Below are 72,089 nucleotides of genomic sequence, written 5' to 3'. Positions count from 1 at the left end.
CTCAATAACCTCAATGATGATGCTAAAGTTTAGCTCACCTAGGATAGTATAGAAAACGAGCTGGGAGAGCAAAGCTGATCAGTAGCTAGTCAACTCGATGTTCCTGAGGTCCCTACAAAACAAGTACACGTGAACTAAGCCGGGGGTTGATCCGGCGGAAACCCCTCCGACGCTCAAGTCAGATGTATGGATCGTAGAGAGAGTAGAGAGAATAAAACTTGAGGTGAATTGTCAATAATGAGAACGTACCTTTTCAAATGAATAAAATATCTATTTATATATCGTTGAATGGGTTGGGCTTACTTTGTTGGGCCCAAGCCTTATTTTGAAGGAGCTTGGGCTTTCGTGTAATGGGCCTAATTGGTATATAAATTTGAGGGCCCATTGGGCCGGCCCATTTAGGTATATCATTAAGCCCCCCAACTCTCGGTTCGAGACGGGGACTTGTCTAGAGGTATTCGGGTCGTGTCGAGAGTTAATTGCGTCGTCTATTGAATTGTTTCCGTTGGTGGTGAAATAATTCCTTAATTTAAATAAGGGATTATTGTATTTATTTGGCAGCCAGGTATATATTTAAGGGTTTTAAATAATATACTAGGGCCAGATAAATAGACTCCTTTTGCGGTGGAAAGCGTTAAAGTTCAGCTCCTACGAAATATATATGGGTATGTATTTTTAATTCTCGATCTTCTTCTGTGCTATTCTTCTCTTGAAAAATATTTCTTGCGGTAGAGTAGAAAATCTGTTGTTTTCTTGATTGCTTCTCAAGGGAAAAATATTTCTGATGTCGAACTCGGGTAATTCGAAATCTTTGCGAATTAAACTTCGAGATCCGGTTGGAGGGGGCAGGAAAACTTTTGGGACGGTGGGTGTGGAACGCGAGAAACTTGTGGTATCGGGTGCGGAAATCGGATCCGCAGTAGAAGATGCACGGAATTTTGTGCAGATGAGGGAGAAAAGGGGGGCTGCTGCTGGCTTGAGCCGCGCCGGAAGCCGGGTAAATATGTGTGTGGGCGCGCGCGTCGAGGCGGCTTTGGAGCCGAGAAGAGCTGATGAGCCACCGGCTTGCACGAAGAGCGAGGAGAGAGGAGAGAGAAACAGCAGGCCACGTGGGCCTGCTGCGGCTGAAGGCGCGTCGGAGGTGGGGCAACGCGCGCGCGGGATTGGATCGTGTCCCGACGCGCGCGTGTTGGTTGGTGGCAATGGCAGTGATGACGCGCGCGCGCTGCCCAATCAAGGGGCGCGTGCGCGCGCGTCGGTGGCGGATGGTGAGGGCGGTGATGACGCGCGCGCGCTGCCCAATGTGGGCGCGCGTACGCGCGCGTCGCTGGAGTGTTTCGGGGCGCGTGAGCGCGCGTGTGTGGCTGGGGAAGAGCCACGTGGGCTAGCTGTACTGGGGGACGCGCGTGCGCGTGGTTCAGCCCCTTTTGGGGTCGCGCGCGCGCGTGAGGGCGCGTGTGAAGTTGGTTTCGGGCTCGGTTCGCGCGAAATTAACGGGCAAATTTCCGAGGGTGCTAATGTGCGTGATGTTTTACATGGGGAAAGTTTTGGTCGGCGAGAAATCATTGAATCGTGGAGTGACGATGTAGAAGTGCATAAGGATATTACTATTCCCCCTACCGTTGATGAAGTGGGTTCTAGTAGACGTCATTATAGGCGTCAAGTCGTGGATTTTGGGAGTGATAGCGATGATTCTAACCAATCGCCTTCGCCGAGTGAACATGCGGTGGCGAGTAGTGAAGTTGAGCCGATGGTCGAGGAGGAGGAGGAAGATGATATTCCGCTGGGTGATGTTGAGGTTGATAGTAGAAGGCAAAAGAAAAAGAAACTAATTAATTTGGACTTAGTTGATTTTGATAGTGTGTTGACGGAAGAGCATCTGCACTCTATTCGTCGTTTATCTGGAGCGCCAAGTAATGTTGAGTTGTTGTTGCCTCAGAAGGGTGACCGTTTGTATTCGCCACCCGATGGATTTCATACGGTGTTTTTGGGTTACTTGACGTGTACATCTCAGATTACACCGCATCCGACCTTGTTGAAGGTTTGCGAGGAATTTAAGATAGGGTACAGTCAGTTAACGCCGACTGCAGTTCTTACGTTCGAGGCGTTTCACCATAGGTTGTCTTTAGTTGGTTTGCCTATGTCCGTGAGTTTGTTCAAGGCGTTATTTACGTTACATCGTCCCAATATGACGCCTTTCTTTTGTTTTCATCCTCGCGTTCCTTATCGATTCGTGAAGAGTGTGAAGTTATCTTTGGGGAAATGGAAGACCCATTTTTTTTATGTGAGGGCTCCCACTTTTGAAGTTCCTGTTGTTTGGAATCCTTCGTGCGAGAGTTTCACGATAACTGCGAATATGGCGAAAAGGATTGAAGAGTCGGGATTGTGTGACGTGGAATTTGACCCGAGGGTTTTAATACCAAAGCCGAAGGGTCAGCGCTGTATATCCTTTTGTTGCCTTGACTTGTGTTTTTTTTTTTTTTTTTTTTTTTTTTTGTAGTTCTGTGGTTGTATATACCTCATGTCTCTTATGTGTTTGTTATCTTTTGTAGATGGGGGTATCACCTTTGCGGCACTTCAAGCTAAAGCGAATAAGACGTCGAAGAAGGCATCGAAGAAGGTGCCTTCTACGTTGGGAGGTTCTTCAAGTGGTTTGCTTCGTGAGGAGGTCTATGTAGAAATTCCTCGAGTTGTCGCAGATGACCGTAGCAGTGCTGGCGAAGTGGAGGGACGTCCACTGACGAAGGTTCGTGGCAAGGGAAAGAGGGTGGATACTGAGTATGTGGCTGTTCCTAAGCGTCCACGGGTAGACCCAGAGGAGACTTATGCTTTCCATGGTGGAGGAGGGAAACAACTGTTTACTTATGGCGTAAACCGCGATGGTAAGGAGTCGTACTGGGATGTGTCGGACTATGATTTGCCGATGTTGAGTACCGAGGGTTTCGTTCGGGAGTATGATCGTGCTCGGATGTCTGGTAAGGGTCCTTCTCATATGCTAGAGTTAGCTGGTGGAGACATATGTCGGGTGAGTCCTTGTTTATTTAAAATCATATTAAGTGTCATTTCCCCTCTTCTTTGTGTAAAATTTTTTTTTTTTTTTTTTTTTTTTTTTTAGTTGGTAGCGACTTGGAGATATCTCATGGAGCACGGTAAGAATGTGGAGGCTAGGGAGGAGGAGGAGAGGGCTCGTAGTCAAGCGCGTGAGGATGAATTTCTAAGCCAGTTGGAGGTAGCGCGGTCTGATCTTGCTCTACGCTCGGAAGAGCTTGCTCGGCGCACAGAGGAGCTTGCTGAGAAGACAGAGGAGCTCGAGGTTATTCGAAGTGAAGCGAAGGCATATAAGGATGATGTTCATAAGTTGAACGTATGCTACGACCAGCTCAAAGAGAAATATGAAGTTGAAAAGGCGACGGGGAAGAGGTTCCTCACGACATCAGGTGGTGTGGCTTATAAGGAGTCCATCGTGGAGGAAACCAAGGCTAGCTTCCGAGGTAGTGACGAGTGTACAGCTATGATTGAGGAGCACGCATTGGTTGTGGTTTATAAGCCATTAGTGCGCGCTTGTCGCAAATATCTGCGCGATGCGGGTGGTATCAGCGAGAAAGTGATTCGTGGGATGGAAGCTGGCATATCCGATGAAGAGGAAGATGAGGTAAATGTCAATGGGACGGGCACGGAGCTCGTGAATGATATGGTTGCGGATGATTCCACTGTGGGTACGTCTTCCGCTCGCGGTAGGGGAGTTTAGATTTATTTGCTAGAGTAGTTAACTTTCCCCCCTTTTTTTTATTTTTGATATGGATTTCTTAGTTTGTTTTTATCGCTGATGTAGTTGGGTATGTCCACTACTATTTTATTTGAATTTCTTCCTCGTTTGACTTTGAAGTATAAGATTTCGATTTATTTATTTTGACATTGTCAAGAATTAATGCGTTGCTTCTATGTGTTTACATTAGCATTATACGCGATGTACTTGAGGAGGGGATCAGTCTCCCAAGGTTTTTGTTAGGGGTCGTGCCCTTTGTTTTTGACCACTTGGGTCTATAATATTTTTGTCCGTGGCCACGTTTTAAAAGTAGCACCTCGTGAAACAGTTAAAGGGACTTAGCTAATCCAGCTGGCCAGGCTATACGGATTATCTAAATCACTCTAAGTGTTTGTAGGGTGGTATTGATTTGAACTCATGGTAAGAGGTAATTTGTATAGACGTAAAGGCGTAGATAGTAAAGCGAAAAATATTATTTATTCAACGATAGCATAGGAGAATTGTTACATGCCTATGTGAGGCGAATGTAAGTAAATGACTAATGCGATGGGCCTACGTGAGGCAAAGGTAAATAACTACTGGTGGAGCGAGAAAGAAAAAAAAAATTGACTTGATAAAAATTGTTCTAAGTGATTGTACTACACTTGTTCTTCTTCTTCCACGTCTTGCTTGTACTCGTTCGTTTTGCTGCGTTGATGGTAAAATGAATTCCTTTGGCGTTTCTATGCCTGTCAAATATAATTGAGAAAAAAGAATTTTGTCTAAGCATTTGTATTGAAGACTTAGTAATTGAAGCTGAGGGGATGCGTATTGCCGATCTACATACCATGCTATGGGGATGTATTTTCTTCCTCGCACTTCGAGATATAAAATCAACTCGTGAGTTGCTGCGAGTTACTATGCGATCATGCCTGCTAGTGGAATTATTTTTTCACGTTAGTAGGAGTAAATAAGATCATCCGTGTGTTGAATGCTAGTGGAAGTATAGTTACCCTTGGCGATGTGGTATGGAGTGTTCTCGCTCTTTGTGCCGTTGCTTGAGTAATATGCATCCTCTTTTAATGGAGCTCAATCTGTAATAAGATGGTGGGATGTGATGAGGAATTGCTGGTGAAAATAAATTTACTAGCCCCCCAGTTGAGGTGGGATGTTAACGCACCTGGTTATGTAGTAGAAAAATTTCTAACCATCTAGGAACAGCTTACAAGACGAGTTACGTGGAAGGTCGTGGAGCCTGCAGATGCGACAATTTGTAAGTAACTTTCATATAGAAGGGGTATGGATGGTGACCTTAACCGATCTGAAGTAAGGTAGATGTATACCTTAAGCGTAGAACTGTTTGAGGTTCCCTATATTCCATGTTCTGGGTATAGGGTGTCCATCAATGTTCTCGAGGCGATATGCTCCAGTGTTGACCACCTTTGTGATTTTATACGGTCCTTCCCACTTTGGGTCGAGCTTACCGATGGGGTGAGAGGCTTCAGCTTTTCGGAGGACTAAATCTCCGACTTGAAAGGAGCGAGGGCGGACCTTTGAGTTATATGCCTTGGCCATGCGTGATTTATACATCTGTTGTCGGATGTATGCAATCTCACGTAACTCATCTACAAGGTCTAGGCTTCCTCGCATAGCTTCTTCATTAGCTGCTGGATCATAGTTGGTGATTCTCCAAGATGGTTCACCTATTTCAACGGGTGCTATAGCTACTGTTCCGAAAGCTAGATTGAAAGGCGACTCTCCGGTTGCTGCGCGTGGGGTTGTGCGATAAGCCCATAGGGCGTTAGGCAATTCTTCCACCCATTTTCCTTTGGCACTTCCCAGCCTTGTCTTAAGGTGTTGGAGGATGGTGCGATTTGTAACTTCCGTCTGGCCGTTAGCTTGTGGATTTGCTACCGATGTGAAGAACTGCTTGATGTCCAAGTTGATGCACCAATTTTTTACTTTGTCACCGCAAAATTGGGTTCCATTATCCGAGATGATGGAACGCGGGATTCCGAAGCGGCACACGATGTTCTTCCATAGAAATTGGATGACTTCTTCTTCTCGGATGCGTGCTAAGGGTTCAGCTTCCACCCATTTGGTGAAGTAGTCGACTGCTACAATGAGGTATTTGCGTCCTCCTGTGGCGGGCGGGAATGGTCCAACTAAATCCATCCCCCATTGGGCGAAAGGGATGGGGCTGTCAATTGGTTGCATTAACGCCGCTGGCAGGTGAGTGATATTTGCATGCTCTTGGCAGGGTTTACACTTCCGGACTAACTTCTTCGCATCTTCATGCATCGTTGGCCAATAGTAGCCTTGCCTCAGTAGTTTGAGAGCTAAAGTTCTCCCGCTTAAATGATTTCCGCAGATGCCTTCGTGTACTTCTCTGAGTACGTAATCCGCTGTGGTCGGGTTGAGGCACTTGAGGTAAGGGAATGAGAACCCTCGTTTGTATAACTCTTCTCCCACTATGACGAAGCGAGCGGCTCTCGTTTTTAACTTTCGTCCTTCGGTGGAATTCGCTGGAAGTTCTCCCTTCTTGAGATACTTCAGGATTGGAGTGAACCAGCATGGTTCATCCTCCTCGGTGTATTGTACTTCAGTGGGTGAAGTTATCTCTGGCTGAGGTGAGGTGAGGAGCGTCACCTTCCGACTTCCGATGCTAGCCATGGAGCTTCCAAGCCTAGCTAGTTTGTCAGCATGGACGTTATTGGAGCGAGGTACTTGTCTTATCTCGTAGCTCTCGAATTTAGATAAGAGAGTGTGCGCGAGAGCTAAGTATTTGGCCATGGTGTCTTCTTTGGCCTCGTACACTCCGAGTACTTGGTTAACGACGAGCTGAGAGTCGCTTTGGATTAGGAGCTTGCGCGCTCCGGCTGCTCGGGCGAGGCGGATTCCCGCTATCAATGCTTCGTATTCAGCAACGTTGTTTGAGGCTGTGAATTCGAATCGCTGCGCATATTCGAATTCGTCTCCGTCGGGATTTGTTAGGACGATACCCGCTCCACCTCATGTGGCAGTGGAAGACCCATCAACGTTTATTGACCAAGTAGGTAGAGAAGTGCTTTCTTCTACACCGGTCATTTCGACTAAAAAATCAGCCAATATTTGCGCTTTGATAGCTGGGCGGGGTTTGAACTCCACTCCATATTCGCTTAGCTCTATCGCCCATTTTGCTAATCGTCCGGATGTTTCGGGACTTCTTAGTATTTGCTTCAGGGGATAATTTGTGAGAACCACCACTTGATGTGACTGGAAGTACGGTCGAAGCTTCCGAGCTGCGTTGATGAGGGCGAGAGCGAGTTTCTCCATGTTGGTGTAGCGTTGTTCGGCTCCTTGGAGTGCGCGACTTATGTAGTATATGGGTTGATGGCCCTTTTCCCCATCTCGGATGAGGACTGCGCTGACGGTATTAGCTGAGGTAGCTAGGTATAGTAGGAGGGTGTCTCCGGGCTGAGGTTTTGTGAGCAGGGGTGGGGATGCTAAGTATGACTTTAACTCTGTGAAGGCCTTTTGACATGCCTCATCCCACTCGAATTTTCTTCCTCCCCTTAAAATCTTGAAAAAGGGGAGAGCCTTGTCCGCTGACCTTGAAATGAATCTGTTAAGGGATGCTAGACAGCCGTTGAGCTGTTGAACTTTCTTGATCGACGTCGGCGGAGCCATGGAGGTGATTGCTTCGATTTTCGCGGGGTTAGCTTCGATTCCTCGCTGCGAAATCATATATCCCAAAAATTTACCTCCCCGAACTCCGAATGAACATTTGAGGGGGTTGAGCTTCATCTTATATTTTCGCAGGGTGGCGAAACACTGATCCAGATCCGTTAGGTGGTCCGAGACCTTAACACTTTTGACGAGCATGTCGTCGATGTACACCTCCATATTTTTACCAATCTGATCTGCGAACATCTTGTTCACTAGACGCTGGTAGGTGGCTCCTGCGTTTTTTAATCCGAAGGGCATGACTTGATAGCAGTAGATGCCTTGGTCAGTGATGAAACTAGCTCTCTCTTGATCTTCTGGCGCAAGTAAGATCTGGTTGTACCCTTGGTATGCGTCGAGGAAGCTGAGGAGCTCGCATCCCGAGGTCGAATCGATGAGTTGATCGATCCTAGGTAGAGGAAAAGGGTCCTTAGGACAAGCTTTGTTGAGGTCGGTGAAGTCTACGCATAGTCTCCACTTGCCACCTGGTTTTGGAACGAGTACTACGTTCGACAGCCATTCAGGATACTGGACTGGTCGTATGTGGCCCGCTTCAAGGAGTTTCGCCACTTCCGCTTTGATATGCTTGTTGCGCTCAGGACCAAATGTCCTTTTCCTCTGTTTGACTGGCTTCATCCTCTTGTCGACGTTAAGCCGATGTAGGGCTACCTGTGGGGGAATGCCTGACAAATCTTGGGCTTTCCATGCGAACACATCTCCATTGTGTCGCAGGAAGTTGATTAGCTGCTGCTCTGTCTTAGGATCTAAATCGGATCCGATGCGTAGGAGTTTGGAATTATCTCCAGGTGTGAGCTCTATGAGCTTAAGCTCTTCGACAGCCGCTAGCTTGATACTATCGTCTGGTACACTGATGAGGATTTCTTTATTGTCCTCAATGATCGCATTGACCCACTTCCGTTTGTCGGATTTTTGGGTATCGTCTCCCTTTCCGGGTGGTTTAGGCTTCTTTGAGGGTTCTCGTAGGGCCCTTGCATAGCATTCTCGGGCGAGACGTCTATCTCCAAGTACTTCCCCCATTCCATAGGGAGTAGGGAACTTCCACTTCTGATGATAGGAGGAAGGCACTGACTTGAATGTGTGGATGGCTGGCCTCCCCAGAATGATGTTGTAGGGTGATGGTCTGTCGACGACGAGGAACTTGATTAGTTTCGTGATTCGACAGGGGTCTTCCCCTAAAGAGACGGGCAGTTCTACTTCTCCCATGGATAAAATGCCTTCTCCTGTGAATCCTTTCAGGGGTGTGGAGACGGGATTAAATCGGGCATTATCTATGCCTAGCTGCTTAAAAGCGTGGAGGTACATGATGTCAGCTGAGCTTCCACCGTCCACTAATATCTTCTTGACCAAGAAGTTGGCCACCGTTGTTGTTACTACCAATGCATCGACATGGTCTTCATCTGAACCTTCGAGGTCAGAGGAGTTGAAGACTATGCTGGGATCAGGTCTTCGTATTTGATATATGCGTTCGGATGGAGAAGCGCGTTCTTGATTCATGCGCGCTGATCGAGCGAGGGTGCGTCTTGCGTTTTGTGAATCGCCTCCCGCCGGTCCTCCGGAGATAAAGGAAATGATTCCCCGGGTGGGCTGGTTATCATTGTTATCTAGGTCACGTCGATGACCCCCATCTTCTCGTCTTTGTTGTTGATCTCGATTGTTATCTCGGCGTGGGGGATCATCACGGCGTTTATTTCGCGGCTTATCGATGTATTCGCCTAAATGGCCTTGTTTGATCAGCCTCTCGATCGCCATTTTGAGTTGTGCACATTCCTCCGTAGTATGCCCTCTGTCCTTGTGGAATCGACAATAACGATCCGACTTTTCTCGCTTTGCGTTTGGCTGCATAGGACGTGGAGGCTCTGCTAAACCTTTCTGCTCTATCACGTGAAGGATTTCCGTGAGGCGAGTGTTTAGCGGAGTGAACCTATTGTAGGAGGAAGAGGGTTGGCTTTGAGGTGGAAGTGGTGGACGTCGATCGTCGCGTCTCCTATTGTCCTGACGGTCATCTTCTCTTTTTCTTTTAGGAGGAGCATGGGTAGAGGCTTCCTCTATCCGGACGTATTTTTCGGCTCGATTTAGTAATTCCTCTAGGTTGCATGGGGGTCTTCCGGCAATAGATTCCTTGAATCTACCCGGTTTCAAATTCTGCTGCATAATCCCGGAGAGCATGTCTTGCCCCACACTGGGGACTTCATGGACGGCTTCTACGAAACGCTTAATGTAGTTGCGGAGCGTTTCGTTATCTCTTTGTACTACTGAGAAAAGATGAGCTGGGGTCTTGGCATATTGTTTGTTGATGGCGAATTGGTTGGTGAACCGGGTTGACAGTCGAGCGAAGGTGTCAATCGACCCTATGGGTAGGGAGTTGAACCAGTTCATCGCTCTCTTGGAGAGAGTGGTACGGAACATTTTGCACATAGCAGCATCCGTCGGGCCATATAAATCCGCCATGGCACTGAATTTCTCTATATGTTCTTGTGGGTCGGTGGTCCCTTCAAATTGAGGTAACCCCGAGATCTTCACTCCTTGAGGTAATACCTCGTTGAGAATGTCTATGGTGAAAGGACTGCGTCTTGTTGGGAGAGGCATTCTTTCACCCATTTGATTATTTGGTTGAAGGAAAAGATTTTGGCGAGACATTCTGCTGTTTACCTCGCCTTCTCCCTCATTAAAGAGAGGGACTCTCTGTGGTGACGCATTCCCCCTTGGGGGTGAGCGTTGACGCTGCTGTCTGGGCTGTGCCCCTCGGTGGTTGGTAGATAACTGCACTCGGGATCGTGGATCCGAAGTAGAGGAGGAGACACTTATTTGATTCGGTATTGGCTGTGGGGCCACGGGTGGCGCTACAGGTGGAGCTGGCGCTGGTATCGCATTGGGAGCGTTTGCTCCCATCGTGGCGATATATTGAGTTACGGCCTCCGTGGCAGCGCGAGTAGAAGCTTCCGCTATCATACGTTGGAGCGCGTCCTCGGTTATTTGAACCGTTCGAGGAGCAGGGAGTGGTGGATCGGCGAGTGGTGGGTCCCGAGGGGGGATCACCTGAACCTCGCGAGGTGGATCTGCAGCACGTGGAGGAGCTGGCTCCGCGGCACGTGGAGGAAGTGGCTCCGTGGCGCGTGGAGGAGGTGGTATGCCAGATCCTCCACGGACGGGAAGGTTATTAGCCGTGTCATTTTCTCTCCGAGCTGACGCCTCAGGAGGATCTTGTTGGCTACGTGATCTGGTTTGCATCGTTCCCACAGACGGCGCCAAAATGATGATGCTAAAGTTTAGCTCACCTAGGATAGTATAGAAAACGAGCTGGGAGAGCAAAGCTGATCAGTAGCTAGTCAACTCGATGTTCCTGAGGTCCCTACAAAACAAGTACACGTGAACTAAGCCGGGGGTTGATCCGGCGGAAACCCCTCCGACGCTCAAGTCAGATGTATGGATCGTAGAGAGAGTAGAGAGAATAAAACTTGAGGTGAATTGTCAATAATGAGAACGTACCTTTTCAAATGAATAAAATATCTATTTATATATCGTTGAATGGGTTGGGCTTACTTTGTTGGGCCCAAGCCTTATTTTGAAGGAGCTTGGGCTTTCGTGTAATGGGCCTAATTGGTATATAAATTTGAGGGCCCATTGGGCCGGCCCATTTAGGTATATCACTCAATTAAACTTTAATTTAGTTTGGAGAACTTAATTATTGAAATCTCTTCACAATTTTAAATTGTATACATATTTTAAAATTTTAAAAGAGTTCGTATATTTTAACAATTTAATGCAACATAGGAGAAATTTAAACTCTTTGATATCTTTATTTTGTTTTTATGAAAAAACATTTATACCTAGTTTATAAGATTGTTTATACGGATTTTTGTGCATAAGTTTTTAATCAAACATCTTTATTATTCTAGGTTTAGGGGTTATATCTATTTCACCAATAAGCACATCCCTTTAATATTTATTATAAATAAAAGAAAAATTCATGTATATGACAAAATTACCCCCAACCCTTTGCACAAAATTATTAATTGTATCCTCAATTTAATCAAATTTGACCATAAAAATTCAATTTTGATTTCTTTTTTTTTCAAAAACATTTTTTTTCAAAGAACATTTTTTTGCTGCCGGATTCCGGTGTTGACCGGCGGTTTTCGATTTTTTTTTTTTTTTTTGGTATGTTTTTTCCGCCGCCGGATTCCGGCGTTTTTTTTTTTTTTTTTTTTTTTTGTGGTCTGTTTTTTCCGCCATCGGATTCCTGAGTTGACCGCCGGTCTCTAGAGTTGACTTTTTTTATTGTTTTTTTTTTACGTCTACCGCTAAATGTTGACTGTAATTGTGCTGCATTAACGGTAATTATACGGTAAATCAACGTAATTATACTGTCACTGACAGTACATTAACGTAATTGTAGTGCCGTTGACAATACATTGATGTAATTGTACTGTCGTTGACAGTAAATTAACGTAATATTTTTTTTTTATTTGTTTACAAGTCAACGTAATTATATTACTGCTGTTGACAATAAAATAACTGTAAACACAATAATATTAGAGTCAACCACATCAATATTATTATTTTGTTTGGTTTTTTTTTTTTTTTTGAGTTATTCACAGAGTAATGAAATAATATTAATGTCTATTATTGTACTATTACTGTAAACACAATAATATTACTGTGGTTGTCGGTAATATTACTGTTGTTATAGTAATATTATTGTCAACCATATCAATATTATTATTTTGTTTGGGTTTTTTGTTTTGTTTCAGTTATTCACGGAGTAACGTAATAATATTACTGTCTATTATTGTAATATTACTGCGGTTGACGGTAATTTTACTGTTGTTATAGTAATATTACTGTCACTCACAGTAATATTAATGCTTTTGACTTTTTATTATGTTTACATTTGTTGAATAGTCAACGTAGTAATATTACTCTATTACACAATAATAATGAGTTTTGTTGTGTTAATATTACTGTGCTAGAGATTAATATAGCAATATTACTGTGTTAAATTGTATTATAGTTAATTTTACTGTGTTTAACAGTAATATAGTTAATATTACTGTCAATCACAGCAATATTGCTATTTAGACGGAAAAAAAATGTTATAGAATGAAAGGAAAAAAAAAGTCGAAAAAAAAAGTCAACGCCGGAGACCGGCGGCGGTCAACGGCAGTTGACCGACCGGAAAAAAATTTCAGAAAAAGAAAAGTTTAAAAAAGTCAACGCCGGAATCTGGCCAGACAAAAAAAAATCAGAAAAAAAATTAGTTTTCTGAAAAAAAAAATCAAAATAAAAAAAAAAAAATCAACGCCGGAATCTGGCCGGACAAAAAAATTTCAAAAAAAAAAATCAAAAAATTATTAAAATGGGGGTTAATGTGATATATTTGTTTAAATCCGAGGTCAATGTATGATATTAAGTAAGTTATAGCATAATGGATGTAATTGATAAGAATTATATTATGGAGGGTATTTTAGACTGAAGACATGGGGATGGGTTTATTTGAAAAACTATTTTTTTTTTTGTGGACCAATGTGCAGTTAAGTCCATTGTCATGTCTTTTTTTGCCATTTGTCCATTAATTAATACTTCTTCCATTTCAAATAAATGTCGTTTAAGGTTAATACTTAATACACACTAATTAAGAAAGTTAATAAATAATCTTAATTTTAGGAAATAATTCATATTTGACAAAATTAACTCTTATGTGGCTTTAAATCTCTCTTTATTAGTTCATTAATTCTCTCTTTATTAGTTCATTAATCTCTCATTGGTAAAATTGAACCAAAAGAAATTGTCTTATCTTGAAATTGATGATTATTTTACTACAGAGCTCGTTTCTTGGACAAAAGTTCTTAAAGCAACAATGTTGTTAAATATTTTTTTCTTGAATGATGACAAACTACAACGGAAGTTTTTACCATATTAACAAAATTTAGGGATGGAACTGAAAGTGAAGTCAACTTCAACAAGATAAAAAAAACACTTCAAACATATTTTGTCCACTCTTCTATATATTTATGTTATTATACGCCTTTCCTTTGTCTATTACTGTAAGTATTAGTTCATTTATTCCACGATAATACTCGTTTAAATATTTTACACAAAGTATTAAAAACTCAATGAATGTGGTTTAATATTAGAAAAATATACAACTTTTAGATTAAAATACCCAGGTCCACTAATAAAAGAAAGAGAAATAATAACAGAAACAGTCTCTAAAGCTGCAAATATTGTGGAATAGAGGGAGTATTAATTCATTCCGAATCTTGTGCCAAGTTATTAGATTAAAGTTATAAATACACAGTGTCCTGAGTTGTTGCCATTTTGGGTTTGCCTCACTGGTTTCGCAAATAGTATCACCTGCCTCATTTAGGCTTCCCTCAAGGTCTATGCAGCACGAAAACGAAACAATGATACCTGAGTTGTTGCCATTTTGGGTTTGCCTCACTGGTTTCGCAAATAGTATCACCTGCCTCATTTAGGCTTCCCTCAAGGCCTATGCAGCACGAAAACGAAACAATGATACGGGGAAACGGCGGGGAAACAGCATAACCCAAAAATAAGAATACGGGAACTTGGGGAAAACGTGTGAATATTGAAATTATAGAGCTATATTTATAAGTATGCTATATAAACATATATATTCAAAATAAATTTTAGTATCAACTATCAATTTTGCAAATGGTCATTAAATCATGTAAATAATTAGGGAAGCAACAAAAATATTTAAAATTTTGTTATTCAAACATGTTTCAAACTTTTTAGGAATTGCAAAATGGCCCATAAGGTGTCCGGCAAGTGTCCTCGAGTGCCCGACACGAAACGTGTCTGAAACGCGAGAATGTTAAGAAGTTGAAGTTTCCGTGCATATTTGCATTTCTCGGAGTATTTGTACATATTTGGCGAGGCTCGACACATACAAATATGCATTACACAGAGGAACCACATGATTAATGCACAAGGCATAAGAAACCGAGAAAGCAATTTTTGGTGTTCTTTATAACCCCGAAACCCTAGAGAATAGATCCAAGAATGGTTTCTGCCGAAATATGGGCTTCAATTTAAAGAATATATTTGTTCACGGTATAGCTCAAATGCTGCAAATATCCCATTGTAAAAAAATCTTCTTAAAGGGTTCATTAATCGAACTACGTGTATAAGATTCGTCGTCATCAAAATAATATATGCCTTATAACTGAACATATACAGATATAAAATGAAATCGGGATCTTGCCTTTCTATCGGATCATGATTGATGGATGTTACAGATGGCAGCACTAATGCTTTTGCAATCAAGTTCCATTGTCTTCATCCAGTTCTCAAAATCTCCGATTTCCTGTTGACAAATAGATACACACACTATTACCGTGTTTCTATTAAAATCGAATAAAATAACAGAAACATATCGAACAAGCACAACTAGACCTAAATGTTCGTTAACTAAAATGAACTATTTTTTTCTTTATCGACGATTAAACGGTTCAATAAACGAAATACACATTGTTAATAAGTTAATAGAGAAACAAAAAACAGTAACCAACCTTGACAGCATTGTTGATAGCATGTGAAGCTGCTAGCCATTGGTCGGTCTGCTTCGAAAATCGCATAATAGTAGATGTCAGTGCTCGGATTTCCATTTCGATTCGCTTCTCGTTTATAAAGATATCTTGAACACCTCCGTTAACCGCATTCACCATCTGATCAGAGACACGCACTGCACTCTGAATAGCTTCTTTCTTCGATTTGTCTAATTCCATCATCGAAACATTTTAAGAGAGAGAAAGGGGAAAAACATAAATGCAATAAAAATCGAAAAATTACATCGAATTACCGGTGTGTTCGCGTAGCTTTGCAGAGGCGTGATTGTGATTAGTGATCATTTGAAGAAGTGAAGCTTCGAGGCTTCCAGCCTCCAACTGATGGGGTCGCTCCATTTATGAAAGCTTCATACGCAGAAAAAATAAAAAAAAATAAAAAAATAAAAAAACATGAATAAGTTTCTCTTATCAATTTTTGTGCCTAACTATTAGAGGTGGCAATTTGCTCAACTTGGACCGGTTCCGATCGGGATCTGTGTGGATTGGTTCCAAAATAAACCGAATCCAAAATCAACTTATATAAATGGATCCACTTTGATCCAAACACACCCTTTTCACACTCAAACACGCTTTTCACACACACATGCACGTACTTACACGCACTTATGACATACATACTTTTGACACATACATACACACACTCATACACATTTTGACGCACACAATCACACATTTCTTTACACACACAAACACATAAAAAAAAAAAACACAAATTCACAAATACACAAACATGATCTCTTTTCTCCCTCTCTTCTCTCTCCCTCCTCTCTCTCTCTCTAACTGACTCTCAAATTAACGGCAACACATGATACATATTATATTCATATATCAAATTCCACATTGCATTGCAATGAATATAAAGGAATCCTCAACAACCATAATTGTACAGTATCTCCTCTTCTACTTCTTGATTTTGCACTGTATTTCTAGACATGGAATCTGACCATCTAATATAGTGTATTATTTGTGTCCTTGTCAAATGGACATTTTTTTTATTAAATAGTAACTATTAGAATCAATAATTGCATTCCCTCAAAACTTAATCTTCAACATCTCTACGAACACCACAAAAGCTGAAGGAACAAAGAGATCAGAAAATGTGGAAAAAGGCATAAGGAAATAAAAGAAAAAAATATCCAACTTTTTATGTTTGTGCAATCACATAAATGGAGGGCTGATTTTGTGCCCCAAGACTACATTCTTGATTCTGAAGCTAAAGATGAATTGAGTTTACATACACAGAAGTTTGCTAAACTGTGGCGGCGACCGGCGTTGTTGGCAAAAGGGAAGAGAGGAGGCGGCGGTGCGGAATATGGCGGCCGAGGAAAGAGGGGAGAAGGAGGCAGCGGAAGTGTTGGATACGGCGGATCTGATGAAATAAAGAGGGGAAAAGGAGGTGGCGGTTATACGACGGCGTTGATGGAAGAAAGAGGGAAGAAGGCGGCGGAGGCTGAGGCGGCGGAGGCGTCGGCGACGGCGTCGGTATGGGTGGTGAGAATTGGCAAATTAGGGCTGAGTTTTTTTTAAGTTTCAGACATTTTATTTGTTGACTTTTCTTAATTCTTTTTTTAATGGGACTTTTTTTTAATTTTTAGTTTTTTTGACTTTTTAGACTTTTAGTTTCGGATTTGAAGTGGACTTTTCATAATTTAATTTGGATTTATAATTGACTTTTATGGTTTTTGAAATGGATCAATTATGATTTGAAGTCATAATTGATTGACAATTTAATACTCAGGAGTAGATTTTTGTTTTACCAAAATATCATCCAGCTAATTGTTTCTTATTATACTCTTTTCAATTCTCTACCAATTTTTTTAGACTAAAACATAATGGTAAATTAATGTATTGTACCAAAAATATTGGTAGGGCAATGCATCACGGGGCATTTTTTTTTTCCTACTATAATTCTATCTATTTTTTTGAAAATTAGGGTGCTTTTTGGATTGATTGCAAAACTACAATAAAACGTCATTTGAAATAACTCTTTATAAGGGCAACTCCAATGGGATACCCCAAATTGAAGACCCCAAACACTCATTTGGGGCTTGCTATAGTGTTTTGGGGCTTCACAAAAAGGTTTTCACTGTAATGGCAAACATCAAATTGGGGCCCCATTTTTAAATTTAATTTATTTTATTTTATTTAAATGAAAACTAACTATATTTTGTTAGAAATAAATAAATCAATAAATATATTTAAATTTAAATTTAAATGAAATAAAAATAAAATAAATTAAATAATACGAAAAAAATAATTTGTGTCGAGGTGTCGATTAAAGAATTATTCTACATATTGCAACTATCATATTTTATCTGATAAGATTTTCGGGAACACTTGTCAATTTTTTAGAGGACGTCAAAATTACTATTACATTTTCGCCGATAAGATTTTTTGGGATACATGTCGAGTTTTGAGAGGACGTTAAAATTTCTGATGAGATTTTGTGTCCATATCGTACATCTTATCTTCATCCCCAAACATCTATTTAGGAGGGTTCATAGGATGCAATTTTTAACACTTAAATAGCTTATTCATATTATAACATTTGTTCTCTATTTTGCAATTTTCGTCTCATCATTTCACCATGTATCGAAATCTTGAGTTGCTAAACACTTTCTTAACTTCTGAGTCTGATGACGATCTTGAATTGCTTTTAATAGCAACTCAAAATGAGGAAGGCGAAAGGCGATATAGGCGTCGTCGTGGTTCTGTTCCGGGCCAAAGGGTAATTCATCGTGACAGAGCTGGAGGGCACAGAAGGCTTTATCAGGATTATTTTTCTGATAATCCAACATATTCTGATGATCAATTCAGAAGAAGATTTCGGATGCGGAGGCCTCTTTTCTGTCGAATTCTAAATGCAGTTGAATCATATGATCCCTACTTCGTACAAAGAAATGATGCAATCGGGGTCCCTGGCTTATCATCTCTTCAAAAGGTAATAGCTGCACTCAGAATACTTGCCTATGGAATTCCAGCTGATCTTCAAGATGATCATATACACATAGGTCAAAGCACCTCCCTTGATAGCTTACGTCATTTTGTCGAAGCGATAGTTGTCATTTTCAGTGAAGTATATCTAAGAACACCAACCGAAACAGATCTATCGCGACTGCTCCAAGTTAACGAGCAACGTGGATTTCCAGGAATGCTTGGAAGCATTGATTGCATGCATTGGGAGTGGAAAAATTGCCCAACTGCTTGGAAAGGTATGTACACTGGCCATTCTCGTTCACCGACTATTGTATTAGAGGTGGTTGCTTCTCAGGATCTTTGGATATGGCATGGCATGCTTTTTTTGGGATGCCAGACTCACTTAATGCAACTCCAGATGTTATTCCGTCACACGAGCACACAAATGAGTTTGTTGAGTTTATTCAAAGTCATCACAAGATTCGTGATAGGGGTACTCATTCCCAACTCCAACGTGATCTTGTTGAGCATCTTTGGAATTTGCACGGTCAAGAAGATTGATAGTTGTATTTGTAATATTTCAATTTGTGGCAATATTTCTATTTGTAGTGTTTCAATTTATTTCTATTTATAATGTTTCAGTTTATCTCAACGGTACTTTCTAATATTAATAAAATAACGTTGATTACAATGATAATTTTTCATTTTATCTAGAAAACAATAAACATACAATTTGAAATTACTAGAGAAATAAACATACAAGATTAATCAATTAAAACCTCTTTTGCTAAGTATTTCATTTTTCTGGGCCTCCCAATAAGCGGCATGAATTGAATCCATTCCGCTAGTGTTTGTCCCCATAATTGCAATCTCACGACTTTTTTGAGACTCCTCTATCATTTTTTTGCGTTGCTCAAACTTTTGTTCTTCTATTTCAATCTTTTCTGCCCAACGCTCATCCGTAACAGACATCGTAGATGAGCTACCGGTCTTTAAGTTTGCTTTCTTCCTTGACAATTGTTCTTTTGACGCCTTGTTACCGAGAGGCCGAACGTGAGTAGTGGAATGATCACTACTATCACCAAATGGGCTTGCATCAACATCGAGGTTGACAATTTTACTTTTTTTTAGTGTTTGCCATTTTCTCTCGTTTTGAAGAAGTTCAAAGAAAAGTTCTAGTTGGAAAGCTCTACCTTCATCGGCAACGTATAGATGTTTTGCTTCAATCAACTGCAAAAAAAATAAGGTGAAAAATAAGTAAATAGTATTGTATGAACAAAAATTTGAATATAAATATTTACCTTTCCATGAGTCGATTGACCGGATTGATGCCTATCGTCGATTTGTTTGACACAACCAGCAAATTTAGCACATCGTGCATTAATTTGTCCTCAGCGATGTTTTATGCTTTTCTCGGTACGCCCCACATCACCGCCATGACTCATAAACAGATCATATATTTTTCCCCAAAACGTAGTGGCTCTCTGATCATTTCCAGTAATAGCATCCTTGCTTGTATTTAGCCATACTGAAACAAGAATAATATCCTCATCGCGGGAAAAATTCTTTTTTCTTTTTGATAATACTTGCCCTGCCACTGCACTTTCGAGAGGTGTAGAAATCTCGTCGAATTGATTAGTTTCCACAAACTCCGGTGACGTGCTATTTAGCAAATCAGCGTAAGAATGACACATATCGTCGTTCATCTATAAAAGCAAGAAAATAATTATTAATTAGCATACACATAAAAATAATTAACCTAAAAATAATTAGCATATAAATAAAAAATAATATACAAAAATAAACACTTAAGTAAATAACCCTAATTAACCTAATATATATATACCCTAATCCATCCACCCCCACCACTTTGAGCCGCCAACACCCCTCTCTCTTATTCTCATCTGTTCTTCTCTGTTTTCTCTCTCTTTCTCTCTTATTTCTTTTTCTTTTCTCCTCTGTTCTCTCTCTCTCTCTCTCTCTCTCTCTCTCTCTCTCTCTCTCTCTCTCTCTCTAATTCTCTCCTTCTCTCCTTCTCGCCTCTCTCTTATTTTCATCCTTTGTTTGTTCTTTTTTTTTCTCTCACTCATTCTCCCCAATCTTCTTCTCTCTTTTTTTTCTAACCCCTTTTCTCTCATCTTTCTTTCACTATTTTTTTCGTGCTCCGATTCACAAGAAAAATCAGAAACTCAGAAATCCATAAAAGGTTACCTTTTTTTTTCGTTGTTTTTCTTTTAATTTTGAGTTTTGAAATTATGTAATTTTTTCAAACCAAAATGGTCTTCTTTATAGGATTTTTTTTTTTTTAAATTAAAGTTGAATCTGCAAAATAAAAGAGACGTTTGGGTGGAAATGTATCCGTTGGGAGGAAATAGATCCGTTGGGAGCTTCCCTCCAATTTTTGATTACCCAATTTTCAGACCCCATTTTTTATGGCAGAGATGGGGAGGTCCTAAAAATGGGGCCTGTTTTGATGGCTCGGTTGGAACAAAAAAATCCAGACTTTAGCCATCAAAATGGCAGTTATTGCTTTTGGGGCCTCATTTAGGGCCTCGGTTGGAGTTGCCCTTAATTGGAGTTGCCCTAAGGGCCGTCGGATTGGGCTTTGGTCAACGACCATTTGTCGAATTTTGTCTTCTCAATTGAACGGCCCGGGATAAATCAATTGATCGAACGGTCCTTAAAAGGCATCATATTGAATGGCGTGCTTTGACCTGTCAGACGGTTGAACACGTCAATTCAAGTCACGCCCTTTAAGGACCGTTCTATACTTCTCAATCCAACAGCTGTGTTTGGGCCGCAAATATATATATATTTATCCCTTAACACATTTCACATTTGTTCCCTTCTTCCCAATCGTAAGTTTTCTTGTCTCCTTTTTTTTTTGTTAATTATTATTGTTTTCATTTGTATTTTGCTAATTTATATTTTTATTGTTGTAGGTAATTTTAATTAATTCCAGCAGAATACTTGTTGAGATAAAATTTTTCACTCTTTCAATTATTATTATAGTTAAATACGATTTTAATTATTAATGTTATTTTGTTAATTTTTTATTAATAGTGGATTAATAGAATTTTTGATCTAGTAAATTATCAATTATTTGGAGATAAATTTTTTCTTGTACTGTTAAAATATATTAATAATTTATTCTAAAATTCAAATTTTTATTGTTGCTTTTACTTGTTATTATTAGGTTAAACTTTAACTTGTGGTGGGATTAAGAAGGGATTTTTGTTGCTAGCAAATCATAATTATTTGGAGGTAATTATTTGATATATTGTACAAATAAAGTACAATTTGGGGCTGTTTTTTTTTTTCCTTGTTTTTAAATAGGGACTATTAGTGATAACCCCCTCTACTCTCTTTTTTAATGAGAGTGGATATACCCTTATTTTCAATATTAGTAGTAGGTCCAGCTTTTTTGATATTCCAGATTTGTCACTCTCCAGTAGTCAATGCCCACTACCCACTACTAATTACTTGATTCCTTTTTATATTTATATAAATATAATTTCTTTTAATTTTCGTTTATTTATTTAATAAATTATTCAAAAAATTATAATAAAAATTCGAATAAAAAATAATTTTTTTTATCTTTTTTGTTCAGCTTTTTTCCCCTTTTTTTCATAAATCAACTAAAAAAATTCTGAAATCAACTATTTTTTTTAAATATTGTGATTATTTTTTAATATTTTTTATTTGAAATTTTTTTTTTTCTTTCCATAATCAACTACAAAAATTTCTTAATCAACTACAGTTTTCATTTTTTTTAGGTTATTTTTTCACAATCAACTATAAAATTACGGTAAACAACTAAAAAATTATGGTATTCAAGGTTTACCAATTTGAAATCAATTATTATCAAAATTATAAATTATCGAAATCAACTATAAAGTTATCGAAATTAACTACAAATTGTCGAAATTGACTACAAAAACTATCAAAATCAATTATAAATTATCGAAACCAACTAAAACAAATAGCAGAATTCGAAACTAACTAAAACAAATAGCCAAATTTGAAAATAACTAAAAAAGTGATGCAAACAACTATTTTCCTGTGCGAAATACTCAACTAATTGCAACAGCAAAACGATGCCAGCATTGGGGGGAGATGACGGCGGCGTGGATACACCTTGTTAATGGCGTAATAAAAAATCTAATGATGAAATCAAAAACCTTGGTATCTCTAACAACCAAAACTTTGGTAGATGTAGGGTGGGGGCAATGGAGCGTCGCGGCGGCGATTCTCCATGAAGGTACAATCCAAGGTTTCTTCATCATTCTCGGGGTCGATTGATTCCATTACAAAGGTGGTGGAGGCGCATTTCCCACGAGGGTTATATAAATGATTTCAAATATTGAAGAAGAAGGAAAAAAAAAAAAAAAAAAAAAACCAACAGATCTGCATAAACCCTAGCTATGTTTTTTTTATATCGTGAAATACAAGATAGAAGGAGGTCGATGGCGGTGGCGATGGAGAGGCGGTTGTGCAGAGGTGGGGATCGATGGCAGTGGAAAGAAAGGGAGAGAAGCGAGAGAGAAGTAACGACTGGTAGATTAAAAATGAAGAATGAATTAGAGAAATATGGTTTAGTGTTTTTATGTAGTAATTAAGGGTAATATAGACATACCATATAAATTTTTGATTTATACTAAATTAAAATATAAATTTAGGGTTCTCACTAATATGCAAAATGAGGTTACATCCAGCCTAATATAACTAAATATTTTAGGGCGTTTTCACTAATTATCCTTTTTAAATAATGGCTAAAATTTAAATTTTGTTGTGTTTTGATTGTTATAATTAGGTGAAATGTAATATGTGGTTGATTGAGAAGGAATTTACGTTGCTAGCAAATAATAATTATGTGGAGGTATTTATTTGTTATATTGTACAAATATAGTAAGATTCGGGGCTGATTTTTTTTTTTCTTGTTTTTAATTGCTGAAATTTTAATTTTGTTGTTTTTTTTTTTGTTATAACTAGGCGTGGAAGTGTAATTTGTGGTGGTTTGAAAAGGGATTTTTGTAGCTGGCAAATAATAATAATAATTTGAAGGTAATTATTTGTTATATTGTACAAATATAGTACAATTTGGGGCTGTTTTTTTTTCTTTTTTTTAAATAATGGTTGAAATTTTAATTTTGTTGTTTTTTTTTTTTTTATTATTATAACTAGGTGGAAGTCTAACTTGTTGTACATTGAGAAGTGAATGTGAGTGCTAGCAAATCTTCAATTATCTTTGAGGTAAATTAAATATTATCTATGTTAATTAAAGTTTTACTTGAATGATAAGTTTGCTAAATTATGTAAATTGTTTGTTTTTTAACGTGTTAGTGTTATATGAATGTGTCGAAAAATTACGAGTTACACAATTTGTTTATGATTTATAATTTACAAATTAATAGTTTTCGAACTATCAAATTATAAAAAATCTAAATTTAGTGTTTCTAGCTATAAAAAGAATTAGAAAATATTAAATATTTCGGAATAAAAATAATAATCTCAAAATATCAAGATATAGGGTTTCAATGGCGACTCCGGGTAGAAATACTGTCAAAGTTTTCATGTACATAGGACGCCACATGGTTCATGATGGATTGTCAGTGATTATGATCAATCTCATCATACAGTCGTACGAGTTAAACACGATATATCTTTCTCATACTTCTTGGCCAAAATATACTCACGTTGCAGAATAGATAGTAATGAATTTGTGTTATCGGTGTCTGGCAAAATATCACGATGGTATCAAAATCAATGGAGTGAGATAGTTTCAGAGATAACAAGTGATGATGATTTAGAAATCTATTTGGACCCGGATGAAGGAAACGATTCCATAGATGTTTATGTTGAGTCTCAACCTTTATACAATCCTTTGATGTCTTCACAATCACTTCATCACTCCCCTTCGAGACCTTCACAACCTTTTGATTTGAATGAAACATACAATTCCTTTATGCAGACAAATCCTAAGTTAGTTGCGGCTATACAGGGGTTTTCTACTATGGGCTTTGAAACGGGGCCATCGATGCCTTCTTATCAAAATCTTGGGGCATATATCAGGGAATCAAGTGGCGTGAGAAATGCTCATGAAAATTTTGATCTTCCTAATGAAACTCGTCATTATAATGATGACGAGGATCCTTTCGGAAATGCACATGGGCCAAATATTTGAAGTGACTCCGAACCCTCCGACTCTAAGACGATGATGAGAATGGTGAAGAGAACGATGATGAGAATATCGAAGTCGTTGATGACGTTGTATAAACAATATCGCAGGCAGAAATTCCATCATCTCCCCATGTTCATGTCAACATTCCATCATTTGTAGAATCTCCTCCTCAGTTTTATGATCCACCATCATTCTACTCTATGTCATTTCCTGAAATCCCAGCCGATTCCATTGGTGTTCCGTCGGGTATGTGGTCAAAATTTTATGATAGCAGCAAAGGTACTCTCGAAAAGGGGATGATTTTTTATAATAAAGCATGGGTCATTTCAGCCGTTAGAGACCACTCCATTCGATTTGCCAAAAGAGAGTTTAAAGTTATCGAAAGTACGAAAAGAACTTGAAAAGTTATCTACAAACATGTCACTGAAGCAAGACCTTCCAGGTGGAGGCTAAGAGCATTAAGAATTGGGGATAGAGGACAATTTAGAATTGGGATCTACTATAGCGATCATAGTTGCGGTATGCAAGGGTTGGCAAACAATCATGGCAACCTGGACATCAATTATTGCGCCGCAATTCTATTGAAAAGTGTTCGTGAAAATCCAGTTTGTGAGATTTCAAAGGCAAGAGATACTGTGACCGCGCAAATAGGATACACAATATCAAGCCGGCCCTAGGATATTGGGGGTCCTAGGCGAAACCCAAAAATGAGGCCCTAATTTTTTTTTTTATCTTATGTAAAATTTATTTTCCTTACTTTTATAGATGCAAATGTATTAATTAGATCTTCATATTCTAGTTCTTCTAATAAATATTTTTCTATAAATAAAATAGCTAATTCACTTAATCTTTCTTGTGACATAGTTGAACGTAAATATGTTTTTATTAATTTTAACTTTGAAAAACTCCTTCCGGTCGAAGCAACTGTTACATGTATTGTAAATATTATTCTATAAATATATAACAAATATTCTATCCTAACTGATTCTTTGGGTGATAATATAGTATCATTACTTTGAGTTTCATCAAATTGTTTTTTTCTATGTATCACACATTTTTCTCGAAATATTGGTTCAATTCCCGATTTTAAAGCAATTTTTTTAGTAGCATTAATAGCTAATTCAAACTCATTTTCTCTAAAATCCTCTAAAAATGATACAAGACCTTTCAAGCCATCTATAGCGGAGTCAATGTGCATATCTTTAGATTGTAAATTTTGCCTAACACAATTAACGGCATGTAATAATTCAAACCAAATATTCATGCTAAGTAAAAATTCAAAATTTTCAATCTCATAAGTGGCTAAGAATTTAGCTTCACTCTTTATTTTAGGATCTAAGGAAGTTTTTCCAATTCAAATCAAAGCATCCCTTATTTCGATTGGATGACTTTGTATGGCTCTAACACTTTCAATGTGACTTTCCCACCATGTTTGTGACAATGGTTTAACAGTAAATTTCCTTACATTATCCGTCAATATTTTCCATCTCTTTGTGGAACTAGAAAATATAGTATATATACGTTGTATGACTCCAAGAAAGATATATAGCTCTATGACAAGAATTGGACATGTCACAAATAACTAAATTAAGACTATGGCTACCACAAGGAGTGTAAAATGCTCTGGAATTTATATTTAACAATCTTTTTTGCACACCTTGTTCTTAACCTTTCATGTTTGAACCATTATCATATCCTTGACCTCTCACATTATCAATATCAAGTTCAAGATTTTTTATTACATTTAGAAGTTCATCAAAAATACCTTTCCCGTTGTATCATCTATTTTTAAAAAATCTATTAAATATTCTTCTATTTGAATTGGATTCATAGATATATTCACACTTCTTAAAATAAGAGACATTTGTTCTTGATGACTTGTATTCGGATTTCAATCAAGTATAATAGAAAAATATTTAGCCATTTTAATTCTTTTAATAATATTATTTTTTAATTCACAAGCTAACATATGCACCAATTCATTTTGTATATTATGCCCGAGGTAGTGAATATTTATTTTCCTATCTTTAATGCGCCTAAGGTGTTCTTGCATTATAGGATCGAATTCCGCAATCATTTCAATTAGACTTAAAAAATTTCCATTGTTATTGTCATAAATTTTTTCATTTGTCCCACGAAAAGCCAAATTATTTTTAGCTAAAGTTTTCACAACCGCAATAATTCTTTTCAATACTTGTTTCCAATGTTCCTTTTCTCTCTTTATATTTTCTTGTATAATATGATCAATTATTTTATTGCTTCGCAATCTTGTTTCTAAATTCATCCAATCATACATGTTATTAATATGTTATGTTAGAGTATATTATATTATTAGATATTATAGGATATTAGGATTCTATAATGATTCGGTTACGTAGATTAGTTAGGATTTAGTTACCTAGTCAAACTCTATTACCTTGTAGTATTTCTCTATATATATTCCATGTAAATCAACCCATAACATAATGGGGGTTTCTATTATATTACGTATTATTATTTCTCTCTTTCTCCAACTCTATTTCTCTTATATGGTATCAGAGCACCAGGATTTTTAACCTAGCCGCCCTTCTTGTCCATGGCGGCCGAATTCTTCTTCTCCATGGCGGCCGAATTTTTTGCCTCCCCCGGTGGTGCATCTTCTTCTTCTTCTTCTTCTTCTTCTCCGTGGCCTAAAACCTAGTCGTCGCCTCTTTTCTTCTCCATGGCCGGCGACCACCAAACCAATTCTCTCCCTCCCGGTGGTGGTACTCTTCTCTCTGTAAGTCTTTTTCTATCAGATCCATTAACACCACCCAAATTTTCACCCTCTCCCGGTGGTGGTACTCTTCTCTCTATAAGTCTTTTTCTATCAGATCCATGACCCCACCTAAATTTCCTCTCTCCCCCGGTGCTGGTACTTTTCTCTTTTAATTTATATTATTTTCTGACATCTTCTTCTTCTTAGTCGGTTAATCTATTTTCTCTCTTTTGATTTCTATCCTTCTTTAATTATTCTTCTTCCCCCTCTCATATCTCCTCTCTCTCTCTCGATTCATACAAAAAAAAAAAAGAAAAAAAACAACTTATTCTCTCCATGTTATCTTTTTTCTATCATTTTGGCAGATATTTTCTCCAATGATTTCACTACTGCTGGATTTCGCGGGTTTTTTTGTCCAGTCTGCGGAAATTGAGTCGGGTCAGGGTTTTCCATGAAGAAGATCAGAGAGGCAGAAACGACCGACGATAATTGTGAAAAAATGGCTCCACTTTTGATAGTTGGAATTTTTCAGATTTAGGATGACGGGGATGAGAGATTTGATATTGGAGATAGCATGAGCAAGGTGGAAAGGATAGAGAGGGGCGGTGGAGGGATGAGCTTCTATGCCGGCCATGGAGAAGGAGAGAGGCGACGGCTGAGAAGGTGAGGGTGGTGGTGACGGCTAGGTTAACCTAGTGTTTGATACCATATAGGAGAAATAGAGTTGGAGAAAGAGAGAATTATGTCTCTCACGTATATTAATCATATATATAGTTACATGTAGGAAATCCTAACCTATTACACATGTTAGCAAGGGATTGTCCAGTCTTCACGTTCGTCATGTTTCGACTGTGGGGGCGTGTTAGAGTATATTATATTATTAGATATTATAGGATATTATGATTCTATAATGATTCGGTTACCTAGATTAGTTAGGATTTAGTTACCTAGTCAGACTCTATTACCTTGTAATATTTCTCTCTATATATTTCATGTAAATCAACCCATAACATAATGGGGGTTCTATTATATTACGTATTATTATTTCTCTCTTTCTCCAACTCTATTTCTCCTATATGTTCACTAGATGTCTCATGAGTTTTTAATATAGTACTAATATTTTTCCAATCATTAACTCCGCCACCTAAAATTTTACTTGAAGTAGTTTTAATGCTAAACAACTTACAACAAAAACAAAATACTTTATCTACACTTTTTGAATATACGAGCCATCTCGTATCATATTTCTCTCGATTAGGTAAATTTCGAATATAACATGAAATAGAGAAATGTCTACCAACACGATCTTTTGGAAAATTTGTATTAGTAATTCTAATAGGACCTTTTTCCACTAGTAAATCTCGAAATTTTGTATTTATAATGATCCAATTTGCCGGATCAAATTTATCAAGAAAGTCGGCATTTTCTTCAATTACGTTATGATCCATAGCAATATTTTCATTTGATTTATTAACATTATTTTCATTTTCTTCTCGCATAGGAATTTCATTTTGATCATCAGTAGGATTATCAATTGGAACAACAATTAGATTATCATTTTGAATATTAAGAATATTATCATTCTGAACATCATTAGGATTATCGTTTTGGGCATTCATAGGAATTTCATGTTCGTTTCTAACATCTTGATTCCTCATATTCATAAATAATCTTTCTATAACTCCTCTTTGAGAGTCATCATCATCTTTCTTTAGTTTTTCTTGTCTTTTTCTTTTTTGACAATCAGACATGTAAAGTCTACCACTCGACATAATAAAAGCAAATGGAGATTAGCAATCCTAAAAAAGTAGAAACTATAGAACCTGAAAAGTGCAAGTTTTTTTCTTTTTATTTGCGAAAATTCTGGAAATTGCAAGTTCGAAGCCTAGTAGCCAACAAAATAAAATCTGAATAATTACCTGCAAAAAAAGTAGAAACAAAAAAGATATACTTAGAGAAAAATGATAAGGAAAAAAATTAAAAAAATCGTCAAACAAAAAGAAAAGAAAAAAATCTTGAGATTTTGTTGTGTGCTTCACGTTGAGTGGCAAGAGTTTTTTGTGATTTTTTTTTATAGAAGAAGAGCGAGAAGAAGAAGAGGGAGAAGTGTGAAGGAGAAAAAAATGCAATTTAGAAAAATATAACGTGAATTCAGGGAAACTGAATAGTCTTGATTCATGGAATACAATGAGAGAAAAGTGGGATTGTGTGAAGTGGGCCCTAGTAAGTTAAGGAAATAAACGTTTTATTTTATAGAAGGTGAGAAAATTATAAAGTTGATTGAGAATAGGATTTAATGTGGACCCTCTATTAAATGTGAGAGAATTTTTGTTAATATATATTAAATATAACATAAAACTAATATATATATATATATATATATATATATATATATATATATATATATATATATATATATATATATATATATATATAAAACATATGTGTATCTAGATGGGACCCCCTAAAATTGGGGGCTGTAGGCAAATACCTCATTTGCCTTGTGGTAAAGGCGGCCTTGCAAAATATCCTACATGGTATAGTTTGAAGCGATGCAAAGAAAATGTATATGGAACATGGGAGAGTTTGGTCAAGAAGTTGCCAAATTTGATGTTTTTGAGAAAAAAATATATATACTTTCCCACGTAAATTTAACTGAAAATGGAAAAATATATAGTGAAAAATGACTCCAAAAAAAAAAAAATATATATATATATATACATGCTTGAGTAGGGATATTTTCGTCATGTATTGGAAAAAAGTGTAATGTGAGGGGGCTTTTTGTATTTATGTGTAGTACATGGGGTATATGATACAAAGTTGATAGTACTGGGATGTTTTTTGTATTTAACCCTTATCTTAATTGTTGTGTTTAGTTTAATATATAATAATACATCACAGGTGCACCAACCATGTTAGCTTCATTTATATTGGCGCACATGTTCTTCGTATTTTTAGGATGATGTTGGATCAGATGCTCCCAGATCAGTTTATATGGACGCCATATGATTTGGATGATCCGGAGTATCAGGTTGTAGCTAGTGATCCGATTTTCTCCTGCTATGGTATATCGGACATCGAGAGTCCCCCTGATATGCTACGTAATTGTGGGGATGCATCGATCAGACATAGTAGTACGCCAGTTCGGGATGGTACAACCCATACATGAACCTCCAGAAACTACCGAGGCAGATTTCCGGATGCACGTCAATGCTAACCGTACAGGTGAAACCAACCGGTTGGTTACCAAGATAAGATTAACCAATATAAGACTAAATAATCTAATGAAACCCAATTATTTTATTGGATATTGGAAGGTCCAACACAAAACATGTATAAAATGCAGGATAAGTCATGATAACGTAATATTTGCTGGTCGACCCGGCAAGTTATTAAGGATACCAAACATCCAACAAAGTCCAACTATTTAGTTAATCATTGATAATCTTCCCAACCAAACGGGGCCCTAGTCGATTAACAAAAAAATGTAGTAACTAAATACTAGTCGACTATATCATTTGACTCAAATTAGTAGACTATAACGATGGACCGGACCATTCCTAGAGTGGGTTTGTTTGGTTCAAATAAAAATATTGAATATTTTGGGGAATATAAATACTAAAATGAAAATAAAATATTTGTCATTATTTTTTGGTGTTGCTATTTGCAGCGGTACTATTACTGAATACAGCGGAATCTTTTTTTTTTTTTTTTGAAATCCTCTCTCCTACTCCCAAACTCTCTCAATACATTCGAATTTCGGAAAAAAATTCGACTTTGAATCCGCAGCAAACGAGGCTCGATTCCGGTAATTTTTCCATATCCCACTTTTAATTAGTTTCATTTACAATTTATGTAAAAACAGATGTTTAAGATTAGATCTAGGTAATTTACGAGAAAAAAATATTAAAATTTTTAAGCCACCGTTCTAAATAGCACGGACACTTGAAAAAACTTATAGTCTTCAAGTTTCCGTGCTCAGCAGAACGGAAAGCTTAAAAAACTTGTTAATTTTTATTTCCGAAAAAAAAATTAAATCCCCCGTTCTACAGAGCACGGAACTTGAATAATCTTCATGTTCCCGTGCTCTGCAGAACGGAGGACTCATAAATCTTGAAGTCCCCATTCTGCAGAGCACGGGAATTTGAAGATTATTCAAGTTCCAGTGTTCTGTTGAACGGTAACTTCAAATTTTATTTTATATTATATTATTTTTTTAATTATTTTTTTAATTTTTTTAATTAATTAATTAAGATGTTTATTTTTTACAGATGGCACGTCATGACAAGGGGAAAAGGATTATGGGTGCTGCTTCGAATTCGGAAAAAATCCCGAAGATTAAATTTTGATATGGCAGGGGAGGTGGAGAAGCCGGGGCGGAAGCCGAGCGCATTTGTATGACTGCATCTCATCGGCGTAGGAGAGTTGTTGAGCGAGTTGCTGGCGCTGTTGATTTACCCGTCGTGGATGAGTTGGATCTATAGGGGAGGATTCCCGTATCCCCTACAAGGAACATGACGACGAGCAGGACCCTGTAGCGAGCGATTCTGATGATGTTCCCGTCCCGGCTCCACGCCCACGCATGTCTCGGTACGAGTTCGACACTTTCAGTGGTGGAATTGTGTTACATGGACCGGCTCCAGGACGACCGACTGATTGGAGGCTGATTCCTAGCTTCAAGAGTCATATCGCGCAGTATATTTGGGAAGGACATGTAAGTTTATATATATATATATATTATTAATATACATTTTCTAATTAAATAAGATTTTCTATAGGAGCGCACTGTCGGACGATGTGAGTCTAGGATTCATGCGCTAAGGGCTTTTTAGAAGGTTGATCTCAAGGATCACATGGCTCCTTACGGGCAGGATGAGTTAGAGCTACTGGAGGCATCTGGCCAGGACTCACTCGAGCACTTCTACATTAATAATATGGACAAGGGACTCATTGAGGCATTTGTAGAGAGGTAGCAGCCGGAGACGAATAGTTTCCACATGCCTTGGGGTGAGATGACGATCACCTTGCATGATGTTGCGTTCATCTTGCGTTTGCATATCGACGGTCTATCAGTCTACGGTGATTTTGACGAGGAGAGGCCTATGTGTGAGATGTTGCTCGACAATAGTGGGATAAAATGGTCGGAGTTTGTTCAGCGTGTGCTCAATCGGTCTCGGTCTTGTCGGCAGAATGTGGTAGGGTTTTTGACGTTTCAGATCGGTATGGCTTTGTTCCCCAACCGGAGTATAGACAGGTTCAAGCCAACGTGGATGAGATATTCCTACGATTTTGAGCACGTCGGCGAGTATGATTGGGGTTCAGCTGTCTTGGCTTATTTTTACGACAATTGGACTTGGCTAGTAAGGTCCACGTGAAGGGGTTACAGGGATGCACATTATTGCTCCAGATATTCTACTGTAATATATTTTTAATGTAATATATTATAATTTATTAGTATATATATAGCATTAGTTAGTATAACTTTAGTACTAATATAATATAATTTTAATTTATTATATTTTTAATTTAATATATTATAACTTATTAGTATATAATATAATATATTTTAATATATTATGTTAATAATGTAGTATTAGTTAGTATAAGTTAGGTACTAATATAATATAATTTTAATTTATTATATTATAACTTATTAGTATATAATATAATATATTTTAGTATATTATGTTAATAATATAGTATTAGTCAGTATAACTTAGTACTAATATAATATAATTTTAATTTATTATATTTTTAGTTTTGATATATTATAACTTATTAGTATATTATATAATATATTTTAGTATATTATGTTAATAATATAGTATTAGTCAGTATAACTTAGTACTAATATAATATAATTTTAATTTATTATATTTTTAGTTTTGATATATTATAACTTATTAGTATATAATATAATATATTTTAATATATTACGTTAATAATGTAGTATTAGTTAGTATAACTTAAGTACTAATATAATATAATTTTCATTTATTATATTTTTAATTTAATATATTATAACTTATTAGTATATAATATAATATATTTTAATATATTATGTTAATAATGTAGTATTAGTTAGTATAACTTAGGCATATATTTTCAGTTATTTATAGTGCTGGATTTATGAGTACTTCCGCCCTTTGCGAGCATCTATTAATCCGACTTATAGAGATGCAACCTCATTTCCTGAAATGGAAACCACGCAAGGGCATTTCCGAATTGATATCGGTCCGAAGGATGCTCGATGATATGCAGGTCGATCATGTGTGTATTTTAATTTCTTGATTTATTTATTTATTTTTCCGTTGATGTATTTTTTATTTATTACGTAAATATAATTGTACAGATTGACTGGATGCCTTACGGTCCGCACGTGCATAGACGCGTTCCGCATACATTGTATTAAGGATGTATACATTTTATGGAGACTATCGAGCCGTATTTGTCGGATCGCGTCCTACGGCAGTTCGGCTTTAGACAGACCATACCACACTGCTACATTAGTCTAGAGAGCCATGCCTACGTGGTCCGATTAGAGGTCAGTCATACGAGCTATGGTACGATGCTCCAGGCGAGGAGTGGACGAACCTGGCTAGCAACTCGATTACAATGGTGGGTAGGACATTAGCCTAGCCGCCGTGGTATACTGATTCTCGGTATATGGACTGGTACGTGCTTCACACGCATCAGTACGTCATCAACAGTGATCCAGTGCCACAGGGACCACCAGCCGCCGTATGTCTGCCTCCTATTCAACCGGACTTCTATAACATTGTACGTATCATCAACCGTACATGCACGAGATACCCGAGCATCTCCGTGTGCACTTACAGCCCCGTGTGGAGCCACACACCCGTTTTTGCGGTTTACCCTCACCTCAGACTGGAGATTCCGACGACGACGATTTTATGGAGATGCCACCACCGCGTCGGCGACCTGATGGGACGAGTGGGGCTGGGAGCACCCGATGAGGTATATGGGTAGACAGTAGATCGTTGATCCGTTACTTTGACATTTTATTTGTTATTTTTCGAATTTCGGGTTTGGATTTGCTACTTTTAGACTATTATTTTCCGAAAATTCTTATGTTTTGGTACACTTTTATTTTCGGTTTGACTATTATTTATGTTTTGGTTTGACCTTTCAATTATGTTATTTATTTAAGTTGCGATAAATAAAATAAAAAATACTACAGGGTTCAAATATATACCAACTAAAATAAAATACTACAAGGTTCAAATACATACCAAGTAAAATAAAATACATACCAAGTAAATAGTACACAACATCATATACTACAAGGTTCAAATACATACCAACTAAAATATACTACAAAGTTCAAATACATACCAAGTAAAATAAAATACATACCAAGTAAATAGTACACAACATCATTTCATAACAACTAAATAGTACACAATATCATAAAGTTAAAAAGCCTATTCCAACTGAGATAGACGACGCCACATATATAGGCGTTCTTCGAACATTTCCGACAAGTGGGCAAGATTTGCGGGTCTCTAATAGGTCGCCACTGTGGAGTGGTGGGTGGTAGAGGACAATTAACTAGTAACTGGATAAGGACATAATGGTTTCCTAACAACACCATATGGATCATATGAGACAATTCACCCGGACCTACTAGAGGTAAGTAGGTCGTACTTCCACCGACGGAGTATAACACCAAAGCCACATTGTATTTCGTCGCTATCAACATTCCTATATCCGGAAATAACATCCATTTGTCCGGACTACAAGGTCCTTGTTGCCAATCACATCTTGCAATCCATCGGATGACTTCATCTTGGCCATTTTGCGATGCGTACGTACTTAATCGCTCGTACATATCAGCAATTAAATCTCTTCTCACACGACTCCCTCTGTGTTGATCTCGGAACAACGCTTCTGCAACACATGTACCCACAATTTCCATCCGCCACAACATTAACATACGACGCAATATATCCTGTCACAAAACCTGGGATGTAAGATCTGAAATTGAGCTCCTCGCTCGGTTCCTTTCAAGGTCTCGGCATACGATTCTGATTGGTAGTAGATTCATCACTTGATCTAATTCCCCTGTATCCAGAATCAAGCTGATATTGAATGGTGTTCACAGCGCCGGTAGAAGCACTAATCCAACCCTTCGACGAATTGTGAGCACTTTCCACCCTATTGATAGGCATAAAAATAACAACTAAAAACTAAAAACACCAACAATATATTATAAAATACATGCCGAAAATGAAACCGAAAATACCTATTAGTCGACGTATTCCCAAAATGCAAAATCTTATTAGTCCATGCTTTGATGAATTTTTGCTTGTATATCAGCCAAGTATCGTTAAGGTATGATATCAGTTTGGGGTAACAACCATAGCGTCTAACCATTTCCTCGTAATTTTCATAGTAATCTTCTTCTGTTTTTACTAACGTTGCCCAATGTCCGCGCCGAAATATAACCCCGTGTTTACTACTTCCAATAAATTTCGATGCATTTTTTTCCACATTTCTATTAATGTGAAACAGACGCAAGAAATGTGCATAATCTGGAAAAAATTGGGGCATTGCTTAAATGAGTCCCCATTCACGATCCGTCAATATCACATCAGGTACCAGCCCGCCCAATGCACATTTCAAAGAACTCATAGCCCATGCATATGTGCTTGTATCTTCATGGGACATGAAAGCAACATCAATTGTAAAATTGTAACCAACAGGGGTAATCCCAACTATTTCCAGAAGTGGCATCTCATACCTATATAAAATATTTTTAAGCCTCAAAACATAAATATCAAATGCAATCAATGTACAATAACCCAATACTAAATATTAAATAACTACATACGTATTGGTTTTGTAAGTGCAGTCCATCAACATAACGTGAGAAAATAACCGCAAAAGTTTCAGTGAAATAGGAGCGGCAAACATCAAATCAGTAAGTGTATCACCAGCTTCATTACTTCGATACCAATATTCATATCCAATTTCTTGAAGGTTCAACATCACGTGTTGTATCACAGTTCTCCCCGCCATATTCTCTTTTGTCATCTTCTCAAGTTGGTTGTAGACATATTTCACACTCATCGATGTCTGTGGATTATCCTTCCTCAATCGATCCATAATTAATACCGGCTTCACGTGGCTCCTTCTAAGTAACTTCACGACCTCGTATTCTTCTAGTGTCAAACGACTTTTCGGACCTTGTCCGCTAGGATACGGTAGCATCATGTGAGTGTGGATGCCATCTTTTAAATTCATTCGCCATAGTCCATCGTATCGATTTTTGCTACCGTATATATAAACAAAACGTACATCCACATTTCTTTGTTTCCACATTTCGTTGTTTCACACCATCGGTTTGTTTTTCACGTCCCTTCCCAGACACATGACATGTAATTAGTACATAAACGTTTTTCTGACTTGAAGTTACTATCAATCGATGATCGTGAGTAGCAGTGGTGTTTTTTTTCCCATACCACTAATTATTCCCCAGTTTCAAACTCAATATCCACATTGAAATATTGATCGTGATCCTCAGAAGTTGTTGTTGCGTTTTGAGGAACATCATAACACATGTTGGGATTCTCGTACTCGTTCTCATATCCAACAGCAAACTCATAGTAAAAATCATCTCAAAATCACCTTCACTGGCCTACCAAAGTATAACAAATAATAATTAGTATATTAATAACAATATGAATTAAAAAAATAATAACAATCAATCGTGTCCTAGAGGACGATCGTACACGATTTCCGTCCTCTAGGGCACGAAAATCCAAGTTTCCATGTTGCAGAGGACGATTGTGTTTTTTTTTTTTTTTTTTTTTTTTTTAATCTCCCGCGTGGTGTAGCACGGGAACCTCAAATATTTTGAGTTCTCGTGCTACACAACACGATTCCTCCGTAAAAAAATATCTTTTTTCCAAAATTTCTTCATTTTTTACCTCGTAGAAGTCATTCGAATCGCCCATTATCTTATTTGTTGTTGATGGGCAGTTTGTTTATCAAACAAATTTGAAATTCTCTTTTTTCGACTTTTTTGAATTAAGAGAGTTTTGGGTTTTTTTAGAAGGGGTGATTACAAATGAGCACATCAATGAGTACTTATTCATAAAGAGATCCAGACAAAAATCTCCTTTACCAATAAGTCCACACATGGTCCTGATTTTTGTAAAGGACTAAAATAACCCCTCATACTTTAATATGCTCCAATTTCATCCTTAACTTAATTTAACCTCAATTTGACCCCAAATTTTACAAATTATTTAATTTTGACCCAAAACTTTTTTTTTTCAATTTTTTTTTTCCCGCCGGATTCCGGCATTGACTTTTCAATTTTTTTTTTCTTCCGGATTTTTTCGCCGGTTTCTGGCGTTGACTTTTTCGATTTTTTTTTTCTATAACTTTTTTTTTTTCGTTTAAACAACAATATTGCTGTGATTGACAGTAATATTAACTATATTACTGTTAAACACAGTAAAAATTAACTAAACTACAGTTTAACACAGTAATATTGCTATATTAATCTCTAGCACAATAATATTAACACAACCAAACTCATTATTATTGTATAATAGAGTAATATTACTATGTTGACCGTTCAACAAATGTAAACATAATAAAAAGCCAAAAGAATTAATATTACTGTGAGTGACAGTAATATTACTATAACAACAGTAATATTACCGTCAACCACATTAATATTACAATAATAGACAGTAATATTATTACGTTACTCCGTGAATAACTCAAACAAACAAAAAAATCCAAACAAAATAATAATATTGATGTGGTTGACAACAATATTACTATAACAACAGTAATTTACCGTCAACCACCGTAATATTATTGTGTTTACAGTAATATTACAATAATAGACAGTAATATTATTACGTTACTCCGTGAATAACACAAACAAAACAAAAAACCCAAAAAAATAATAATATTGATGTTGTTGACAGTAATATTATTGTGTTTACAGTTATTGTACTGTCAACGACAGTAATAAAATTACGTTGACTTGTCAACAAATAAAACAAAATAAAAAAAAACAAAAAATAAAAAATAATAATATTACGTTAATTTACTGTCAACGGCAGAACAATTACATAAATGTATTGTCAACGGCAGTACAATTACGTTAATTAACTGTCATTGACAGTATAATTACGTTAATTTACTGTCATTGACAGTATAATTACGTTAATTTACTATCAGTGACAGCACAAGTACGGTCAACGTTTAGCGGCGGACGTAAAAAAAAAAAAAAAAAAAAAAAAAAAAAAACCTTCAAAAAACACTAAGAAAGTCAACGCCGGACTCCGGCGGCAAAATTTTTTTTGAAAAAAAAAAGTTTTGGGTCAAAATTGAATAATTTAGGAAATTTGGGGTCAAATTGAGATTAAATTAAGTTAAGGATGAAATTGGAGCATATTAAAGTATGCTCCTAAAAAAAGTCAAAATTGAATTTTTGTGGTCACAATTGGATTTTTGTGGACAAAATTGATTAAATTGGGGTTACAATTAAGAATTGAGTATAATTGGTTGAGGGTAATATTGGCATATATATGAATATTTCCTTTATTTATAATAAATATTAAAGGGATGCACTCATTGGTGAAAGATATATAGCCCTAAACATAGAATAATAAAGATGTTTGGTTGAAAACTTATGCACAAAAACCCCTTTTTAGAAAATTGGAAAAAAATGAAATGAGACTACCGCTGCAAATAAACCAATTTCAGTAAAAGTATAACATTTCAGTTATTTTTCATATAAAAATGGAATCAGTTTCTCTCTAGTGAATATTGTAATTCCCGTTTAAAATATTGAAAAGCAAACGCGCCCTTATTTTCTCTCGACCCAGGGTTGGCGGGAGTTTCCTATTCAATAATTTCCAATATTCCAATTTCCAAACCCCAGTCGAAGATCTCTTCAGCAGAACCCTAAGATGCGTCGGAAAGAAGAGGCGAGCCAGCAGCAGCAGCTGAACGCGGCGAAGAGGGCGTACAATGCCGCCGAGGCGGAGGGGCACCGGCAGGAGGAGGCGCGTTGGGCCAACGTCATCGGAGACATACTCAAAAACCGCGGCGAGTACATCGAGGCTATCAAGTGGCTGCTCAAGGACTACGAAATTTCTCAGAGGCTACCGGATAAGCAGCTTCTCCCCACGTGTCAGTCCCTCGGCGAAGTTTACCTCCGCCTCCACAGATTCCGTGATGCCCTAATTTATCAGGTGATTGAACAAACGTAATTTTAATTAAAAATTAATCATGCTTGATTGTAATTGAGCACAATCGATTGCCTTTCCCCATCTTAATTACACGGTCTAATTACTCTTTAACAAAATGACTTTGTAAAATATTTAATTCCTGCTTATTTCGATGTGTTTGTTATGGCAGAAGAAGCATTTGGAGCTTGCCAAAAACGAGAAGGACCTCGTCGAGGAACAGAGAGCTAATACTCAGCTCGGGCGAACTTACCATGAAATGTTTTTGAAGTCCGATGATGACCATTGCTCGGTTCGAAGCGCCAAGAAGTATTTCAAGCAGGCCATGAATCTTGCACGGACCGTAAAAGAGTATCCACCTTCTCATAAAGTTTCTTTTATTAAGGAGTATGTTGATGCTTACAATAACCTCGGGATGCTCGAAATAGATCTTGATAATTTGGAAGAAGCGGAGAAGATTCTCACTATAGGGTTAAAGATTTGCGATGAAGAAGAGGTCGACGAAAACGACGATACACGTAGTAGGCTCCATCATAACCTTGGAAATGTTTACTTGGAGCTGAGGAAATGGGAAAAAGCCAACGAACACATACGAAAGGATATCCATATTTGCAAGCAAATCGGTCACCGTCAAGGAGAGGCGAAAGGGTATATTAATCTTGGCGAGCTGCACTACATAAATCAGAAATACGACGAAGCTATTGCATCCTACCAAAAGGCATTTGATCTGGCAAAATCATTGGAAGACGAGTCTGCATTATCAGATCAAATTGGTGCTAATATTAAAACTGCAAAGGAAGCGGTTGTAGTGATGAATGAACTGAAAAAGGAAGAGCAGAACCATAAGAAGCTTGAAAGGAACACGGAAATGGCTAGAGGCACAGAAAGTGAAAGGAATTGTCTGTTGAAACAGAATGCATCGCTTGATTGCCTTGTCGAGAAATCAAGGCTGATTTTTGCATGGCTAAAAGTACGTGACGCACTACACTTATTGATTCTCATATATAGATTTTTAAGTTGTTCCCTACTGATAAAGTATGAACGCCTTATAACATATACTAGAAGCAGAAGCGTCTGTGACACATAACTTCTGTTTTTGGTATAGAAGTAAATGTACATGAATTTCTAAGAAAGATATCTGAACGATTCCTTCTTTGTAATTCTCTCTCTATCAAGATATTGACATTATTTCACGGTTGAATTTTGCTTAGCTTAAAGATTATGGAAAAAAGAAGAAGAGGATAGCAACTGAACTTTGTGATAAAGAAAAGTTGAGCGACTCTTTTCTATTCATTGGAGAGGCATACCAGAAGCTACGGAGATTTGACAAAGCCCTTAAATGGTACAAGAAGTGCTTAGAAACCTACAGTTTGATTGGACACTTGGAGGTGATAAAATTTATGCCTCCTGATTATGTTTTCATTTTCAGTAGGAGAAAATTAGAGTTTATCAATATTTTTCAATAATTTTATTATGTTGTAGTTGGTAAAATAGTTTTCACGACTCTAATTATCTTAGTTAGAAACAAAATACTGTGGAATTGAATTTGTTAAGTACCTTGATTATAGGGTGGTTTTGTGGACACTTGTTTTCTAAAAGATGGTGATTTTCAGGGCCAAGCAATGGCAAAGATTAATATTGGAGACATTTTGGACTCGATAGGGGATTGGGCAGGTGCTTTAAATGCTTTTAAAGAGGGGTACATGTAAGTACTTTTTCTGCCGATTACTTGTTGCTTGTTTAAAATTTATCGTTCACTAGATTTATGCTTTTCTGTGACAATCGATTTTTTCTCCTTCTTTTATGTTGGCTAAGTTTCCTCCCCTTCTCCATAATCTCTCTTATTAACAAGTCGAAACTGCTCTCTTGAATTCCTTAGCATGCACTCATTCTGCGTGTTTGGTACTCTATCTGAGATGAGAACTACCTGTTTTGCATGCTTTAAGTAATCATTATCTTAGACAAGGTAGGATCTATTTGATCTTTGCTAAAGATGTTATTCTTTCCACAGGATTGCGGTTAATGGAAACCTGACTTCCTTGCAGCTTTCTGCTCTAGAAAATATGCACTACAGTTACATGATTCGCTTTGATGAAGTTGACGAGGCCAGGTAATTCGCAGTTTCATTCCATTTTGACGATTCTGTACAGAAGCCAGGAAAAAAATAGCTCTGTGAGATTGACCTCAGAGTGACACTCTTCTTTCTAGTTAATGATTTTGTGCATTCAATAATCTCGGGACACTTTCCAGGAGGACAAAATCGTTAATAGATGAATTAAAGCAATCGCAAAATGCAAAGCTCAAGCCTGAAGGTAATTTAGGGAACTGCTGTTCTGAGACTAAAACAGAGTTGGATAACCTATCAGCAGATGAAAGATCGGACGGTAGCTTTTCATCAAAGAAATATAAACCAAATCCATTGGGATTAAAAGAACCTAGTGATAGTGATGATGAGTTGAATGAAAACATACCACTGGTATCGCTACTTCGATCTAATAAAAATACGGCAAAGCAGAGAACTGCGTGCCAAATAGCACCGAATGCTTGTTCCAAACCATCTCTATCTCCTATAAAGAGCATATCCAGATCCACTGGTAGTTGTACAGTTAACCGTAAGCGTGGACGAATTATCCTTTCTGATGATGATAGTGAAAATGAAGAGGAACTTTCCTCTAGAAGAATGGTTCATAACGGTCCAAGGGAAGGCATTGCAACTTCTGATGAATGTAAGCTCCACGTAGTGTTTTTTCTTTTCTCAACACTTATTTATTGAATGGAGAACATTGAACCTTGTCTGTTATGTTGCAGTAAGCAGAAAATATGCCAGTAGTCCAGTACATGAAGTCCAGGTGATAGAATCTTACAACTTAGAATATGTCTGAAATATACCATTTCCGTGACAATGATAGCTTATGTTTGGTCTTATGTTTCTATAGGATGCTTCACCTGTTGCCTCGAAATGTACACTCGCTGCTTGCTCTCTCAATCTTGAGAATAGTGCATGTTCATACAAATCAAGGAGTTCTAAATTAGGCTTGCACGACGGTACAGATTATAGAGTTACAGATACACATGAAGCTGTGGGTAATTCTAACAGTATCTATGCTGGCTCGTGCCACCTATTTCCAGAAGCATGTTGTGATGAAGCTTGCGTGAGTATGATTAGAATAACATAAAAGAATTATTTTCAGTGTTCTATTTTAGTTTCATGCTGTAATTTTGTTGTATTGCAATACTATTCTGGATAAGAAAGCTTGGCATATGTGTTTCATATAACATATCGTATGCTTCTTTAAATGATTTAAGTCTGTATAACTAGACTGAATTTTGACGAAGCCGACAGTCAATTAATCAATAGTATTTGTGTTTCACTTAGTAATATCTCATGTTCTTCAAAGATGGTTATTCAATGCGATTATTTAGCTATGATGTGTTATCACAAACATGCTTTTTTGCTAACTTCTATTCTTGGTGTGTTGCAGCAACATATAATTTTCAAAATTGATGAAGAACTGGTGCGTATGGACCTAAGTTTATGTGGTGTTGGTGATAAACTAGACATAGAACAGATGAAGGTTGAGTTGGCATGCCTGTATTATTTACAACTCCCCAGAGAAAAGAGATCGAGAGGTAGGCATAAACTGTTGTTTCTTGAATTGGTTTTTCCTCCTCTTGAGCCGCTAATATTAGTGATGTCAGCAGGATTGGTGCCAGTCATTCAACACATGAAGTACGATGGGAGAATTCTTGAATCTATTGAAACATTAAATAGCTTAAGAGACAATGCACCAGGAAATGGCCGGGTTGAGGTTTCCGTTAGTGGTATAATTTTAAGCCCCAGTGAAGCTTTTCTTAATAGCTGAGTTTTTTATTTTCATTTGTATTCAGGAATTCACCTATCTTAATTGATTCTCACTTTTTTCACCAGTGATGGTGACAAAACATGTCATGAAACTCTACATTGACTGCTGTGAGGAGCTATCTGAATCACCAAATTCGGAAGTTGTCCGGAAATTGTATAACTTGGACGTAAGCTTTATATTCATTGTGGTCTACATATTGCTGGATTGATTAGTTATTTGTGTTTTTCATAGTTATGACATGATCTCTGCTTTTACTGATATAAAAAAAACTATCATTTTCTTGATGAATTATTTAACAGGTCTCGGAGGATGAAATTGTAGTGTCTGATTGTCAACTAAGAGATGTATCGGTAGCACCTTTGTTGAAAGCTCTACAACTGCACAAAACACTTGCTCTCTTGGACCTTTCTCATAACCTATTAGGTAGTGATGATTATGTTTGCATATTTCTTAAGTGAACCATCTTTTAATATACCAAAAATATGTTCCCAGGCAGTGATTATCTTAAGACAAATTTGTTCTAGTTTTTCATTTTTTATTAATTTTGATTTTGCAGGAAATGGTACCGTCGAAAAACTCAAACAAGTATTCATATCATCAGGACAAAGTTATGGTGGTCTGGTTCTAAATTTGCACAGTAACCGACTTGGTCCAGCTGCTTTATTTCAGGTGGTGATTTTTTTTTACTGTCAAGCAAGTCTCTTTTTACAAATTTAAAAATTCTTCTAATACTGCAACTAAATATATTTCTCCTTATGAAGAAGAAATGGTGCCAATGAACTGAGTTTTTACAATTAAAAACATTGACAGTCGTTAAAATATACAAAATTTCTCGTTACGTTTTCTGTTTCTTAACAAGATTTGTAAGTGACACATTCAGGGAAATAGTTTTAGTGGGCTGCTGGGCCTTCTGTGCTACTTGTGCATGGATAGAAAATTCATTTCTCATAAATGGCATCCTCCGTCATTTTTCAATTACTATATCGATAATGACAATAATAATAGAAATAGCATGTTTACTGTAGAAATAATCGAGAATAAAGTCTTCATTCTCTACTTCAAAGAGAAGTGTTGGCTGTTAATGGATGCATTTACGCATGAGCTAACTGATCCTGATTGGCTAAAAAAATTATATTGTTTTTTTCAATTCTAAATTAAAACAACGTTGATTTCTGGTCAGAAGATAACCTTCACTCCAAGAAAAAAGAGTTACGGAAGAATGCTGTTATATCTTTTTTCTATATGCCTGATAGATATGTAAGAATTCTCAGTTATATCTTTTGCTAAATGCTTGGAGGTTGAAATACTTATTAATTCATGTTGGAAGCAGTTAAATTGATATAACTGTAGTAGAGATCTGTAAACTTCAAAACTCAATAAAGAATAAATATTTCAAGGATTCATTTTGTTGGACTTTAGTCTTCACGATTTTGTCGCCATGCCGTAACTTTTTCAAGTGGTAAAATGACATGACATATCTGGAATTCCTGTTAAATATTTTGCTCTTCCTTCGGCAGATTTGTGAATGCCCAGTACTCTATGCTCGATTGGAAGTTCTCAACATCTCTGGAAACTGTTTGACTGATGCCTGTGCATCTTACCTGTCAACTATCCTTCGAACTTGCAAAGGTGAAACCTCTATACTTGTTACTCATTCTTATATTCACTATATTTTTCAAAATTATATCATAATGCTGTTGCTTAGTCAAATGTTAGTTTTTAATTTTTAAAAGAAAAACTATGAAGCTGGTAGTCTATTGAACTTGAACCGAATTAGATGAACTCATAGTCTTTGCAGTGGATGTTTTGACAGTGTCCACTTGTTCATAAAGAAGTTCTCTGTTTTGCAGCTCTTTATAGTTTGGACATAGAGAATTGTTCAATCACTTCAAGAACAATTCAGAAGGTTGCTGATTCACTGGATTCGGATTCTGTACTAACACATCTTTGTATAGGTAGCTTCTACCTAAAAAATATGACTTAGTTGCAATTCTACGATCTTCTTTGTCTATACAATAACAATTTCGAAATTATATTTTTTTTCGCTGAACAGGACGCAATCACCCTGTATCTGGAAATGCATTGATTAATCTTTTCCTCAAGCTTGCCACTCTAAACCGGTCAATAGTTTATGAAATGTTATTCCTACTTTGGTTTTTTTAATATTTCAGTGGGATGTGGATATCAAACTGGTTATTTTCGTCTTATAGGTTTCAAGAGCTTAATCTAACTGGGATAAAGCTAAGCAAACCTGTGGTTGATAGCCTTTGCCAACTTGCCAAAGACTGTTGCTTGTCCGGATTGCTGCTTGGAAATACTAATATTGGAACTGTGAGTTATTCATTTACCCAATTTCTGTAAACTCGGGGTTCTTTTTTTATTTTTTTCGAGAAAAATAGATCATTTGTTTGTTTTTAGATGATACGAGATAAACAAGCTAAGTTGCCAAACTATGTAATCCTTTGTCTAGTCGAATCTATTTCCTTTGTCTTGCATTGATTTGGCTAGTTCATCTCTACTGCAATATAGTTTTACATATTTTGAACTACAAACTTATGGTAGATGCAAATTTCTCTGCACCAGTGATTTTTGTGGTGAATATAATTATGCGAGAATGCTTTTTCAGGAAGGTGCAATACAGTTGATTAAACCATTATCAAAGGATACAGGGGAATTGGTCAGGCTTGATCTATCATTCTGCGGACTTACTAGCGATTACATTGTTAGGCTCAGAGATGAAGCTCCTCTGATTAGTGGAATTCTCGAGTTGAATCTTGGTGGAAATCCAATCATGAAAGAGGTTTGTTTCATTTTATTTGTCAAAGAAGCATGTGAAAGCATCTAGTATGAATGTATGATTCATTTTCTTCAGTCATGTTATTCTCTTAATAGCCAATGCCCAATCACCTCTCTAGCCTTGTTGCACGTTAGGAGGTTATGAATTCATGATAAATGCGAGCACACCTCGCCTTCTAGCGCCAAATTTTGTTTTTATTTGTTTTCTTCCCGACTTCAGTCATACTTTGACGATTGGCCCATTGTTTATGTACTTCATGTATTATTTACCAGTGTCATCCTAATTACAAGATATGCAAAATAACTCCTTATCATTCTCTAAATGGAAAATTAGTTCTTGCTTCTTGTTCTTTTGGTTTGAGTTTGAAGGTTGGTTTTGTGCATCTTCGAGTTCTTTTTGACAGAGTATTTATGTGAGACGTTGTGAATTTCTTTTATGTAGTTCTCGTTTAGTGCATATTTTCTAAAGCTATCACTTTGTCCTTTCACTTGTGTGCATCTAGGGGGATTTCCGTCACATTAGTTCGAACCATTTTCATATAATATAAATATACGGAGGACTTGTGATACTTATTATTTCTGTCATTGTGTTGCATTGCCATTTATCCTTGTAAAAACCCTAAAAATGAAGCACAAATACAGGGTTGCATGGAATTGGCATCTTTACTCAACAACTCTCTATGTTGTTTAAGAATTCTGGTCATCTGCAAATGCGAACTCGGTTTTGCTGGTGTCGTCGGCATACTTCAAGCACTATCCAAGAATTGCTCACTCGAAGAACTCAACCTGTCGGAAAATATTGGTCCAGACGAAACTAAATCTCTAACACACGACTTAGAATTGATTGACGAAACCTCAAACCCTTTGTTGAATGCTCTAGACACAAACGAGAACGAGCTTGAGGTTGCTGATAGTGAAGATGAGGTGGCAGAGGCAGAAGCTACAAAAATATCTGGTTTGGAAGATTGTCACATTTACACATCCCAAAAAAAGACTATTTTAGAATGCCAGCCCATGCAAGAGCTTTCTGCTTCGATTAAAATAGCAGGGAACTTAAAACTATTGGATCTTAGCGGTAACGGGTTCTCTGCGGAAATTACAGAGATGTTATTTTCTGCATGGTCCTCGGGTGATAGGGCTGATGTGGCTCAGAGACATGTCGACGGAAACACGCTTCATTTTTCGGCGCGAGGAGGAAACAAGTGCTGTGGAGTTAAGTCATGCTGCAGAAAGATTTGAGTGAGTTGTGTTTTCTCTCTCATGAAATAATTTACGAGAAGCTCTACCAAACGATGTAATGATCGCTTGAATATTGGACCAGAGATGAAGGTTTTGTAATTAAGTTAGTGAAGATGAGAGTTGAATGTAATTTACAATGCCTGGTTTTATAAATCATGAATATTGCATTGCCACCCTTTGTATGGTTGGTTTCGTTTCATCGTGTTGAATGACCATCTCAATCAAAAACTTAAGCTATTAGTGAAATGTATCATTGAATATTAATATCTCCAATACATCGAATTATATTTTAAAATACACGTGTATTATAGATTCATGCATATTTTTCACATGTTTACATGTACGTGTGTATGATTGTATGTAAATTAAATATGGCATCCAGTAGAGCATTATATAATGACATTAGCTGTTCAAGCATGTTGTATGATGGCATATGATTGACATATTCATATCGTCATGCACTATATATATATATATATATATATATATATATATATATATATATTTTCAATTGATGTTCTTAAAATTGTATATATGTAATTACATGTTTGTATGCATTTACGAACATTGGTGCTAAAGAAGTAAATTTGACGGAATACATTGGAATTTCGGTGATATTTAATTTTTGTAGTAAAAACTAATCCCAATTATGTTGCGAAAAAGAAGAATGAAAAAAAAAATGAAATTTTGGAAATTAGAATAAAAAACTTGTTTCAAACTTTAAATATCTTTTTTTGGATCGGAGCTTATATTGGGGATTTTTAAAATTATAGTCACCTATAAAATAAAATATATAATAATATTCATATTATAAGTGCGGTGTTCAGAATTTTTTTTTTTTTTTTTTTTTTTAAATTTTCGTAAATGGAAACTGGATTGAAAATTGAAATATAATGTGCGTTCCAATTTCGTAAAACAATCCGGATGTATCAGAACTTGTAATTTTCGAAAATTGGAAGAAAAGAATTGTTCCATAATCGAAAATCCTCGGATCAGCATCGGCTCGAATTAAAAATTTCATTCTAGCACCAAAAGGCGAATCCCTCGCCCCCAGGGCCCCCATCCCTTGGCCCGACAAGGATTGATGGAGGATGTAAATCATGGTAACTCAACGGCCCGTTAAGGTAGCGGACCCGGACCTGGTGCCCACAAGGAACCAACCCTCATATGGAGTTGAAATTCCTACACTGCGGCTGCCAGGATTCGATCCTAGGATCTTGTACCAACTTACCACCTCCGGAACCAGTTGAGCTACACCCATGCGGGCTAAAAATTTCATTATAATTTACAGTCCTAATTGGTGCGATAGAATAAGGATGTACTAGTTTTCAAATACATTGAAGCCCAATTAAAAAATGACAAGTTTCAAGTAGAGAAAAGGATATACTAGTTTTAATCATAGAAAACAAAGACTCGTGGATGTAATAGTGAAATGATTAGGTGTTACAATAATTACAAGTAGTTAAAGAGAAAATCAACTTTATACCCTAAAAAATAATGAGATTGGTCTTTTCTTACTTTTGCTTTCATTTTAGAAGCATAATATATATAGCAAGAAAAGAAGATGAACATCATCATCACATTCACGCATGTTTCAACCTCGATTTTGGCCCTTAGAAGCTCCGTGGGGTATATCTACAATCACCAAACGATAACCAAGCTGCCTTCAGTTGAGTACGTAAAACGAGTCTCCAAATTTTATTTTAGAGATTAGGAATGACAAATGTACGAGTTTGGCGGGTTTTAGACTCACAACTAAACACTGCCACGGGTCCGGGTCCCAGAATAGGGGAACTGACACCGATTGTGTACAGGGCCGGTTTTGAGGGAAGGCGAAGTAGGCGGTCGCCTAGGGCCCACGGATTTTTACAAAAATTTAGGGCTCCCAAATTACTTTATATACACTTTATATATGAATATTTTTTTTTATATATTTATTATATATAATATTTTGAAACATCAATTCTAAAATAACTTTAAGCTAAATGATCAATAGATATTTTTACAATTTTCTTAACTTTGGGGCCCCTAAATACTAAATTTATAATGTCTTAGTTATTTGTTTTTCTACCTAAAATAAAAATCAATATTCATTAGTGTATTTAAATTTTGTAAATATTTATGAAGTCTATTTGCTATAAAGATTATACGTCACGGGACGAATTAAGGGAACTAGCAAATCCTCGTTATTTTTTATTCCATCATTTTTAAAAAATACTATGTATATGTTTTTAGTATATTTAATTTCGAACTTCCTTTGATAAAATTATTTTGTCAAATAAGGGGTCCCGTTTTAAGTTGTTCTTTAAATCTCGCCTAGATCCCCGAATTCTCAAGAACGGGCCTGATTGTGTAGAACCACACGGAACCACTGCTATCAGTTCCGTGTTAGGTACTACAGTACATACGTAATATTTATATTTTCAATTGTTTTTTTCGCATTCAATTATATAGTAATAATGAATAAAAATGTAATACAAAATCTAAAGGAAAAAAAAACCATAAACAAGTAAAGAAAATAAAAAAGATAAAGATAAAGATAAAAATACAAGGGACAAGTACAGATAAATCCCCAACTCAAAAACTAACATACGGGTCAGTCCCCAGTAATGTTTCACTAGCGGGTCAGTCCCTACAGCAAACATAAACATGCAGTTCAGTCCCTGACCCCACTTTTTTCCACTTTATACACTCTCTCTCCTCTCTCCTCTCTCCTCTTTCTTCTATTTCTTCTACACTCTCTCTCCTCTCTCCTCTTTCTTCTACACTCTCTCTCATCTCTCCTTTTTCTTCCATTTTTTCTCTTCTGCTTCTCTCTCCTCTTCGTTTCCTCATATTCTCTGTTACAACTTTTTGTTTTCCGACCGCGAAAAAAAACTGTAATTTCCCACAATGGCAGCAAATGGTGAATCAAACCCCATCGCCGCTGGTATTATTGGAAGTTGTCGGTACAATGATTCTCTGCACATCATTTCCATTAAGAATGATTCGACTTTAAAGGAGATCTATGAATCTATCTTAATGAAGTGGAACGATATACATCCCGACAAATTGGTGCTCCAATACTTGGCTCCCCGTGAAAGAATGTTCGTCACACTGACTTCTGACGAAGACGTGGTGAATATGGTTACATTGCATTTGGTAATGCACATGAGTGTGGTCGACATTATGGTGAGCCGCACTGATGAACTTGATGGGCGTAGAAGGAGGACCCCCAGCAACGGGTATGCAGCCATTCTGTTTTGTATGCATTTGCAATTTGTTTATGTAATCATAGCATAGAATATAATACTACATAGTATCGTGTTACTATAGTGATAGTGTAGAATAACTAAGCTCGTAGTATCATATAAGGCTACTAATAGTATTGAATCATTGTATATCAAGTATCTTATAAATTGAGTTCTCGTATGCAAGCATTCCACTCAAAGTACTTATTTCAATTGTTACAATTTATTTGTAGTCCACTGTAATAATCCAATTTGTTTCATTGTTTTTGCATTTTCCAGTGAGTCTGTTAGTTCCAACAGTCCGTTGCAAATTGAGTACAATCCGGTTGGAGATTCAATTGATGCATGGAGACATTGCATACGCGGGGAGAATCAAATTTTCAAAGATGCTAATGATTTTAGGTTTATGTTAAAAAATTACTGCATTGCTAACAATCGAACCTTTAAGTACAAGAAAAATGATCAACAAAAGATCATAGCCGTATGCATTGTTGAAAATTGCAAATGGAGGGTTTATGCATCAGTTCATAAATCAGACAAGTTATTCGGCATTCGCAAATGTATTCTTGAGCACAGTTGTGGTGATGCTACTCTTCGTACAAGGGGTCATCCCAAAGCCGATGCTACGTGGATTTCGCAACTTATGAAACAAAAATTGAGAGATGAGCCAGGTTACAAACCAATTGCTATTTTGAATGAGGTCCAAAGAAAGTATGGTGTGGAGCTTAAGTACTATACGGCGTGGAGAGGTAAGGAAAAAGCAATGTATGACATTCATGGGGATGAGTCGAGCTGTTATGATAAACTGAGACGTTATTGTCGTGCACTAAAACAGAATAACCCTGGTAGTTGTGCCGATTATGAGATTGACCCTCAAACTCAAAAGTTTCTTCGGATCTTTATTAGTTTTGGAAATTCTATTTTGGGTTTCCACCGTGGGTGTAGGCAAATGATATGTTTGGATGGGACTCATATTAAAAATAAGTACAAAGGTTGTTTACTTTCTGCTGTGTCCAAAGATCCAAATGATGAGTTATACACATTGGCCTATGCAATTGTTGATGCCGAGAATGACAGGAATTGGGAGTGGTTTTGTAATAAGCTGAAAGAGATTCTTGTTTATCACAATGGGGGTTTATTGAAAAATTACACAATTTTCTCTGATCGTCATTCGGGGCTTATTAAAGCCATTCCACTGGTATTTCCTGGTAGCAACCATGCTTATTGTTTGCGACATTTGGAGGATAACTTTAGAACAAAGGTTCTAAGATCGTATCCATTGCACAACAAAGCATATTGGGTGAGTGTTCTACATAAGGCTGCAATTGCTCCTACTCGGCAAGAGTTTGAGGAACATGTATCTCATATAGTTCAATCAATGCCTCGTGCGGAATCATTTATCCGAGACTCTGATCCCAATCGTTGGGCCAATGCATACTTTTCTGGGGATAGATGGGGAATAATGAACAGTAACCAAGTTGAATGTTGGAATGGTTGGGTTAAAGATGAACGATCTTTGCCAGTTCCATCCATGATTGATATGATACGAATCAAAATAATGAAGATGATAGGTAATCGACGAGAAGATTCTTTAGTCATGACTGGTACAGTGTGTCCAAGAGTTGAAAAGAGATTATTAATCAACTATACGGCCTCTCGCTTATTAAAATATACCAGATCCAGTGGTACGCGTTATGAGGTGTATGAAGAGGATAAGTCGTATGGTGTTGATTTAGAGACTAGGACCTGTACTTGCAAATCTTGGCAGTTGGATAAACTTCCGTGCAAACATGCATGTGCAGGTATTGAGTCGAAAGGATATTCGGTATTTGAATTTGTTGATCCTTGCTTCCGGGTTGATTTGTACAAAGAAGTATACAAGTACACAATTAATCCAATTCCTTCTTTTGATGAGGACTTTGATTTGTACAATGCACAAACAAATCATGGCCCGGAAGATGTATTTATTAATCCACCTGCATCGAAAGCTCTACCAGGCCGTAGAAGGACGAAAAGAATTCCATCGCAAGTCGAAACCCGTGCTACGAAGTGTGCACGGTGTGGTAAACCTGGACATAATCGCCGTACGTGCAAACAACCAGTCCCGTAGCACTACTCTGTTTCTACTTTCTTTTTATGTTGTTTGTACTTTGTTGACGTGTACTTCGTACTATTTATCCATTTGTATGTACCGTGATATGACTGTTTTAGTTACAATAGAGCGCACTGTTTTGGTTATAATAGTATTGTTATTACGTTGATATGGTATAACGTACAACCTAATATGGTTCACAGAAGAATAATAAGTGAATCGATTTGAATTTTATGACCGTTACAATAATATAGCCGTTATTTTTGTCGTCAGAACTTATAAAAAGCACGTAATTATGTTCGTCTGCTTCTCATTCATGGCTTCTTCCAGTAGCAACTCTCAAAAGAGTAGCTTAAAATATAAAAAAGATAACTGCAAGCGTCGTGATTGTGGGAAAAAAACAATAATCATGGTTTCGGAGACAAGTTTGAATCCAGGGAGGCTATTTTATTGTTGCCCAGACCATGGCTATTCTCATTGGTGTGAGCCATTTGAAATTGGGCAAACTTTCCCCCACAACTATTCTCGATATGAAGAAAGTGAAGCTACGAGTGGATCGACGAACCAAGTTCATCGCGAAAGTAAAGTGAAGAATTCCAGAGATGAAGCTGGAGTAATTCAAAGTTTGATAGTGTTAAACCTAGTAATATTTGCAGTTTACATGATTTGTCAAACCTATGTATTGTTTCTTAACTAATCACCGTAACAATACGAGTTAAAAGTTAGTGTCGTGTATTGTAGCTCGTTAATCGTATTGTAATGTCAATGTGTAAGTACTTTGGGTACTTACAAATAAATTAACTCTATCGATGAATCAATTGTTGTTGTTCGTAATAAATGTACTCGTACAATATAGTGATAAATATTGTTCTACTACTGTTCTGTATATCACGTTCACAATTCACGCATGGATCGTACAATATCTACGATAGTTGATAGTTGTTAGTTGTTGAATATGGTCACTTGTGATGAAAACAATCACTTATACATAGAAGCCTTGCACATTAGTAGTGTATCTTGTAAGGAATTCGATACATTTGTTCCATTTTGAACCCCAAAGTTAAAACTAACATAAAAAAACCTTACAACCTTAATTTAAAACATATTTAATGTCTTTCCCACACTTATGGATCACAGATAAATAAAAAAAAATCGAGCAATTCAAGTCATCACTATTATGGTATTGATTGGTCTAATGACTAGTATATTCGGTGGCGTGTATATGGATGGACGGAACCGTTGTTTGGTATCCGTGTCCCAACGGTAGAGTACTTATGTACTGTACTAATAGTACCCTTGTTATAGTATCATTTGGGGTCAATACAACCATAGAAAACCATCTCATCCCTCATTTATTCATTTTGTGACTCATTTACAAGAATTGAAACAACTTGGGAGTTGATAGTTGTTGAATATGGTCACTTGTGATGAAAACAATCACTTATACATAGAAGCCTTGCACATTAGTAGTGTATCTTGTAAGGAATTCGATACATTTGTTCCATTTTGAACCCCAAAGTTAAAACTAACATAAAAAAACCTTACAACCTTAATTTAAAACATATTTAATGTCTTTCCCAAACTTATGGATCACAAATGTGCAAAACAAATTTGAGCAATTCAAGTTATCAACATTATGGTATTCCTCATTTTAGGTAATGGTATAGATGGGGTAGGTTATACGCATCGACAAGAAACTAACATAGTATTAAAAACTAATTTGCAAAACACTTACACTGTTCAAAATAGGTGTCACAACACCACAAAAATGGGACAAGTTTTAAAACCATCATCGCACGAAAACACTAATCTAAAAGTACTTGTTCATGCAAAGACAGTCAAAAGCATATTGTTCGTGACAATCACAACCCAAAAACACCCATAAAACAGATTGTTCAAAAATAATTTTAAAAATTGTTCAAAATATGTTCAAAGCATCAGCATCTACTGCCTCTCTATCCACGCCCTGGTGCTTTAAGAAGACAAGTGCTAGTTTTGGACGGAGTTTTTTGATCAAGCAAGTTTTCGCCTTTTCCCAAGTCTCAGCGTCATCTCTAGCATGGCAATATGCCCACATGCAGACAAAAATCCCGCAATCATCATTCCCTTCATGTTGTCTGCATCCTTCTACCCATTCGACATGTGAAGGTATATCCAACGCGGTTTTATTTTCAATCACCCTGCTATAATAACTCGCCTACAAAAATATACTATTATATTAGTATACATGTATTTTCATTACCATATTGCAGCACCGTTCAATCACAGTACCCAAACTATGGATTAATAAAACATATACCACATTCCCCAATATATAAATTAAAGAAGTAATAATCGATTTAAGGACTTACGATATAATCTGCAATTCCTGGGCTCGTCGGAGAATGGGCTAGGGAGTTCCAATGCCGAAAAACTTTTTCGTTTGGGTCCAACACAAGCAAGAACCAGTGATCTTTGGGATTTATAGGTATCAGAACATATTTTTTGCTGTAGAGACGTGCTATTCCAAGCTTCTCAACTGCGGTAGATCCAAAATATGTTAAGCTCTTTAAAAAGGTATCCAACTCTGTATCACCCATCTTTCTGAAGTCCATTCGATCTCGTGCCAGTATCTCATACTACGAAACATAATAAAAAAAATATAAGATAAACCAGTATACACAGAATGCAACATCTTTGTTAAACCAATATATACCTGGGCAGGGGTCTCGAGATAATCAATCTCATGCCCATGTTCCTCCATGATCGCTTCGGAATTTAACAGGCTCATGTATATGTCGATGTGCTCCCCACTCAGATGCTGATCAAACAAAAGATCGCACATATGCTTTCCAGTCAATACGTTGGGGCCTCTTTCGATCACAGTTGCACTACAATAGAAATAAACATGCACTATTTGTTAAGTACGCCGATACTACATAAGAAGTTATTATATACCAAATGTTCAGTAAGTTAGTGATTTTACCTCAAATCAACATCAACGAGGTACCCATCAAGTACTGCCCTCTCTACATCAGTAAGCTCATCTCGGCATACATAGTCTGTTCTCCCCTGGTACGTAGAATTATCTACGACAACCTATATCCAAAAGAATCATTAGTGATAATAGTAATAACAATAATAATAATAATAATAATAATAGTTATTATTAAATTATAAGGAATAATTACTGTTGTGGGCAGTTTAGCAGAGACTACGCTGATTTCTTGTCCTCGACTCTTTCTTCTTCGATTGTCTTCTCTTGCCTTCGACCTTCTCTCCCTCTCCATGTTCAGTACTTTTATCAAGGTTTCTTCTTCATCTTCTTCTTGTTGTTCTCCTTCTTTCTCTTTTTTTTCCTCATCTCCAAGTTCTTCAACAGCATTAAAAAATTTATCTTCCTCCTCCACTTCTTTTTTCCCTTCATCTTGCTCCTCTTCCTCTTCCTCTTCCTCTTCAAAAATAAGAGCTCTTCTTCTCTTCTTCTTCCCCTCTGTCTCTTCCAATCTCACATTCTTCCTCTTCACTTGTTGTGCATTTCCAAAATGCTGCTGCAGTTCACATAAAATAAACAATGATTAGTGTAATACAACAACATCACGTTGGTTTACAAATGGGACATGTCCATCTCATTAATAGTACTCTTCACTTACACGCCTGACTTCGAATTTTCCACCGACCTCCACAGGACCAGATAGTTCTTCCACAGGTGAAACCAAAAACTTTCTCTCTTCTTTGTGCACGGAGAATGATATCACCTAATAAACATATAGACAAATTGTGCATTAGTTTATTACGTAAGCAAATAACACAATGAAAATGCATAAATCAAAATTGTTACCTTGTCTGGTGTGAGTTCTCTAAAAAGATGTTTAGCCTGACGTTCGTCGGCTGGTATTTTAGAGTCGGACCATCGAAAAAATCTTGGGTATTCGAAAACGCTTGTTGCGAATCCCAGAGAAGTGATCCTTTCACTCACCCATGCCAACAACCCAATGGTGCAACCATCAAAATACCCTCCTGCCCCAGCCAAGTGTGCCTCAATATTTTCAATGAGCACATCATATACCAATTTTCCCCACGCAAAATCTCCTACGCGCTCCAATTTGTCAACATGTGGATAAACGTACCTCGGCAGTTGAAAGTTGCCCTTTGGCAATAAGAAAGTATTGCAAGCGAAAATAATGTACAACCTACAAAAATCCTCAATTGATTGTTGGTCGGTCCTAACAGCATACTCTTCCAATTTTTCAGCAATTTGATGACGCTTTACTTGGGTCAATTTACCCCCAAAAACACGTCTAATGAAAGGAGTTTCTATTTCCAGGTTTTTATCGATGGGTATCCCCTTAAACTGTAGTCCCATCATGATGCAGAACTCCCTAGGATCAAAGACGACAGGGATAGTTTTACCTCCAAACCAGAACGTACGTGTCTCCACGTTGTATGTCCTCTTCAACAGAACAGACACCTTTAAGAAACTATGGTATATCTTAGGCATGTTTAAGAAATGCCCGAAAGGATTTTCCTCCAATGCAGCATAGTGTCTGGCCGTCATCATAGGTTTAATTATGTCCATTTGTTCTTTGAAGGCGCTAGGAGAGCACCTGCATGCTTGTTGGGCGTCATCATCTGCAAGTGTATTACGATTATAAAGGAAAAACAATAATCAGAAAAAATACAATTGTAAAATAACAATGGTACTATGTAGGTATTGTAATTATACCGTCACTATATTGTATCAATACCATACACCTACAGTACTTATACTGTTGGGCAATACGACATATACTATTTAATTACATCAGAAGAACTGCCATTACCTTTTTTTATACCTTCTAACTACAATAGCACTACCGTTGTGTAGTAAGACTTATATTATTTAAACACATCTAATGCCCAAAATCAAACCCTTGTTATGACAAAAAGTGATTTGGGAAAATACTAATATTTCAGACGAATGATACCCAAGAGCGAAAGTGTTCAAAATCATGCAATTCCACAGAAAATGAACAATTTTTTGCAACCATAAACAAGAAAACAACATTTTATTGGAACCAGTTGTTCGATTTTTTTATTTCAGAAAACCCCAATCTCGCCGTTGGATACTACCCACTACTGGAAATGTTCAAAATCATTCAATATGAGAACATGCAGTTTGTTTTTTGCTAACAGCAACAAAAAACAACAACAAATTTCATTATCGATTCCTGAAAAAAAAAAAAAAAAACCTTGCTTCTCCTTCCCCTTGTTTGTCTTCACCATTCTTCTACTTCGAATATTATTACTTTAGTTTCCTGTCTACTTTCCGCCTTGTTTATACAAGCAAACAAAAACCGAAAAACCTGAAGAATCGCTGCACGAAGAAAAACTGCAAGAAACCGCTGAGGAAATGGTTCGAAAATTGAATGACAACGGATAGTTGAAAGGTATGGAGCGTGATTCTCAACCGGCGCGTGAAGTAGGTGAAAAGTTGTGGCAGAATTTGCAGTCAGAATTTGCAGGTAATTTCAAAATAAAGTGAAGGGTTTTTCGGTCTTTGCACACCAGTTAGGGAGTTAAGTGCATATTTATGTTTGATTTAGGGTCCAATATGCTTAAAAAATGTTGTTGGGGACTGACCCGCACTTTATGTTTGGGTTTAGGGATTTATCAGTATTTGCCCCAAAATACAAACTATTTTAATATGAAAGAATTTACCATTAAATGATGGTCTACCTATTTATTTTAGCAATGGTATACTAGCAGTATTGACACTACTAGTATTATCAAATGAAATTTAAATACCTTATCAAGTAAACTAAATTCTTCTAAACCTAAATTCAGCAATTCTATGTAAGTTTTCGTGGAATTGGACTAGCGCATGATTTTTTTTTTTTTTTTCATAAATTAGTGAAAATATATTTTTTTGAAAACTTAATGAAAGATGTACTATGGCAACTAATCTTGTCATTTCTTCTTTTAATTTTAAATCAATGTATTAAAATAAATTAAATTCACCATTCTTCAGCTTGGGTTTATAGGAGTCGGTTCCATAAGTAGGCATTTGCTTTTGAATGCGATCAGTGCCAAATTTACCGGATCAAAGATATGCATGCAACCACCCCTGACCACTTCCACTTGTCAGCAATCTATACAAAATAAAAAAAAATACAAATAATAAATAATAATACTATTACTAATTTTAGATTAAAAATAAAACATAATAAAATTTACTAGACAATATTTGCACTTCGCTTGCATATCTTCGGGTGGAAGTGTCACTTTGTCGAATGCTGGACAAAAGTATTAGATTTATATTTGCCCTCTTTGCTACTTGGTTCTAGAGTATTATGTATTCTAGAACCCGAAGCTGCATCAGTGTCGTGGCTGGAGCCAGAATATCATCGCAACCATCACTCAAAATCAATAGTCAAGATCAAAATTATCAATTCAATCTTAGCCGTCCAATTCAATTTCAAATTAAAGCATTTCATTTTTACAAAAATCCAGTTTGAACCGCCGGTTGGCGGGTTATGGTATTTGTGTACACGAAGAGTCCGGTTCATGGACTCGTTGTGCTATTGTGTTAAGCTAACTTTAAGTCTCTTGATTTAAATTTTGTTTGACTTTAAGATATGCTAACTTTAGGCCATGAAACAGGGAAGATATTGAGGAACATCAAATGACATTAAAAAGCTGTCTATTTTTAATAAACATAGTCAAAATTAGGTGGAAATCATAGTCAAACATGACACACCACCACGGTCACATTTCATAAAACGGATTAGAAACATTAACTAAAAACCGTGTCAGATTTGACCCATCCATACAAGTTTTTTGGGGGCAACTTTTTTTTGGTGTTGTTTTTAAAATGGGGTTGTTTTGGGGAGTGTAACCGAATTAGGGTTGGACGCCACCCACCACGGCGACACCGGCAGGAGACGCCAGTTCCAACGGCGTCTCCGTATAAATATTTAATATTTTAAATATTTATATTAATATTTTTATATTTTCTGATTTTTAATTTTTTTTACAAAATAAAACATTAATGTTAGTATTATTTATTACATTTTATATATTTTCTCCATTAGTGTTAAATTAATCATTGCTTATATTTATCTAATCAACACAATAAAATAGTGTACAATCTTAAAAAACATGTAGACAAAAACAAAAGAAGTTCTAGAAAATAAAAGAGTTATATAAAATAAATAGGTCCAAAATGAGTAAAAAAAAAATAAAATTGGCACTTCAGTGCCACACACACACACACACACACACACACACACATATATATATATATATATATATATATATATATATATATATATATATATATATATGCATTTGCTTGTTATTTTATATTTTTTTTTTCAAATTACTCAAAAAACCAATATACATATTTTACAAACATCAATAAACAACACTCTTGATTTTTTTTTATTAGGGTATTTGAAGAAATTAACACAAAATAGGTACATATTTCTAAAATTTAATCAAATTATAATAAATTAATCTAAAATATGATCATTAAAGTTACACCAGAAAATATAATTTCATACTTCAAACTGCCACTATTAATTGGTCAAATTTTGCAGTACGATTTCTTCCCTTCCAGTTAGTACATTCTATTGAATTTTATAAAAAAAATATTAATTTATTGGAAAACCAAAATGCAAAAACAGACAAGATTGTACACTATTTTATTGTGTTGATTAGATAAATATATGCAATGATAATTTAACACTAATGGATAAAATATATAAAATGTAATAAATTTAATACTAATATTAATGTTTTATTTTGTAAAAAAAAAATTAAAATTCAAAAAATATTAAAATATTAATATAAATATTTAAAATATTAAAATATTAAAATATTAATATTTAAAGAGAAGACGCCACCGGTGGTGGCGTCTTCTACGGAGACGCCGTTGGAGCTGGCGTCTCCTGTCGGCGCCCCCCATTTTAAAAACTACAATCTAAAACAACACCAAAAAAAAAAAATTGCCCCTATCATGTTACTTATGTCATTAAAATATCCTAAAATTCCATATATATATATATATATATATATATATATGTGTGTGTGTGTGTGTGTGTGTGTTTGTGTGTGTGATATTTTTGTGCACAAGTCTTCAACCAAGCATCTTTATTATTCTAGGTTTAGGGATTCTATCTTTTTCACCAATAATCCCATCCCTCTATTATTTATTATAAATAAATGAAATATTCATGTATATGATAATATTACCCCCAACCCTTTATACCAAATTCTTAATTGTAACCCCACTTTAATCAAATTTTTTCACAAAAATCCAATTTTGACCACAAATATCCAATTTTGACTTTTTTTTTGCAAAAATATTTTTTTGCCGCCGAATTCCGGCGTTGACTTTTCGATATATATATATCTATATATATATATATATATATATATATATATATATATATATATATATATATATATATATATATATATATATATATATATATTATTTCTTTTTTTTCTTCTTCCAGATTTATTCGACGGTTTCCGGCGTTGATTTTTTTTTTATCTTTTCCGTCGCCGGATTCTGGCGTTGACTTTTTTTAGTGTTATTTTTTTTTACGTCCGCCGCTAAGCGTTGACCGTAATTGTGCTGTCACTGACAGTAAATTAACATAATTATACTGTCAATGACAGTTAATTAACGTAATTGTACTGCCGTTGACAATACATTTATGTACTTGTTCTGCCGTTGACAGTAAATTAATGTAATATTATTTTTTATTTTTTGTTATTTTTTTTATTTTGTTTGATTTGTTGACAAGTCAACGTAATTATATTACTGTCGTTGACTGTAAAATAACTGTAAACACAATAATATTACTGTCAACAACATCAATATTATTATTTTTTTGGGTTTTTTATTTCGTTTGAATTATTCACGGAGTAACGTAATAATATTACTGTCTATTATTGCAATATTACTGTAAACACAATAATATTACTGTGGTTGACGGTAATATTACTATTGTTATAGTAATATTCCTGTCAACCACATCAATATTATTATTTTGTTTGGATTTTTTTGTTTGTTTAAGTTATTCACGGAGTAACGTAATAATATTACAGTCTATTATTGTAATATTATTGTGGTTGAGGTAATATTACTGTTGTTATATAATACTAGCATTTTTCCCCGTGCGATGCACGGGATATTATTTCAAAAGTGAAAAAATTATCAATTTAATTATCTCTTAAGATTTGAGATTTATTGATGAAAAATAGGGGACTAAATAATTGTTGAAAATTATAATTAGAAAATTAGTAGAGAAAAATATTAAAAATAAATAATTACAGAAGTACCGTTAGGTAGGATTCTTCACTGGTTAGTTTCAATTTTGATAATTGTTAACAATTATAGTTAAAAGTTAGTAGTATTAAAAAAATTAAAAATAAATAATTACAAAAATACCATTAGGGTTTTTCTAGGGTTGCCCAACGTTTCTTTCTTTTATATATAAGATTACTATCACTCACAGTAATATTAATTCTTTTGGCTTTTTATTATGTTTACATTTGTTGAACGATCAACATAGTAATATTACTCTATTACACAATAATAATGAGTTTTGTTGTGTTAATATTACTGTGTTAGATATTAATATAGCAATATTGATGTGTTAAACTATAGTTTAGTTAATTTTTCTGTGTTTAACAGTAATATAGTTAATATTACTGTCAATCACAGCAATATTACTGTTTAAACGAAAAAAAAAATGTTACGGAAAGGGGAAAAAAAAAAGTCAACGCCGGAAACCGGCGAAAAAATCTGGAAGTAAAAAAAAATAAAAAAAAATCAAAAAGTCAACACCAGAATCCGGCGGCAAATTTTTTTTTTTTGAATTGTTTTTTGAAAAAACAAAGTTTTGGGTCAAAATTGAATAATTTATGAAATTTGGGGTCAAATTGAGGTTAAATTAATTTACAAAAATCTGGACCATGTGTGAACTTATTTGTAAAAGTATTTTTGTGTGGATCTCTTTATGAATAAGTATCCATTGATGAACTTATTTGTAATCACTCATATATATATATATATATATATATATATATATATATATATATATATATATATATATATATATATATATATATATATATATATATATATATATATATATATATATATATATATATATATCCTATTTATTAGTCCTTTTTAGTTTAACATTATAGAAAACCTACAATACTAATAAACTTAATTATAATCAAATTAATTAGTCCTTCAACATCATCTACCTAATATTTACTTTAATATATATATTTAAATGCGTACCAAAAAAAGTTGATATTTGACATTTGCTTGATTTGTGGGACAGGTTGATCTTTTACTTAATAACACCCATAAATTTCCACAAACTACTTTTTCAATATTTTTCTCACTGAGATTTCGTTTTCACTTATATTTGAAAGGGACTAGGGTTGTTCATGGGTCGGTTTTACCCGACAACCGACCCATTATCTGCCCGACTATTCTGGCCGATAATTGCCCACCAACCGACCCGTTTTGGTCGGGCCGATAATTTTAACCGACCCATGCATGGTTGGGTCGGGTATAGTTTCTAATTTGTTGAAAAGTCGGTTGGCCGATATTACCCGACCAACCGACTTTTTTTTTTTTTTTTTTTTTTTTATTTTTTATTTTCTCTTTATGTTTTTACCGACTATTAGTTTCAATATTTAATTTTTGACCTTTCGGTGAAATGAATAAAAATACACAACTAAAAAAACTATACTCTTCATTTTCTCAAATTAAAATTAAAAGTTTCAGAATTTTGTGTTGTGAAAGTGTGAATGGCTAAAGTGATTCGTTTTAGTTTTTATATTGTTTTTGAAAATTTAATTTGTAACATGTGATATCGTTGAAATTGATTTTGGGCATGAAATATTGGAATGTTTGTTGTTGAATTTTGATAGAGGAATAGCATAATTTTTTTTCATATTTTATTTTTTATTTTAATTAATGTGGCCGATATTGGCCGATAATTTCAACCGACCCGTTTTGGCAACCGACAAAGTCGGTTGCCAACCATTACCCGACTCACAATAGTCGGGCCGATAATGGTTTTACATATTTGTAAGAGTCGGTTGGTCGGGTCGGGCCGATAATCGGCCGATAATCAACCGACCCGACCCATGAACAACCCTAAAAGGGACCATCACAATTCACAATAACATATATGACATAAATATTTATGTCGTTTTTTGCTTAAAAATAAACAATATGTATCGAGCTATTCATACATAATTTATTCTTAATATAGTTGATATCTTTCTTATGATTTTCAAGTTATTATGCGGGATAAAAATATACTCAATAAATCTTTATGATTATCGGTGAATTAGTTCTTTATGCCTCGTTTGCTTAGTGGTATTAAAATTCATTAACTAAATAGTTAGAGTTAGTAAGATGATATTTGTATTTAGCTAAGCCCGCTGCTACATCTGAAGTTTGCAATAAAATGTTACTATTCGGTTAAATTAGTACCACCCCTCCGCATTGGGATTAATTTTGTAGTGGGTGATTAAAAAATAAAAAGACAATTTTGAACTTATAATAGTATCTTAATTTTGTTATTTTAAAGGGTATTCTTTTTGACATTTCATATTTAATAGGCTTATGAAATTCTACACATGGTGAAATTCATCATGTAGTTTTAGACCGTGATCTACATAAATAACAATCTACTAAGCATACATATACATGGATGTGATTATTATTATGTATAAATCTACTGTTGAAAATTACCTGATATATTTCTCCCAGGTGTAGGTTTTATTTAATTTAATACCAAAATTCTACAAATATAATCTCACATAATCCAATATAATCCGATATAGGTAAACAAACGAGGCATATCCGCGTACACATTCACCTCACCGGCTCTGTTTGCTCTTTTTTTCCCTTTGCTTTTTACCTTTTTTTATCACTGCGATGGACATAATTATTTAGGATACACATATATATATATATATATATATATATATATATATATATATATATATATATATATATATATATATATATATATATATATATATATATATATATATAAAGATTCCCATTATTTTCTCGAAATCATTGTATATGTGCAAATGAAATTATTATAATTATTAATGTGAGCCAAATTCTAAGGCTTTATTTTGCTATAATTTGGGCTCTAATCAACAGATGAATTTTAGATTTGATAATTGCGAATTGAGTGGATATGTATAATGAATCATGATAACGAATTATTTAACTAATTTGGTTTTTGGATTATCTGATAAGGTAGTTATTAATTTGGGATAGTGTCTAATAGACAATAGTTTACGATATTAATAGAATTATTTGTCAATAATCTAAATTTGTCAGTTAATTAAATTGACTATTCTCTTTGAGAAAAATAAATTGAAGGCATCGGCTACTTTTAATACTGGGGCTCTTAGATAAACTCCAACCATTTCTTTAATATGGAGATGTCTACCCTTATTTTTTTCATTAGACAAAAGTTTTATTCACTCCTTTTCATTCTAGTTCTGAATCATCTCCTCCTCACTGACAACCGTCGTCAAGGCACCGCTGTTTGAACATCAAATGACTCCATCGGCGCCAAAGCGTCACCATCTGCACATAAAAAGTGTCCACCGCCGTACGTTGAGAAGTCTGGACATCAAAACACCTCTAGACACCATCGTCTAAACATAAAACACCTCCACTGCAGGAATTGAAACAACCCTTCTCTACCGGCGCGACCAACGGATCGCGTGGCAGAACTTCTCCCATCCGTTCGATACACTCCAGCTTTTATGCCATCGATTTTAGTATCATTATGTGACAATTACGTAATCGACTACAGTCGATTAATGCATCAACTATGTTTTTTTTTATATTCGATTTATTGTTTTCAGTCTAATATACGTTTTAATATTTTAATCAACTATTGTCGATTAATAAATCAACTATACAAATATCATAGTCAATTTACGTCCAGTTTAATCCAGAATTTTGGGAAAAAACATAAGATCATAAACTTGAATTTCGCAAAAATACTTGAGGAGATTTTCACTAATTATTTCAAAATGGTGAACCTATCTTAATACAATTTCAAAATGGAGGATTTTTCACTAATATTCCCTTTAATATTAGACTGATGATACCATACACTAGTAGAAAAATATTTTTTTACCACGACCATGAACAATAACAAAATGTACCAAATTCGTAGTAAAAAGGATTTTGTTATGCATTTGATACGAATGTGCCCCAAGGGCGTGACAAAATTTTTATTACAATTAAATCCTAGCATTTACCCTAAAAAAAATAGTAAACGTCCATTTTTCTACTAGTGATACAATGGAGGGATATTCCTTTTAAATTAAGTTAACATTCTTGTGCTAATATACAGAACATTACTTGGACCCCAAATCAACCAAAATAAATAATTAAAATAAAAAAAAAAAGAAAAAAGGGAAAAAGGAAAAAGGCATTACGTGCACAATCAGGAAAAATAGATTGTCACCTTACCTGCTGCAATAAATTGATTTGAAGCTGTCACACACATGATGTATATCAACCAACATTGTACTACATAATATCCCAAAATCATTGTTCATACCATATACAGTAATTTAATTTACTTCCATCATTTAATTTCCATCTCAAATATATATAAAAAATAAAAACATTTTATATATATAAATTATAATATAACAAAAAAAATAAAACAAGGCAAGAAAGATTATATTTCTGCACGTATAATCCCCATTAACATAAATAAATCCCAGTACATATACATGTACATACAAAATGATACTAAACATATATTCTCCATATATATTGATCAGTCTGAAAAAGAACAAACTAAAATTAAACAGATTTAACTGGAAAAATGCTAGTTAAAAATTAATTAATTAATTAATCAGGAAAATTAAAATATCAAAAATCCAAGCGCTGCAGATCAGGCCTTTCATCAACTCCACCATATATATCACCAGTCGCTACCACACTAAGAAACCTAATTATATATATTTCAATCCGATGAAAAGGAAAAAATACCCAAAATATATAGGCAAGAGAGAGAAATATATTTTTATATATGTAGAGAGAGAGAGAGAGAGGAGAGAGAGAGAGGAGAGAGAGAGAGAGGCCATTATATAATATATTATATAAGAATATTATTGATCAGGGAAGTCTCCAAGTTTGGAGGCCGAGATCGTTGTGTTTTCTAGAGGGAGCGGAGAAGGGTACCCATCTTTTGGGCAACAAGTTGGAGAAATGGCCACGTGGACTACTACTACTACTACTATGCGGTGTCGTTTTGAATGCATTTATTGTTGTTCTTGAGCCGTTGCATTGGCCGACAACCATCTGCGCTACTATCACCAACGCCAACGCTGTCAACACCACCAATCTTCTTCTCCTACTACTACTCTTCATTTTTTCTTTGAGCTGGTTTTAGTGATTTGTGTGTTTGTGTTTGTATTTGTGAGAAAGAGAAGAGAGAGAAAGAGAGAGAGAGAAAAGGGGGTCCTTGTTTCTGGTAAGGTGGAAGCAGAGAGTTGGAGAAAAGCTAGAAAGGGGCTGTTTGAACGAGTCCAATTGATGGATTTTTTCCTATATCATGATTAAAATATTCAAAAGGTGACAGCGAATTTTTTTTTTAAAAGATAAAAAAAAGGGTTTTTTCTTTCTTTCTTTATTTATTTATTGGGTGCAAATTTAGACCGGATGACCTGTTTTAATAGAAAAATCGGATACCATTGGATGATTGACACGTGAATAGTTTAAATAGAAATATACTTAGGATTCTAATAATTGGAGAAGAAAAAAAACCCAACAGATCCCGTAACCCCTCTAATCCTAATTGTAATTAGCGTGTTTACTAAGTGTCATACGTCAAAAAATTAGTGGAATCCGATTTATATTAAATATCGACTGATCCATTCAGAATTTAATCTCTTATTTATTTATTATTAATTTTTTGTAATTTTTTAATTTGATGGAAAGAAATTGAGGAGGGAGGTGGGGGCTGGGTGATGATCTGATTATGTTATGGTTAGGTGTGATTGCATGTTTTTGGTATTGGTTAGGGCCCACCTCATATTTATGGCCATTCTTTGTTTTTGACCCCCAAACATGAAATCTTGTCTCCCTCTCCTTTTCCCTTTGTTTAAACATTAATTTTTCATTTTTTGTACATGAATTAAAGTTATATTCTTTTTTGAGTAAAATATATATATATATATATTTGATGTGTTTAATTAAATCATTAATACTTCATCCATGAGTTCAAAATAATTTATCAAAATGGCCCATCCAAGAAACCTCCCTCATTTACAAGCCCCACTAATTAAATAGTCCATTATGTACACATTATATACACATTGTGTAATAATCGGGTAAATTACAAAAATCCCAAAACTTAGGCTAAATTATGAAAAGCTCTCCACCTATCCGTAATTATGAAAAACCTCTGACGTTTGTATCCGTCTTACTCCGACCTCCATAAGGGTGATTTTTCACGGAACCTTTTTTGTTTCCAGTGAATATTACGCGAAAATTGTTAATTCTACCCATGTAGACAAGACATTTATTTATGCTACCTTTTGAAGACAAAAATTACCATGAGAGGAATAATAGTTATGCTAAAAAGTTATGAATGTGTTATTTAAGAAGAATAAAGATTTCGTGTAAAACCCCCCGAAAGTTAAAATTATTTCTTTAACAAATAGCATAAAGAAATGTCACGTCTATGGTAGAATCGATATTTTTTCGGGAATAATCTCTCAACTCAAAAGATTCCGTGAAAATCACACCATAAGGGGGCGATGTAAGACGGAGACAAACATCGGGGGGGTTTTAGTAATTACGGATATGTGGATTTTTCTTTTGTAATTTAACCTAAGTTCAGGAGTGTTTTTCGAAATTACCCTTAATAATTTTGAAAGAGAAAACAAAACCCCTCTTAAAATAGAAAATATCGATTGCATATCTATCTCGGGTACATGCTACAATTTCATATTCTTGATTTTTTTGGGGGTTCTTTATAGCTTGCTTTGAGGGGCAAATTGATGTTTTGATATGAAAACGGAATTTAATTTAGACTTTGTATTATTTAGAAACGAAATTGTTTGGTCATATATATATATATATATATATATATATATATATATATATGTATATATATATATATATATATATAATAAATAGATTGCCAAAAAAGTGAAAGAGTGAGTAGGATGAGGGGCACGCACGTTAGGGTGATGGATGGATAGATGGATGGGAGGTGAATAGGTGGTGATGGTCAAGCAGCTTAGGAAGAAAGGTACATTCTTGTTTTTGCTCACTGTTGATTTTGACCTTCGTCTCTTTAATTGGTTTTCTTGGAGGGGTGGTTTTTCCTTTTTTTTTTTCCTTTTTTTTTTCCTTTTCTTTCTTTTGTATTTTTTTTTTCTGATTTTTTTTTTGATAATTAATGTTCAATAATTAAACAAATTGAAAGATATAAATATCAATAAGGGGAAATCTTTCGTCACAAAAGCAAGAAATAGGGAGGGATTAAAATGAAAAAAATCCTTACACAATACCGAAGCACCCTTTTTAGCTAAATTGTAATGCATTAAGGTAGACACTTAAATATGATTCATTTATGGGAAATGGGAATGTGAAAACTCACTATCCACATTGGAAAACAATCTTGATGAGAACACTTTAAATAGTGGAACGTGGATAATTAATAATATAATTAATTTCGAGTGTGAGTTTAAGTGCAAAGCCACATGCGCGCCGACGTTGCCTGCCGGGCCCGCGCCCCGCCCTTGGTCCTTTTTTGGACCCAAGATTAAAGCGACATGTGTCCTATATGACATCATCGTCATAGTAGTCTCTTCACATGTGGGCCAAGAGGCGTCTCATCATCCGTAAATGTAGTTATTTAAGTTGAATTGGTGCATGGTCCCTGAGAAAAGATGCCTCCCCTTTTATTTTCCAAAAGGTGTGTCTTTTGGACACAAGTTTTCCAAACCTATAAATACAGCCTTCTTACGAATACAAATTCACTCATTCGAATCCAAAGCATTCTTTTTGCATTCATAAAGCATATTGTTCATTTCTTCCTTCGTGTCTAGAGAGTCCAAAACTCACATTTTGTTCGTTGTAGTTCGATTCTTGCTGTGCTGCAAAAATCGAAACCCTTAAGTCGTTGTATCTTGGGGACAATTGACTAAAAACGTAAGCACACATACGAGCCAATCTTGTTTTACGGAGAAATAATCTAATCATTGCCTCGACTTCGTTTCTGTTCTAAATTCCTGTCCAAATATTCATTTCGAGATATACCTCTTAAATATCAATTAATTTAGCCAAGTTTTTTTTTCTTTTTTTCTTTTTTTAAATTTTAGTTATGTTTATTTTTTTCCATTTTTGTTTTGAAGATTCGATCTTTGATTGTGCGTAAGTATTTCAATTGGAACGGTTCCTTACTACTATCAAAAAATTGAAAGGACTTTTCGAGCATGTAAAAGTGTACTGCTTGACCAATATGTGAACACAAGAAGAGAAGCGAACCACCACCTGAAAGGACTATTAGAGAATGCTACAAGCCGGTAGTAAATCAAAACTATTAAGAGATTCGGTGGCCAAATATAGTAGCAAACAACTGCATTGAATAGGTGACCAACAAGCGAACTTGTGGCTGTGGTCTTTCCATTTATTCTTGCAATAAAATCCTTTTTCGTATTAATGATAAAACACCTTGGCATTCTATATCTTTGTCCCATGTACAAACATAGATATAGTCCTTACAGTTATTACAATTATTTATTATTGATCTTTTAGGATCGTGAGATATTTACTTAAGTATTATAACTGTAAACCATGTTCCTAGTCGTAGGGTTACGCCACCAATGAGGATATCGACCTTTCCCATTAAGAGACTAGCACTTAGTGTGTGTGTACTGCGTCTTATTAGTAAACGGTATTGTGATATCGGCATGCATAAGTGGGTGCTCGTAAGTTGACGAGTTCACTGAACTCCCTCATCCTATAAATCTCTAAGTGGTTCTCAATAATCGAGTAGATATCTCTATGATATAGTTGTACACCATTAGTCCTTAAGACCTAGACATCACCATGACTTCACTAGAGGTAGGGATGGCAATTGGACCCGCCCCGACGGATCCCCGGCCCGCCCCGCCCCGAAATTTTCGGGTATTACCCGCCCCGAAAAAAAATGGGGCGGGTATGGGGATTGAAATTTTTTTTTGACCGGGTACGGGTACGGGGATGGGTTTGCCTAGACCCGCCACGTAGACCCGCCCCGTACCCATACCCGCCCCGCATTATTTATATATATAATATATATTTTTTAATTATTATATTAAATATAAATAATTAAATAGTAGGAATATATTAAATATTAGTTGAAATGGGGATTTTTAGGTTTCCATTATATAATTAAATATTAGTATTATAATTAAATATTGATTTATTTGTTGAAATAAATCATTAAATTGCATATTTATTTATTAAAAAAAAAAGAAAAATAAAATAGACGGGGATTTTTACCCGCCCCGATACCCGTGGGGATTTTATGGGGCGGGTATGGGGGTTCTTTTAATACCCGTGGGGATTTTTTACGGGGATGGGGATGGGGATTTTCATAGCGGGGCGGGGATGGGGATTAAAAAACCCGCCCCATACCCGCCCCATTGCCATCCCTAACTAGAGGACCAGCTGTATCGTGACCTGTCCCCGAGTTCCACCGAGGACCGCCCCAAGGGCCATTGTTCGTGCAATCCGAAATCTAGTAGGATGTCTGTGCATTGTAGTCGGGGATTCGATCGCTAGAATAGTCTTGAATGTCATGTGTGTTCTCATAGTTTGTAATCTTTAAAGTCTCTGGCCAGAGCTGACTAAGTGATGATTAGGGAATTCGATTCTCCAAGTCATGCACGTACCGATTACAACACTTAGAACGATCTCACAGTTATTGAACTACAAAGTAGGTCTCGATGAACCAATGCCTCTAATTCAATCGGGACATATGAATTGAAGGGATCGTTCTGTACGTTAACTATTTCACACAGTTCTTGCAGGCACTTCATTTGTATCTAGAGAATCATGACGCGTAGTTGCTAGACGCGAATCTTGATTCGTTGGGTGATTAAGTTGAAACAAGCTTCATCTTAATTATAATCTCTAGGGACGTGTTTAAACCACAAAGAGTTGTGGACCCACGGCTAGCTTACACCTGAACCACTGAGGTCACACTGCTCATGCACTCGAGTTCTTTGAATAAATGGTCAAAGATAAAACGTTTAATATTTGCATAATTGGAAGTCAATATGATTTATTCCAACATTCGTAATTTGGAATTATGAATTTGAATAAGAAAATGAAAGAACTAGGCGAACATCTTAGTGAACTTTCTAAATTAGGAAGCTTCCAAATTTAGAAGGTCCACTGAATTAGGGTTTCCAGTTTTAGAAATTGGAAATCGAGAATTGGCATTCGTAATGATGAGGAAGTTTTAATGATTTCGAAAATATACATGTTTTAATTTTTCAATCATTGAGTTGTGATAAACGAGCGAAGAAAGACTAACGACCTTAAGCTGTTGGGCCTGGTCCAACTTAAGCCCGTTAAGGCTTTTATACAAGACACTATAAATATAAGATTTATAGGTCTTGCACAACACACAAGTCACAACCCTAACCCTAGCCGCTCACCTCACGTCCGCTGC

At 35.9% G+C, this 72,089-nt stretch overlaps 4 protein-coding genes across 5 annotated transcripts; 2 read left to right on the top strand and 2 right to left on the bottom strand.

The window, feature by feature from the left end:
• Positions 1-14,576: 14,576 nt before the first annotated feature.
• Positions 14,577-16,641, bottom strand: BLOS1 (GCN5L1 family protein). The gene is made up of 4 exons (XM_012984963.2): positions 16,302-16,641; positions 15,297-15,408; positions 15,007-15,212; positions 14,577-14,801 (listed from the first exon to the last, which is right to left on the bottom strand). Exons 2-4 carry the CDS (start codon positions 15,397-15,399, stop codon positions 14,712-14,714), a joined length of 399 nt encoding a protein of 132 aa, XP_012840417.1. The 5' UTR covers positions 15,400-15,408; positions 16,302-16,641; the 3' UTR covers positions 14,577-14,711.
• Positions 16,642-35,474: 18,833 nt separating this feature from the next.
• LOC105960744 (protein FAR1-RELATED SEQUENCE 4-like) lies at positions 35,475-36,242 on the bottom strand. The gene is made up of 2 exons (XM_012984954.2): positions 35,752-36,242; positions 35,475-35,661 (listed from the first exon to the last, which is right to left on the bottom strand). The coding sequence occupies exons 1-2, from the start codon at positions 36,240-36,242 to the stop codon at positions 35,475-35,477; spliced, it is 678 nt and encodes a 225-aa protein (XP_012840408.2).
• A 2,363-nt stretch (positions 36,243-38,605) lies between these two features.
• On the top strand, positions 38,606-47,326 carry TSK (tetratricopeptide repeat (TPR)-containing protein). Of its 2 annotated transcripts, none has more exons than XM_012984968.2 (19): positions 38,606-39,142; positions 39,309-40,106; positions 40,348-40,524; positions 40,750-40,841; positions 41,148-41,246; positions 41,387-41,862; positions 41,945-41,985; positions 42,073-42,288; positions 42,619-42,766; positions 42,839-42,958; positions 43,065-43,165; positions 43,299-43,422; positions 43,556-43,668; positions 44,517-44,628; positions 44,850-44,954; positions 45,053-45,119; positions 45,210-45,330; positions 45,626-45,799; positions 46,438-47,326. In XM_012984968.2, exons 1-19 carry the CDS (start codon positions 38,858-38,860, stop codon positions 47,032-47,034), a joined length of 3,966 nt encoding a protein of 1,321 aa, XP_012840422.1. In that variant the 5' UTR covers positions 38,606-38,857; the 3' UTR covers positions 47,035-47,326. The 2 variants fall into 2 exon arrangements, with proteins under 2 accessions (XP_012840422.1, XP_012840420.1); XM_012984966.2 differs by having other exon boundaries at positions 38,714-39,142; positions 42,836-42,958.
• Positions 47,327-49,607: 2,281 nt separating this feature from the next.
• On the top strand, positions 49,608-53,225 carry LOC148768449 (uncharacterized). The gene is made up of 2 exons (XM_088821873.1): positions 49,608-50,258; positions 50,544-53,225. The coding sequence occupies exons 1-2, from the start codon at positions 49,927-49,929 to the stop codon at positions 52,372-52,374; spliced, it is 2,163 nt and encodes a 720-aa protein (XP_088677999.1). The 5' UTR covers positions 49,608-49,926; the 3' UTR covers positions 52,375-53,225.
• The last annotated feature ends 18,864 nt before the right edge of the window (positions 53,226-72,089 follow it).

The sequence above is a fragment of the Erythranthe guttata genome, chromosome 8 (assembly GCF_056151865.1).
Source record: "Erythranthe guttata isolate IM_541 chromosome 8, IM_541, whole genome shotgun sequence".
Classification (NCBI taxonomy): Eukaryota; Viridiplantae; Streptophyta; class Magnoliopsida; order Lamiales; family Phrymaceae; genus Erythranthe; species Erythranthe guttata.
Note: the sequence above shows the minus strand (reverse complement) of the source record. Positions and strands in the feature narration are given on the sequence as shown.

Bases quoted from the DNA above. Each gene is read 5' to 3' on its own strand.
- BLOS1 (XM_012984963.2), bottom strand. From the start codon at position 15,399: ATGGAGCGACCCCATCAGTTGGAGGCTGGAAGCCTCGAAGCTTCACTT. The intron at 15,213-15,296 runs GTAATTCGATGT...TGATGGAATTAG, and splicing joins AAAGCTACGCGAACACACCG to ACAAATCGAAGAAAGAAGCT. The intron at 14,802-15,006 runs GTTGGTTACTGT...ATTTGTCAACAG, and splicing joins CTATCAACAATGCTGTCAAG to GAAATCGGAGATTTTGAGAA.
- LOC105960744 (XM_012984954.2), bottom strand. From the start codon at position 36,242: ATGTGGAAACAAAGAAATGTGGATGTACGTTTTGTTTATATATACGGT. The intron at 35,662-35,751 runs GTATGTAGTTAT...TATTTTATATAG, and splicing joins TGCACTTACAAAACCAATAC to GTATGAGATGCCACTTCTGG.
- TSK (XM_012984966.2), top strand. From the start codon at position 38,858: ATGCGTCGGAAAGAAGAGGCGAGCCAGCAGCAGCAGCTGAACGCGGCG. The intron at 39,143-39,308 runs GTGATTGAACAA...TTGTTATGGCAG, and splicing joins GTGATGCCCTAATTTATCAG to AAGAAGCATTTGGAGCTTGC. The intron at 41,986-42,072 runs GTGATAGAATCT...ATGTTTCTATAG, and splicing joins GTCCAGTACATGAAGTCCAG to GATGCTTCACCTGTTGCCTC.
- LOC148768449 (XM_088821873.1), top strand. From the start codon at position 49,927: ATGGCAGCAAATGGTGAATCAAACCCCATCGCCGCTGGTATTATTGGA. The intron at 50,259-50,543 runs GTATGCAGCCAT...TGCATTTTCCAG, and splicing joins AGGAGGACCCCCAGCAACGG to TGAGTCTGTTAGTTCCAACA.